This window comes from Oncorhynchus mykiss, chromosome 18, assembly GCF_057628025.1.
Source record: "Oncorhynchus mykiss isolate SJ-2025 chromosome 18, ASM5762802v1, whole genome shotgun sequence".
NCBI lineage: Eukaryota > Metazoa > Chordata > Actinopteri > Salmoniformes > Salmonidae > Oncorhynchus > Oncorhynchus mykiss.
In genome coordinates, this window is record NC_143039.1 from 61925382 (window position 1) to 61997470 (window position 72089).

At 43.3% G+C, this 72089-nt stretch overlaps 4 protein-coding genes across 13 annotated transcripts in view; 1 reads left to right on the top strand and 3 right to left on the bottom strand.

The window, feature by feature from the left end:
* Positions 1-15842: 15842 nt before the first annotated feature.
* LOC110496543 (protein FAM8A1) lies at positions 15843-24712 on the bottom strand. Of its 3 annotated transcripts, XM_090209058.1 has the most exons (6): positions 24342-24712; positions 21468-21683; positions 20867-20987; positions 20596-20719; positions 19090-19229; positions 15843-17251 (listed from the first exon to the last, which is right to left on the bottom strand). In XM_090209058.1, exons 2-6 carry the CDS (start codon positions 21535-21537, stop codon positions 17107-17109), a joined length of 600 nt encoding a protein of 199 aa, XP_090065184.1. In that variant the 5' UTR covers positions 21538-21683; positions 24342-24712; the 3' UTR covers positions 15843-17106. The 3 variants fall into 3 exon arrangements, 2 of the variants coding, with proteins under 2 accessions (XP_090065184.1, XP_021428174.2); XM_021572499.3 differs by lacking the exon at positions 24342-24712 and having other exon boundaries at positions 21468-22007; XR_016488591.1 differs by lacking the exons at positions 15843-17251; positions 24342-24712 and adding an exon at positions 20410-20453 and having other exon boundaries at positions 19093-19229; positions 20486-20719; positions 21468-22174.
* A 25184-nt stretch (positions 24713-49896) lies between these two features.
* On the bottom strand, positions 49897-51322 carry LOC110496544 (fatty acid-binding protein, heart). Its single transcript, XM_021572500.3, has 4 exons — positions 51154-51322; positions 50791-50966; positions 50593-50697; positions 49897-50138 (listed from the first exon to the last, which is right to left on the bottom strand). Exons 1-4 carry the CDS (start codon positions 51224-51226, stop codon positions 50085-50087), a joined length of 408 nt encoding a protein of 135 aa, XP_021428175.1. The 5' UTR covers positions 51227-51322; the 3' UTR covers positions 49897-50084.
* Positions 51323-51796: 474 nt separating this feature from the next.
* On the bottom strand, positions 51797-53299 carry LOC118941189 (large ribosomal subunit protein mL53). Its single transcript, XM_036953272.2, has 3 exons — positions 53058-53299; positions 52264-52376; positions 51797-52008 (listed from the first exon to the last, which is right to left on the bottom strand). Exons 1-3 carry the CDS (start codon positions 53282-53284, stop codon positions 51992-51994), a joined length of 357 nt encoding a protein of 118 aa, XP_036809167.1. The 5' UTR covers positions 53285-53299; the 3' UTR covers positions 51797-51991.
* A 5146-nt stretch (positions 53300-58445) lies between these two features.
* LOC110496546 (phosphoprotein associated with glycosphingolipid-enriched microdomains 1) overlaps positions 58446-72089 on the top strand; it is an 81029-nt gene continuing 67385 nt past the window's right edge. For 3 of the 8 annotated variants that reach the window (XM_036953277.2, XM_036953281.2, XM_036953280.2), the window contains exon 1: positions 58552-58822. The gene's annotated coding sequence lies outside the window, so the exon portion shown is untranslated. Of the gene's footprint in view, positions 58823-72089 lie in introns of all 8 variants that reach the window. The other 5 variants (XM_036953275.2, XM_036953278.2, XM_036953274.2 and 2 more) reach the window with 3 other exon arrangements.

Sequence of the window (72089 nt, forward strand, 5' to 3'; positions counted from 1 at the left end):
ATAGAGAGAGAGAGAACAATAGAGAGAGAGAGAGAACAATAGAGAGAGAGAGAGAACAATAGAGAGAGAGAGAGAACAATAGAGAGAGAGAGAACAATAGAGAGAGAGAGAGAGAGAGAGAACAATAGAGAGAGAGAGAGAGAGAACAATGAAGAGAGACAGCGATAGAGAGAGAAAAACACTACGTAAAAAGAAGGATCAGTATGTCAGAAATCAGCTCCATGTAATTGAAGAATCCATAGACTCCAACCACTTCCAAAATGGAGATGTATGGGTAAACCACTTCTCCAGTCTTTTTGGCCCTATAACAGAGAACAAACAGTAAAAACATATACATGATCAAATACCAATCTTATAATCAACTATTGAAGACTACCACAACCCACTGGATTCTCCAATTGAATGAACTACAGGACAAAATACAAACCCTGCAACCCAAAAAGGCCTGTGGTGTTGATGGTATCCTCAGTGAAATAATAAAATATACAGCCAACAACTTCAAATTGGCTATAGTTAAACTCTTTAACATAATCCTTAGCTCTGACATCTTCCCCAATACTTGGAACCAGGTACTGATCACCCCAATAGACAAAAGTGGAGACAAATTTGACCCCAATAACTACTATGGGATATGCGTCAACAGCCACCTTGGGAAAATCCTCTGCATTATCATTAACAGCAGACTTGTACATTTCCTCAGTGAGAACAATGTACTGAGAAAATAGAAAATTGTATTTTTACCAAAGTACCGTACGACAGACCACGTACTCACCCTGCACACCCTAATTGACAAACAAACAAACAAAAAACAAAGGCAAACTCTTCTTAAGCCTTTGACTCAATTTGGCTTGAGGGTCTGCTATACAAATTGATACAGTGCCTTGCGAAAGTATTCGGCCCCCTTGAACTTTGCGACCTTTTGCCACATTTCAAGCTTTAAAACATAAAGATATAAAACTGTATTTTTTTGTGAAGAATCAACAACAAGTGGGACACAATCATGAAGTGGAACGACATTTATTGGATATTTCAAACTTTTTTAACAAATCATAAACTGAAAAATTGGGCGTGCAAAATTATTCAGCCCCTTTACTTTCAGTGCAGCAAACTCTCTCCAGAAGTTCAGTGAGGATTTCTGAATGATCCAATGTTGACCTAAATGACTAATGATGATAAATACAATCCACCTGTGTGTAATCAAGTCTCCATTTAAATGCACCTGCACTGTGATAGTCTCAGAGGTCCGTTAAAAGCGCAGAGAGCATCATGAAGAACAAGGAACACACCAGGCAGGTCCGAGATACTGTTGTGAAGAAGTTTAAAGCCGGATTTGGATACAAAAAGATTTCCCAAGCTTTAAACATCCCAAGTTGCACTGTGCAAGCGATAATATTGAAATGGAAGGAGTATCAGACCACTGCAAATCTACCAAGACCTGGCCGTCCCTCTAAACTTTCAGCTCATACAAGACTGAAGACTGATCAGAGATGCAGCCAAGAGGCCCATGATCACTCTGGATGAACTGCAGAGATCTACAGCTGAGGTGGGAGACTCTGTCCATAGGACAACAATCAGTCGTATATTGCACAAATCTGGCCTTTATGGAAGAGTGGCAAGAAGAAAGCCATTTCTTAAAGATATCCATAAAAAGTGTTGTTTAAAGTTTGCCACAAGCCACCTGGGAGACACACCAAACATGTGGAAGAAGGTGCTCTGGTCAGATGAAACCAAAATTGAACTTTTTGGCAACAATGCAAAACGTTATGCTTGGCGTAAAAGCAACACAGCTGAACACACCATCCCCACTGTCAAACATGGTGGTGGCAGCATCATGGTTTGGGCCTGCTTTTCTTCAGCAGGGACAGGGAAGATGGTTAAAATTGATGGGAAGATGGATGGAGCCAAATACAGGACCATTCTGGAAGAAAACCTGATGGAGTCTGCAAAAGACCTGAGACTGGGACGGAGATTTGTCTTCCAACAAGACAATGATCCAAAACATAAAGCAAAATCTACAATGGAATGGTTCAAAAATAAACATATCCAGGTGTTAGAATGGCCAAGTCAAAGTCCAGACCTGAATCCAATCGAGAATCTGTGGAAAGAACTGAAAACTGCTGTTCACAAATGCTCTCCATCCAACCTCACTGAGCTCGAGCTGTTTTGCAAGAAGGAATGGGAAAAAATGTCAGTCTCTCGATGTGCAAAACTGATAGAGACATACCCCAAGCGACTTACAGCTGTAATCGCAGCAAAAGGTGGCGCTACAAAGTATTAACTTAAGAGGGCTGAATAATTTTGCACGCCCAATTTTTCAGTTTTTGATTTGTTAAAAAAGTTTGAAATATCCAATAAATGTCGTTCCACTTCATGATTGTGTCCCACTTGTTTTTGATTCTTCACAAAAAAATACAGTTTTATATCTTTATGTTTGAAGCCTGAAATGTGGCAAAAGGTCGCAAAGTTCAAGGGGGCCGAATACTTTCACAAGGCACTGTAGAAAGGAGTTTTGGGGGAAAAACATACAACATTATAGAATCCATGTACACAAAAAAAGCATGCATTTCTTTCCACAGGGCCATGGGGTGAGACAGGGAGGCAGCTTAAGCCCCAGCCTCTTCAACATATATATCAAAGAATTGGCGAGGGCTCTAGTACAGTCTGCAGCACCCGGCCTCACTCTACTAGAATCTGAAGTAAAATATCTACTGTTTGCTGATGATCTGGTGCTTCTATCACCAACCAAGGAGGGCCTACAGCAGCCCCTAGATATTCTGCACAGATTCGGTCAGACCTGGGCCGGCAGTAAATCTCAGTAAGACAAAAATAATGGTGTTCCAAAAAAGGTCCAGGCGCCAGGAACACAAATACAAATTCTATCTAGACATCGTTGCCTTACAGCACACAAAAACCTATACATACCTCTGCCTAAACATCAGCACCACAGATAACTTCCACAAAGCTGTGAATGATCTGAAAGACCAGGCAAGAAGGGCATTCTATGCCATCAAAACGAACATAAAATTCAACATACCAATTAGGATCTGGCTAAAAATACTTGAAATCGGTTATAGAACCCATTGCCCTTTATGGTTGTGAGGTCTGGGGTCCGCTCACCAACCAAGAATTCACAAAATGGGACAAATACCAAATTGAGACTCTGCATCCAGAATTCTGCAAAAATATCCTCAGTGTACAATGTAAAACAACAAATAATGCATACCTATACCCGCTAATTATCAAAATCCATAAAAGAGCCGTTAAATTCTACAACCACCTAAAACGAAGCGATTCACAAACCTGTCATAACAAAGCCATCACCTACAGAGAGATTAACCTGGAGAATAGCCCCCCTACGCAAGCTGGTCCTGGGGCTCTGTTCACAAACACAAACAGACTCCACAGAGCCCCAGGACAGCAACACAATTAGACCCAACCAAATCATGACAAAACAAAAAGATAATTACATGACACATTGGAAAGAATTAACAAAAAAATAGAACAAACTAGAATGCTATTTGGCCCCAAACAGAGAGCTTGGTAGCCTTGCTATTGAGAAAGGCCACCTTAGCACGCTGACTACAAAATGAGGTGGAAACTGAGCTGCACTTCCTAACCTACTGCCAAATGTATGACCATATTAGAGACACATATTTCCCTCAGATTACGCAGATCCACAAGTGTTTGTGTACAGAACTCCAGGACCAGCTTGCTATTCTCCAGGTTCATCTCTCTGTAGGTGATGGCTTTGTTATGGAAGGTTTGGGAATCACTTCCTTTTAGGTGGTTGTAGAATTTAACGTCTCTTTTTATGGATTTTGATAATTAGCGGGTATCGGCTTAATTCTGCTTACCTCCCCTTGTCTGGTGGAAAGCAGACTGAACCAAGTTTTCCTCTAGGATTTTGCCTGTGCTTAGCTCCATTGTGTTTCTTTTTTATCCTGAAAAACTCCCCAGTCCTTAACGATGACAAGCATACCATAACATAATCAAATCAAATCAAATCAAATCAAATTTTATTTGTCACATACACATGGTTAGCAGATGTTAATGCGAGTGTAGCGAAATGCTTGTGCTTCTAGTTCCGACAATGCAGTAATAACAAGTAATCTAACTAACAATTCCAAAACTACTGTCTTGTACACAGTGTAAGGGGATAAAGAATATGTACATAAGGATATATGAATGAGTGATGGTACAGAGCAGCATAGGCAAGATACAGTAGATGGTATCGGGTACAGTATGTACAAATGAGATGAGTATGTAAACAAAGTGGCATAGTATAGTATAAAGTGGCTAGTGATACATGTATTACATAAGGATACCGTCGATGATATAGAGTACAGTATATACGTATGCATATGAGATGAATAATGTAGGGTAAGTAACATTTATATAAGGTAGCATTGTTTAAAGTGGCTAGTGATATATTTACATCATTTCCCATCAATTCCCATTATTAAAGTGGCTGGAGTTGAGTCAGTGTCAGTGTGTTGGCAGCAGCCACTCAGTGTTAGTGGTGGCTGTTTAACAGTCTGATGGCCTTGAGATAGAAGCTGTTTTTCAGTCTCTCGGTCCCAGCTTTGATGCACCTGTACTGACCTCGCCTTCTGGATGATAGCGGGGTGAACAGGCAGTGGCTCGGGTGGTTGTTGTCCTTGAGGATCTTTATGGCCTTCCTGTGACATCGGGTGGAGTAGGTGTCCTGGAGGGCAGGTAGTTTGCCCCCGGTGATGCGTTGTGCAGACCTCACTACCCTCTGGAGAGCCTTGCGGTTGTGGGCGGAGCAGTTGCCGTACCAGGCGGTGATACAGCCCGACAGGATGCTCTCGATTGTGCATCTGTAGAAGTTTGTGAGTGCTTTTGGTGACAAGCCGAATTTCTTCAGCCTCCTGAGGTTGAAGAGGCGCTGCTGCTCCTTCTTCACAATGCTGTCTGTGTGAGTGGACCAATTCAGTTTGTCTGTGATGTGTATGCCGAGGAACTTAAAACTTGCTACCCTCTCCACTACTGTTCCATCGATGTGGATAGGGGGGTGTTCCCTCTGCTGTTTCCTGAAGTCCACAATCATCTCCTTAGTTTTGTTGACGTTGAGTGTGAGGTTGTTTTCCTGACACCACACTCCGAGGGCCCTCACCTCCTCCCTGTAGGCCGTCTCATCGTTGTTGGTAATCAAGCCTACCACTGTTGTGTCGTCCGCAAACTTGATGATTGAGTTGGAGGCGTGCGTGGCCACGCAGTCGTGGGTGAACAGGGAGTACAGGAGAGGGCTCAGAACGCAACCTTGTGGGGCCCCAGTGTTGAGGATCAGCGGGGAGGAGATGTTGTTGCCTACCCTCACCACCTGGGGGCGGCCCGTCAGGAAGTCCAGTACCCAGTTGCACAGGGCGGGGTCGAGACCCAGGGTCTCGAGCTTGATGACGAGCTTGGAGGGTACTATGGTGTTGAATGCCGAGCTGTAGTCGATGAACAGCATTCTCACATAGGTATTCCTCTTGTCCAGATGGGTTAGGGCAGTGTGCAGTGTGGTTGAGATTGCATCGTCTGTGGACCTATTTGGGCGGTAAGCAAATTGGAGTGGGTCTAGGGTGTCAGGTAGGGTGGAGGTGATATGGTCCTTGACTAGTCTCTCAAAGCACTTCATGATGACGGATGTGAGTGCTACGGGGCGGTAGTCATTTAGCTCAGTTACCTTAGCTTTCTTGGGAACAGGAACAATGGTGGCCCTCTTGAAGCATGTGGGAACAGCAGACTGGTATAGGGATTGATTGAATATGTCCGTAAACACACCGGCCAGCTGGTCTGCGCATGCTCTGAGGGCGCGGCTGGGGATGCCATCTGGGCCTGCAGCCTTGCGAGGGTTAACACGTTTAAATGTCTTACTCACCTCGGCTGCAGTGAAGGAGAGACCGCATGTTTTCGTTGCAGGCCGTGTCAGTGGCACTGTATTGTCCTCAAAGCGGGCAAAAAAGTTATTTAGTCTGCCTGGGAGCAAGACATCCTGGTCCGTGACTGGGCTGGGTTTCTTCCTGTAGTCCGTGATTGACTGTAGACCCTGCCACATGCCTCTTGTGTCTGAGCCGTTGAATTGAGATTCTACTTTGTCTCTGTACTGGCGCTTAGCTTGTTTGATAGCCTTGCGGAGGGAATAGCTGCACTGTTTGTATTCGGTCATGTTACCAGACACCTTGCCCTGATTAAAAGCAGTGGTTCGCGCTTTCAGTTTCACACGAATGCTGCCATCAATCCACGGTTTCTGGTTAGGGAATGTTTTAATCGTTGCTATGGGAACGACATCTTCAACGCACGTTCTAATGAACTCGCACACCGAATCAGCGTATTCGTCAATGTTGTTATCTGACGCAATACGAAACATCTCCCAGTCCACGTGATGGAAGCAGTCTTGGAGTGTGGAGTCAGCTTGGTCGGACCAGCGTTGGACAGACCTCAGCGTGGGAGCCTCTTGTTTTAGTTTCTGTCTGTAGGCAGGGATCAACAAAATGGAGTCGTGGTCAGCTTTTCCGAAAGGGGGGCAGGGCAGGGCCTTATATGCGTCGCGGAAGTTAGAGTAACAATGGTCCAAGGTATTTCCTCCCCTGGTTGCGCAATCGATATGCTGATAAAATTTGGGGAGTCTTGTTTTCAGATTAGCCTTGTTAAAATCCCCAGCTACAATGAATGCAGCCTCCGGATAAATTGTTTCCAGTTTGCAGAGAGTTAAATAAAGTTCGTTCAGAGCCATCGATGTGTCTGCTTGGGGGGGATATATACGGCTGTGATTATAATCGAAGAGAATTCTCTTGGTAGATAATGCGGTCTACATTTGATTGTGAGGAATTCTAAATCAGGTGAACAGAAGGATTTGAGTTCCTGTATGTTTCTTTCATCGCACCATGTCACGTTAGTCATAAGGGCGACTATGTTTGAAAATATGGAGAGTGGCACTCAGTAATTGCAACGTTCGTCGTCTTCCTCTGATGAGGAGTAAGAGAGATCGTAACCAATTTGCAGCGTGGTAAGTATCCATATTGATCATTTATTATCATAAGAACACTAAACAAAATAACAACGAAGAATGACCGAAACGAACCACCTGTCTGGTGTAGACACAAAATAGAAAACAATCACCCACGAAACACAATGCAAAACAGGCTACCTAAATACAGTTCTCAATCAGGGACAACGATTGACAGCTGCCTCTGATTGAGAACCATAACAGGCCAAACACAGAAATAGCAAATCATAGAAAAACTAACATAGACAACCCACCCAACTCATGCCCTGACCATACTAAAACAAAGACAGTTATTTTGTTAAGGTCAGAACGTGACAGTAATGTATTGTGTTGGATTTGCCCCAAACATAACACTTTGTATTCAGGACCAAAATGTAATTGCTTTGCCACATTTTTTGCAGTATTACCTTAGCACCTTGTTGCAAACAGGATGCATGTTTTGGAATATTATTATTTTGTACTGTGGCTTCCTTCTTTTCACTCTGTCAGTAAGGTTAGTATTGTGGAGTAACTACAATGTTGTTGATCCATCCTAAATTTTCTCCTATCACAGCCATTAAACTCTCTAACTGTTCACCATTGGCCTCATGACGAAATCCCTGAGCGGTTTCTTTCCTCTCCGGTAACTGAGTTAGGAAGGAGGCCTGTATCTTTGTAGTGACTGGGTGAATTGATACAGGATCCAAAGTGTAATAAAAAATTTCTTTGACATTAATTTCTTTGACATTATGGGGTATTGTGTATAGGCCAGTGACAAAATCTCAATGTAATCCATTTTAAATTCAGGCTGTAAAAACAAAATGTTGAAAACAGGGATGTGAATACTTTCTGAAGGCAGTTATTCATCCATGAAACAACACCGTTGTTGTTAAGCCAGAGCCTGGATAATGTCTGCTTCTCAAATGGCACCCTATTCCTTAAATAGTGCACTACTTTTGACTAGAGCCCATAGGGCTACGGTCAAAACGAGTGTACTCTATAGGTAACAGGGTGCCATTTAGGAAGCACTCTGGATCATGTTTTTACTCTAGAATCCTACAGCCAGCGAGTTCCAGGGAGTTTATTAAGGAGAGAGTTTTAGATTAGAAAACTAGGTCAAAGTCCTGATCAAATTCCAACCATGTTATGTCTCTGTTGTGCGATGTTGTTGTCTGATTTGTTCAGCAGAGGTTTGAAACAATGCGTGTGCTTGTGGCTTGGTGCTCGAGGCAAGGAGTAAGCCTACCAAGCCAGTTATTGAATAGGACTAGGAGGACGAGGAGGAACACTATAAGTGCAGCTGAGACTACACTCTGAACACACACACTACGGCTCTGTCATCAAGTGGTTAAGGTGTCTGACTAAGCAGCAGCAGTGGCGGAGCTGACATCAGCACATGCCGACCCAGCACATTCCACCTTATTACTACTACAGATGTTTGTTTTCCAGAAGCGATCTGATTGGCTCTGAAATGGGGACGGGACAGCCAATGAGGAGCAGACACTGGGGAGCAGCCAGGGAAGAGATAGTAAATCAATGAAGGATGACCCTCCTTCTGCTAGTTGAATGACTTTCAACTCTGTCATAACTACACTATATATACAAAAGTATGTGGACACCCCTTCAAATGAGTGGATTTGGCTATTTCAGCAACACCTAAAATCAAGCACACATCCATGCAATCTCCATAGACAAACATTGGCAGTAGAATGGCCTTACTGAAGAGCTCAGTGACTTTCAACATCTCACCTTTCGAGAAAGTTAGTTCGTCAAATTTCTGCCCTGCTAGAGCTGCCCCGGTCAACTGTAAGTGCTGTTATTGTGAAGTGGAAACATCTAGGAGCAACAACGGCTCAGCCGTGAAGTGGTAGAACACACAAGCTCACAGAACGTCAGTAAAGTCAGTAAGTAAGAATGGGACTGCCGAGTAGGTTCCAAACAGCCTCTGGAAGCAGCGTCAGCACAAGAACTTTGTCGGGAGTTTCAAGAAATGGGTTTCCATGGCCAAGCAGCAGCACACAAGCCTAAGATCACCATGCGCAAATGCCAAGTATTGGCTGGGGTGGTGTAACGCACACCGCCATTGGACTCCGGAGCAGGGAAAACGTGTTCTCTGGAGTGATAAATCACGCTTCACCATCTGGCAGTCCAACAGACGAATATGGGTTTGGAGAATGCCAGTAGAACGCTACCTGCCCTAATGCATAGTGCCAACTGTAAAGTTTAGTGGAGGAGGAATAATGGTCCGGGGCTATTTTTCATGGTTCGGTCTAGGCCACTTAGTTCCAGTGAAGGGAAATCTTAACACTACAGCACACAATGTAATTCTAGACGATTCCTTTTCCTGTTTCAGCATGACAATGCCACCGTGCAAAAAAACGATGTCAATACAGAAATGGTTTGTCGAGATCGGTGTGGAAGAACTTGACTAGAATGCACAGAGCCCTGACCTCAACCCCATCAAACACCTTTGGGAAGAATTGGAACACCGACTGCGAGCCAGGCCTAATCGCCCAACATCAGTGCCCGACTCACTAATGCTCTTGTGGCTGAATGGTAGCAAGTCTCCACAGCAATGTTCCAACACCTAGTGAAGATATTCCCAGAAGAGTGGAGGCTGTTATAGCAGCAAAGGGGGGACCAACTCCATAGTAATGTCCACGATTTTTGAATGAGAGTTTCGACTAGCAGGTGCCCAAATACTTTTGGTCATGTATCCCTGCAATATGACATTCTAGCTTTTATGGTTTTTTGTGGACATTTAGTTTCCAAAGTCTCTCTTTCGGTTTGGTATACTTTTTAAGAAGCTCTGTTCCTATAATATTTTTGCCTCCCTCTTGGCTACTCTCTCACACTTTCTCACCATCTCTGTCAGCTGCGAAAGATAGGCATACTGCAGGGCTAGACAAACACAAAGACAGTATTACAGACAGACAGACTGCCCTATGATCCCTCCCAGCTGTAGTCAATAGGAATGCAGCCAGCCAGCCCAAAGCAGAGTTATGAGATAGAGGCAGTATAATGGAGTTGGTTGCGTGCGGACCCGAGAGAGTCTGAATTCCCTGCCTTATTCAAACAGCTGACAGACAAGCTATGGCAAACTCAACGATCTTACTCTGCCATTTTATGACCGCAGCAGAACACAAAAATCAACTGTTGCTCCCTTCATCTGAGACCAGTGCACCTCTTCACCCCTTCACAACCAGTCTTGAACTCCTTCTCACAGGCCTTTAACATTAAGGAGAGAGGAACAGGCTATGAGTCATTCAAAGGAGGGGTTTTAGGGGTTTCTCTGTAAAATAGCACATGTTGTTTCGCTGGGAGAAAAACTGTAATTTGTTGGATCTTAAAGGGATACTTTTGGATGTTGGCAATGAGACCTTTTATCTACTTCCCCAGTTAGATGAACTCGTGGAGACTATTTTTATGTCCCTGCGTGCAGCTTGAAGGAAGTTGATAACTAGCATTAGCACAATAACTGAAATTCTATGGGTATCTGCTAGAAAGTTCTCCTGAAACACGGTGATCAAATTAAGATCCTGTAGTTGCTTAGGTTGCTGCTCTACCCTTGAAAATGCAGGTTTTCTCCGTTCTTTTATGTCATCAAGTTGGTGTTGTAGCAAGCACAAGTGGTTCCTGGAGACAGTTGGTGTTGTAGCAAGCACAAGTGGTTCCTGGAGACAGTTGGTGTTGTAGCAAGCACAAGTGGTTCCTGGAGACAGTTGGTGTTGTAGCAAGCACAAGTGGTTCCTGGAGACAGTTGGTGTTGTAGCAAGCACAAGTGGTTCCTGGAGACAGTTGGTGTTGTAGCAAGCACAAGTGGTTCCTGGAGACAGTTGGTGTTGTAGCAAGCACAAGTGGTTCCTGGAGACAGTTGGTGTCACCTTCAGCATGTCATAAATGGCTGGTGAATAAACGTTATAAACCTTTTTAACACCAGACAGAATAAAACAAGCCTGTCACATACTGACCGGGAGGTCAAGGAGTTCAACATGATCAACTTTCCTATCATTGTTTTCTCATCTCAGTATTATGTAACACCATAACTCTACTAACTCATAACATACTACTACTAATGACTATAGTGAAGAAGACAATGCTACAGTATGAAGAGGATATTAGACTAGTCTTGACAGCCATGTTATGAAGAATGAGGCCCCCTGCTGGGCTTCAAGAGAATTACAGAAATACCTCTCCTGACGCCACTTTTGGGCAGACGTGACGATTTGCAGGCAGACAGCATTTTCCCAGCTGTGGCGTTTCAGGATCCATGCTGCTGTAGGCCTCTAACCCTACCTGATAATTGTCCTCATTGGGCCAATAACAGGTAGGTAAAGAGAGACGGATGTACAGTACACTGACTGCAAACACAGACGCACAGATTAGGAGGAGGTCATACACAGGACTACATGTACCTGCCAGCCAGGTCTTCTGACCTCACGTAGCCTGGCACCAGACATTGGGAAGCCTGTTGTTACATTACAGAGGAACAGTACTGTTTGGGAAGCCTGTTGTTACATTACAGAGGAACAGTACTGTTTGGGAAGCCTGTTGTTACATTACAGAGGAACAGTACTGTTTGGGAAGCCTGTTGTTACATTACAGAGGAACAGTACTGTTTGCTCACACGTTCTGACTTCCAGGAGCAACTCAGGTAAAGATCAGTGTTACCTTACAATGCAATGGTTGTGTGTTCAAATCCCACAGTGATCACATAGACACACAAAAAATGTGTCCACTCACTGAGCTGTAAGTCGCTTTGGATAAAAGTGTCTGCTAAGGGGTATATAGAACATTTTTATTACTGTCATGTGACTTGCCATCTTTGTTGCCCTTATTGAAAAGTCTCCCGCCAATGTTTCATTCCTCAAACTTCTACATTACAAGCTGTGCATCGGTGTACATAGGAGACTCATTAAAAGAGATATCAAACTTCTACATTACAAGCTGTGCATCGGTGTACATAGGAGACTCATTAAAAGAGATATCAAACTTCTACATTACAAGCTGTGCATCGGTGTACATAGGAGACTCATTAAAAGAGATATCAAACTTCTACATTACAAGCTGTGCATCGGTGTACATAGGAGACTCATTAAAAGAGATATCAAACAGAACAAAAGAGGGCAAATGCCATGGTGTCTGCCTGCCTCTCTCCTGACAGAACAACAATTACAGCTATTGAAGAACAGAGAGAACGAAGATAGTGTGTCTGCGCCAGAGCCCATAGAGAGAAGCTGCTGAACTGTACTGGGCTCTTCTTGTATAATAACTGCTCTTGAGCTTTGGTGAGACTCTATGAATTTTAATCGAGTTATGCTGGGTATTCCATAGCCTCCAGTCCCTCTGGTAAGAGATCTGAAAGAATTTCCAAGCACGGTCTCCCTCTCTCTGACTCTCCCTCTCTGTGCCCCCTCTCTCCACATTGTATTAGATACACTTGGGCATAATTATTGCTAAGCCTCTCTCAGTTCTTTGGCGTAGAGGACAACTTTCTCCTCCCAGCAACAAATTTGCTAGTAAGATACCTCATCACAGCAGTGAACCCTTTACACATAGCTAGCACAATAAGCTATAATATGTTCATATAACTATCCAATTTCTCTAGCTTATGTTCTGTGTGAGACATTGTGGATACATGCATTGAGCCTTGCTAAACGCAGCTGGCAAAGGAATGCAATGGACAAAAGCACTAGCTTAGTGGGATACACACACACGCAAACACACACACACACACAATGAGTCACTTGATACTGTCCTTGTCACCCTGCTGTCTCCTTGACCTACATATTTCAGCTGGGGGAAATATTTCATTACACTCATTCAGTCCCAGAGAAAAGGGAGTTGAGTTTTGGGCTTTGCACTGAAGGACATATCACAATGCCAGCATCTGCTTGAGGACTGACAGAGAGAGGGGTAGAGAGACCGTGAGGAAGAGAGAGAGAGACAGACAGAGGAAGAGAGCGACAATGCCCCTGAAAGCCAAGCCAGCAGTGATGATTTATAGCTTTTGCTTCATTTGTGCACATGGAGAGAGAGATAATGATGTGTGGAGACTAGTGATTACTAATGCATAAGAATTAATGGAGATGCTATTTAGGGAACTGATACAGCTATACAGATCTATAAAGAAAGGGAGAGAGCAGGCAGGCCAATGGTCTCTAACTGAAAAGCAGTGAGACAAAAACACCCACGGAAATCTTAATTTATGTGGTTCAGAATGATTGCAGGTTAAGATTCAAATGGATAGGTTCACCCAAATTACAAAATTACTCAGGAAGGAAAGCAACATTTCCTTTTATAATTTGGATGAACTATCCCTTTAAGGAAAGTAAAGCTAGAGTTTGACCAAAACAAAATTCAACTAGAACAAACAATGGTCGATCTCATGGAAACCAACAGACAGTTCAGAGGTAGTAACTTCCTTCCCACCTCTCCTTATACTTGCTATTTTCACATTAGTAGACTCGTTATTTCCCCTTCCTCAACACCTCGTTTGCCTGCGAGAGCTCTTAATTGGCTATATCAGCACATTTATTCACTACAACTGTACATAATGTTACACATTTCAATTAGCTCAGCATTCTAAGCGAACAAAATACTCTAATGAGTACAAAAATGATCAACTATATTATTCATCATAAAGTGGTGTATTTTCTGCCTAACAACAACTTGTTGCTGTGATATAATAGAGCAAATAGTGAATGTGCATCACGTTTAGGATAACCTTAACACTATCCCATGGCTGTTGGCAAAACCCTAAATAATATTTTCACTACAACACAGGTCTAAGACAAATGCCATAAGGCCTGACTCAGCAGAGGAGAGCAAAGGATGTCCTAGGATGAGAAGGAATGCCTGCAGTGTAGTCAACTGCACATGTTTTAGTCCAGTGCATTTTCAGGACAGAGACTGTGTTAGTTTGAGTGTCATCCAGGTTGAAGGGAGGGACAGACACAGTCAGACAGTTGGCATGTGCCTGCCAGATCAATGTTAGAGCCAGCCAGACAGCCACTGTGAGTCTTCAGTACAGTAACCCATCTATTCAAATAGAAGGTACTGCATGCATGTCATCTGTCACAGAATGTACAGCACATCAAAACACATATGCTCTCACTGCTGGTTATGACATGATCATCATTAAAACGAGCCATTCAGCATTAGCCTGCTGTGTCATCAGCCAGCCAAAAGGAAGTGAGAGGGAGTGAGGGAGAGCGACAAAGAGGGGGGAAGGGAGACAGAGACATCATTACAACACTGTAAATAGACATAATCTGACATTTTATCTCTTTATTCTTTTGGAACTTTTGTGTGTGTAATGTTTACTGTTATTGACGGAGCGAGAGACAGAGCAAGACAGAGAGACACAGACAGAGAGACACAGACCGAGTGTCAGACAGAGAGTCAGACAGAGAGACACAGAGTCAGACAGAGAGACACAGACAGAGAGTAAGACAGAGAGTCAGACAGAGAGTCAGACAGAGAGACACAGACAGAGAGTCAGACAGAGCAAGACAGAGAGTCAGACAGAGTCAGACAGAGAGACACAGACCGAGTGTCAGACAGAGAGTCAGACAGAGAGACACAGACAGAGAGTAAGACAGAGAGTCAGACAGAGAGTCAGACAGTCAGACAGAGACACAGACAGAGAGTCAGACAGAGCAAGACAGAGAGTCAGAGACACAGACAAAGTCAGACAGACAGTCAGACATAGTCAAACAGAGACACAGACAGAGAGTCAGACAGAGAGTCAGTACATTGTTTCTTTCTCTCAGACAAGTCACCAGAAAAGACAGCAAAGGAATTTGATGACTGACTACTACAGTTTAGAGCATGTGATCTGTGTGTGTGTGACTGAGTGTGTGTGATCTGAGTGTGTGAGATCTGAGTGTGTGTGTGACTGAGTGTGTGTGTGACTGAGTGTGTGTGTGATCTGACTGTGTGTGATCTGAGTGTGTGTGATCTGACTGTGTGTGATCTGAGTGTGTGTGTGACTGAGTGTGTGTGTGACTGAGTGTGTGTGATCTGAGTGTGTGTGTGTGACTGAGTGTGTGTGTGTGTGTGTGACTGAGTGTGACTGTATTTTGAGCATGTCTGTGTCACTGAGTTCAAGTGGAAAGGAATCCATGGAAAAACATGGTTGTTTATTGTTGACTAGTGTGTGTATCCTCAGTCGACCCTGCTCTACACTGTTCTAGTCATTCATTCCATCCAACTGGAGTTTATTAGCAGGAATTTCCCAGGACATACTGGCCTACAGGGCACTACTGGAGAATAGGAGGGGGGGAGGGATGAGAGGAAGAAAGAGCAGAGGAAATTGATGGTGCTTTTCCACTGAAACTTACCCCCACACTAGGGTGTCGTCAGTGTTTAATGTTAATGTGCCTCTAGTGTTATTGTGCTTCCATCAGGAGTGTGACACTGAAGACTTGTGGTGAGCAGAATCAACAGTATGTGCATCATTCAGGACTGTTGCTTTGTCACACAGTGTTAAAGTCCACAATTGGCCATTGTTATGTAAATGAAAAGGACCCAGGGCCTTGCCTTGGCTCCAGGTTAGAGCAGGTCCACCGGAACACGGATGCAGAGAAACATTGATGCTGGCCTGTGTAGATGAAAATGGAAAAGTCAGAGCCTTTTGGGTTAAACACTGGGGTTAATCCTCAAATGTGGTATAATGAGCTTGGAAGACGAGAGAAAGCCTTGCATGAAGTCAAAAGTGATATTTGCTGTTTAGTTTTCTATCTCCCCCCTGTGGTTAAACATTGTAACTGTTTTGAGTGTTTCACTACAGTTTGGTGGTGGTGGTGATTAAGCATGAAACTAACAGACACAATAAAGCCACATATTAATAGACCCATGATACATTTACTATAACAAAATAGAAGTCCTGGACATGTATTCATATGCTGAACTATAACATGTACCGTGTGTGCATGCTGTATGAGAGATGTACATTAAGTGTAGTGTGTACAGTAGTGTAAATAATTACATTGAAAACTCACTTCAGGGTGGTAATTTACACTCGTGCATTTAAGGTTAGCCTGTGTAAGGGATGAATTGTCAAATAGACTACCCTGAGTCATGGTTTGTGAGTCCAGACATAGCAGAGGTGTGCATTCCTGCACACACACACACACACACACACACACACACACACACACACAACCTCCTATTTGTGAGGAAGAGTCTGGAATGTCCAGATTCTAATCTGTGATTTGGATCAGAATGACAAATGTCTGAGTCTGGCTCTGGTGAAAAAAGAACTAGACAGTAGAATGCAAACCTGCTGCTGATAATGTGGCCCAGAAAGACAGACAGCCTCAAGGCAAAATTCAGAGGAGTTCAGTAAATTAAAAAAGACCCAAGTATAACAGTTTTTAGTTCCATTTAGACAATGCGGAATGGCCACTGTGCAAACAACCCCGTCACATGGGGTGGCAGGGTAGCCTAGTGGGTAGAGCGTTGGACTAGTAACCGGAAGGTTGCAAGTTTAAACCCCCGAGCTGACAAGGTACAAATCTGTCATTCTGCCCCTGAACAGGCAGTTAACCCACTGTTCCTAGGCCATCATTGAAAATAAGAATTTGTTCTTAACTGACTTGCCTAGATAAATAAAGGTTAAAAAAAAAAAACATTTCACCTTTCATCTTGACCTGGAAAAAGCCCTTATCCATATACGAGTCAGTCTACAACTGCATATAAACATCACGTACATTAATACAACTTCTCTAACATTCCATTGAAATATTCAGCTGTCAAATTCTATGTGGTAACTAGGGAAAGGTTTAGTAACCATACTTTATGAATGAAGACGATAAAACAACCATGATGTTCTGTTCTGCGGCCTCCCCATGAGACTTCTTTATAACGTTGTAACAAACTCCAATCTGTCCTGAGTGGGTTTCAGTCTGAGGCCTAGTTCTGTATTACAGGCCTTCTGTTCAGTTCTAGAAGCCCAAGGTCTGTTGTGTTCAATAGAGAGAAATGTTTTCATACTTAATGAAACAGGAAGGTACCTGAACATGTCCAATAAGAACACAGATTTACATTTTGTGTTGCAAAGTGTTATGCTATGAACAGGACCCTGTTCAGATCAACTATAGGGTAATTTATCTGGCCCCTCTGCGCTGCACCACGATGGTACCAGCTACCACGTCATAGACAGTCCTGTTGTGTTGGAAGAAGAGGAGGATAATGAAGACGGGGAACAGGAAAGCAATGGAGAAGTTCTTGTTCAACGCCCGCACCGTGGAACTGGGAGGAGGGAGAAAAGATTGAAGTTAGGACTTGACAATAGACAATATTAATTACATAGCAATACCAGGTTAAGAGCAGTGGAAAAAGTACCATGAAATGAATTGCTAAAAAAAAAAGAAAACAAGGGTTAAATCCCCATTTTCAAAGAATGCTTTTCTCCATTTCAGAGGTATGCTTCACATCTTCATAGCATACTACATAGCTACTGAACTTACAAGCACTCATGCTGTAGTGAGCATTTGTGTGGGTTTCATATTCAATGCTCACAGTCAAGTTATCATGGTCACACATTTGCATACGTACAGTGCCTTGCGAAAGTATTCGGCCCCCTTGAACTTTGCGACCTTTTGCCACATTTCAGGCTTCAAACATAAAGATATAAAACTGTATTTTTTTGTGAAGAATCAACAACAAGTGGGACACAATCATGAAGTGGAACGACATTTATTGGATATTTCAAACTTTTTTAACAAATCAAAAACGGAAAAATTGGGCGTGCAAAATTATTCAGCCCCCTTAAGTTAATACTTTGTAGCGCCACCTTTTGCTGCGATTACAGCTGTAAGTCGCTTGGGGTATGTCTATCAGTTTTGCACATCGAGAGACTGAAATTTTTTCCCATTCCTCCTTGCAAAACAGCTCGAGCTCAGTGAGGTTGGATGGAGAGCATTTGTGAACAGCAGTTTTCAGTTCTTTCCACAGATTCTTTATTGGATTCAGGTCTGGACTTTTACTTGGCCATTCTAACACCTGGATATGTTTATTTTTGAACCATTCCATTGAAGATTTTGCTTTATGTTTTGGATCATTGTCTTGTTGGAAGACAAATCTCCGTCCCAGTCTCAGATCTTTTGCAGACTCCATCAGGTTTTCTTCCAGAATGGTCCTGTATTTGGCTCCATACATCTTCCCATCAATTTTAACCATCTTCCCTGTCCCTGCTGAAGAAAAGCAGGCCCAAGCCATGATGCTGCCACCACCATGTTTGACAGTGGGTATGGTGTGTTCAGGGTGATGAGCTGTGTTGCTTTTACGCCAAACATAACGTTTTGCATTGTTGCCAAAAAGTTCAATTTTGGTTTAATCTGACCAGAGCACCTTCTTCCACATGTTTGGTGTGTCTCCCAGGTGGCTTGTGGCAAACTTTAAACAACACTTTTTATGGATATCTTTAAGAAATGGCTTTCTTCTTGCCACTCTTCCATAAAGGCCAGATTTGTGCAATATACGACTGATTGTTGTCCTATGGACAGAGTCTCCCACCTCAGCTGTAGATCTCTGCAGTTCATCCAGAGTGATCATGGGCCTCTTGGCTGCATCTCTGATCAGTCTTCTCCTTGTATGAGCTGAAAGTTTAGAGGGACGGCCAGGTCTTGGTAGATTTGCAGTGGTCTGATACTCCTTCCATTTCAATATTATCGCTTGCACAGTGCTCCTTGGGATGTTTAAAGCTTGGGAAATCTTTTTGTATCCAAATCCGGCTTTTTTTTTTTTTTCATTCAGAGATCCTCACTGAACTTCTGGAGAGAGTTTGCTGCACTGAAAGTAAAGGGGCTGAATAATTTTGCACGCTCAATTTTTCAGTTTTTGATTTGTTAAAAAAGTTTGAAATATCCAATAAATGTCGTTCCACTTCATGATTGTGTCCCACTTGTTGTTGATTCTTCACAAAAAATACATATCTTATATCTTTATGTTTGAAGCCTGAAATGTGGCAAAAGGTCGCAAAGTTCAAGGGGGCCGAATACTTTCGCAAGGCACTGTAAATGCAGTCATATTTTCATCTGTTTTTAACAGAACTAAACAAGATGTGTCACATGCAATCAGTGACTTACGCTGACAGGGTGACGTTAGATGCCGGTACCACCAGTACGCGGTTAGGTCGGACCAGGACTGAACTGTTACATGTCACGACCCGAAGACCAAGGAGGAACTTCCCTGGGGTGGCACCGCCCGCCCCCCAGATACAGATGATCTGAGAGGAGGAGGAAGGTCAGAGTGACAGTGGAAATATATCATGTCAAATATCAAATATTCTTCATAAAGATCAATGCTGATGCAATCCCCACATTTCACCATGAGTCATTAACTGTGGTAGGACATGATTCATGTGTTTAGTCTAGCCTTAACCTAGTACTAAACACATACTAGCCTTAACCTAGTACTAAACACATACTAGCCTTAACCTAGTACTAAACACATACTAGCCTCAACCTAGTACTAAACCTAGTACTAAACACATACTAGCCTCAACCTAGTACTAAACACATACTAGCCTTAACCTAGTACTAAACACATACTAGCCTTAACCTAGTACTAAACACATACTAGCCTTAACCTAGTACTAAACACATACTAGCCTTAACCTTCTCAGGTAGCTACACTGAGACGGCATGATTGTTCTCACTGGAAACTATAGCCTAATCTCAGACTGACATAAGATCAATACTCAAATACCTTCCTCATAGAAACAGACCAGCTCCCTGTACCTCACAGATACTGTACCTCACAGATACTGTACCTCATAGAAATACCCACCTCATAGACACAGACCAGCTCCCTGTACCTCACAGATACTGTACCTCACAGATACTGTACCTCACAGATACTGTACCTCACAGAAATACCCACCTCATAGAAACAGACCAGCTCCCTGTACCTCATAGATACTGTACCTCATAGATACTATACCTCATAGATACCGTACCTCATAGATACCGTACCTCATAGATACCGTACCTCATAGATACCGTACCTCATAGATACCGTACCTCATAGAAACAGACCAGCACCCTGTACACCAGAGATACTGCACCTCATAGAAATACACACCTCATAGAATCAGACCAGCACCCTGTTGACCAGAGATACTGTACCTCATAGATACTGTACCTCATAGAAATACCCACCTCAGAAATACCCACCTCATAGAAAAAGACCAGCACCCTGTTGACACGAGATACTGTACCTCATAGAAATACACACCTCATAGAAACAGACCAGCACCCTGTTGACCAGAGATACTGTACCTCATAGATACTGTACCTCATAGAAATACACACCTCATAGAAACAGACTAGCACCCTGTACACCAGAGATACTGCACCTCATAGACATTGTACCTCATAGATACTGTATCTCATAGAAATACACACCTCATAGAAACAGACCAGCACCCTGTAGACCTGAGATACCGTACCTCATAGATACTGTACCTCATAGATACTGTACCTCATAGATACTGTACCTCATAGATACTGTACCTCATAGAAATACCCATTTCATAGAAAAAGACCAGCACCATGTACACCAGAGATACCGTACCTCATAGAAATACCCACCTCATAGAAACAGACCAGCACCCTGTAGACCAGAGCTACTGCCATCATCTTCTGCAGGTCCTCCATAGACGTGTTCTCATCTATCTCCTCAACTATGAAGTGGGTGACAAACTTAGTGATGTCCCTGTGGGGGAGAGTAGAGTGGAATACAATAGAATAATCATGGCCTATGATGATGCTGAAAAGTAATGTTCATTAATGTTATTTCCTTGTATTTTTTCCCCTCCTTCATGGGCATGGAAATTATAAAAAGCTAGACTGATTGACTCACTTCATGCCACTAAGGTGCATAATCCACAGGATGATGGTTGCCTTGACACAAAATAAAATAAAGAAGTCCACAGTCTCTGCTAGGAATCTGTGGAGGGGAGAAGGGATGGTGTATTCCCGACCTGAGGGGGAAAAGATAACTTCAGATATTGTACCCAGGTAGATTATGTTGAACTAATTTAGTGAGAATGTGAGCAGACCTAGTTTAAACCCCTGACCAATCCATTTAACTTTGTTCAGCCAATTAAGTCAATGCATAGCTGACTTGCCATAGGTCAGGTGGGCTCAAGTGCTGACTTAAAATGTGTTCTATTCAGATCAACAAGGCCTCTGCAGATTGTAAAGATATGCATGAGTAGGTAGAGGTACACATCAGCTGTTTGCTCAAGAAGCTGCACATGTGATCCTGTACAAGCAACTAATTCTAGTAATGAACAAATAAAGGAACGGTGTCTTTGTTTGTTTGACCCGAGTAGGTCTAGATGTATTTGATTGAACTAGTTCGTTGCAACATGATGACACAAACAACAACCTGCTACGCCTAGCGTCAGTCAGTGAGTGTAAGCCTATAGAGCGATTGTCATCATAGAATTGTAGTGTACCTGCTTGAGGTGCGTTTCCGTTCTGTTGTTGCACTGGCCTTGCATCATGAGGCAATGTCCCAGCTGTCATCTGCTGCCCTGTCTGAAACCCCGTAGTCGGGGGCGCAGGGAATGGAAAGGGGTACCCTATTCCCGGATAGTTGTACCCATATCGGGCATCTAAAGTTGGTTGTCCAGCGGGCCATGGAGTTCCAGTCGGTGCTTGATAGTTTCCAGCTACGGGAAAATTGCACGGGGGGAAAGGAAACGTAGTCAGAGTCATCCAGTTTTGCCAATTTGCATAGCCCCAGTAGTACTGCCACATCCATTCCTGTAACTTTGCGCAGTATTCAGTTGTGGCGTTGACATTTGTTTGCGCTTCTTGGCTCTCCTCGGAACGCGAAGTCGGCCCATTCTGTGTAGTACTGGCTGTGGCCATGGTTAAATCCCTTCTAGATCTCACTTAAATCCGTTAAAACGTCAACTGTCTTTCCCCAGCAGCTAATCTCTTGCTACAGTTACTCATCCTAGTTTAATCTGAGTTGGAATGTTCCATGTTAGGTGCAGAAAACAGGGATACCCGGAACAATGATTCCACAAATCTATCCAGTTTGCAAATGCATTAGATGTTAATGATATAAAATAGTTAATAATCGGGTTTTCATTAAACTTTACATTCAATCTAAATAAATATATAATCTTATTATTGGGTAATTACACAATTACCATCCGATTACACCCCTAGAAGAATAGTGGTTTTGACCATGTACTCTTGTTCATGTCAGGTTAAAGGGACAGTCACAAAGGATTTCAGTAACGTTCAAACCAAATATGACGTAGTATTATTTCGAGGAACTCACTTCAAATCTAGATTCCCAATGTATTCATTATTCGTGTCATTATGCCAGTGAGAATATTGATGAGTTATTAGGTTATATCAGTAGCCGTTGACTAGACCTCAATTTTTAGGTTATATCATTAGGCTATAAGTAGATATATTTAGGCTGGGTTTCTGTATAGCAATTTGTGACATCGGCTGATATTAAAAAAAGCTAAATAAATAAATTTGATTTGATTGATATACAGTACCGGTCAAAACTTTGGACACACCAACTCATCAAGGATTTTTCTTTATTTGTACTATTTTCTCCATTAGTGTTTGGGGTTTTAGGCTGGTTTTCTGTATAGCACTTCGTGACATCGGCTGATGTTAAAAAAAAAACTTTATAAATAAAAACATTTTTTTTATTGATATACAGAAGCTGGTTGAGAGAATTCCAAGAGTGTGCTAAACTGTCATCAAAGCAAAGGGTGGCCACTTTGAAGAATCTCAAATATAAAATATATTTGGATTTGTTTCACACTTTTTTGGTTTCTACATGATTCCATATGTGTTATTTCATAGTTTTGATGTCTTCACTATTATTCTACAATGTAAAAAAAATTGTAAAAATAAAGAAAAACCCTTGAATTAGTAGGTGTGTCCAAACTTTTGACTGGTACTGTACACATAATGTAACTTTTTCATGTCAAGTGAATAGGCCTAGTCCTATAATGTTATTGATCAACAACAAACTATTCCCAGTTAGAGAACCAGTTTGAAGTCCTAAAACCTGGAAATTAGCTACACCTACTGCTTTGTGCACTATTGTTTTATTACATAAATGCTTCAAAATTCACACAAACTGACATTAGCTGATGAAGATTATCTCATAGAACACAATCTATAAGATCACCTAAGCCTGTGTTTATTACAGACCTTATCTTCGATTTCTTACATTTCCCTATAGGCTTTGGCCAACGAGCCATAGCTGTTAGCCTCTGTTAGTGCCTACAAAAAGACGCCATTAATATTGCTCTCTAAATAGGCACTACACTGTACATGCAAGCATGGCAGACATACACCACAAGGGAGCAGCAGTGTTTTTCATACATTTGGTAAAACTTTCGATTTTTAGAATTGAGCAGTTTTCCAACTGCTTTAGCTTCAGCCAAGCTCTTGACATATTTCCATCTTTCAAAGTTAACCCATACTGTAACTATCAGACCAAGGTAATTTACCGTCGATACCTAGGCCTATATGTTCTGTAGTTGATGTTTTTCTAAGATACATAATAGCATGAGATATAGATGGAATTAGACTACGTTCTAATGGCAATTAGTCTACCACTAGGTATTGGTATTGTTTTGGTATTTTGTAGGATCCCGATTAGCTGTTGTGAAATATGATATAATACAGAATATTAACCCATAAAGATCTAAGCCCGGGGATGGGGGCGTTATACTATGCTATATGGAATTGTTTTAAGGTCATACCAAGGACAATTTAGCTATTTGATTGGGAATTTTAAGACCCCTTGAAGTATCCCAGAAATATATAGAAAACATTTGGGCCTTACTGCTATTAGCCCGTTAAAAATGTATTGAATAAGAGATTCACTACAACAACAGATAGTCAGCCCCCCCCCTAAACATCAAAATGAACTTTGTTCTGAAGTGTCTGTCCTGTATCTGAGAGATATAAGAAAGATCAGGAAACATGTGTACTTTTCTTGGGGCATATATTTAACCCCTGATTTTTGGAACTAAACAGTCTCCACATACCTTACAGTGCCTTTGGAGGTATTCAGACCACTTGACTTTTTCCACATTTTGTTACGTTACAGCCTTATTCTAAAATTGATTTCATTTTTCCTCATCAATCTACACACAATACCCCATGATGACAAAGCAAAAAAAATTTTTTAGAATTTTTTGCTAATTTATTAAAAAGAAAACTTAAATATCACATTTACAGAAGTATTCAGACCCTTTACTCAATTATTTTTTGAAGCACCTTTGGCAGCGATTACAGCATTGACTATTCTTGGGTATGAAGCTACAAGCTTGGCACACCTTTATTTGGGGAGTTTCTCCTATTCTTCTCTGCAGATCCTCTCAAGCTCTGTCAGGTTGGATGGGGAGAGTTGCTGCACAGCTATTTTCAGGTCTCTCCAGAGTCTATTTGCCTTGATCTTGATTAGTCTCCCAGTCCCTGCCGATGAAAAACATCCCCACAGCATGATGCTGCCAGCACCATGCTTCACTGTAGGGATGGTGCCAGGTTTCCTCATGGTCTGAGAGTCTTTGGGTGCCTTATGGCAAACTCCAAGCGGGCTGTCGTGCTTTTTACTGAGGAGTGGCTTCCATCTGGCCACTCTACAATAAAGACCTGATTGAAAAGCTGTGCTAGTGTATTTTTACAGTATTTTTCTCTGTTTTCCTCTCTGTCTTATCTCACTCTCTTCCCCATCTCTCTCCCCCTCCCTCTCTCTCCCCGTCCCCCTTAACATCTCTCTCCCCATTCCCCCCTTAGCCTCTCTCTCCCCGTCCTCCCTTACCCTCTCTCTGTATCTTTCTCTCTCTGTATCTCTCTCTCTCTTCTATCCAGGAGGTGTGTATTTGCTGACTGGACTGCACTGGGCTGGGTAGGCAGGTCTGGGGTTGTGAGTAAGGTCTGGCTGGCCTTAATGACTGTGCTGGCTGGCTGAATGGAGCCAGTCAGGCGGACAGAGATTGGACGACCATGAGGTTGACAACTACTGACAGACCTATAGGGTGACTGGTTCAAAAATAATCGGCTGCAAATAAAAGCCTAGTCCCGCTAACGCTGACTTCCATGGAACCCACCAACATGGGGGGATTACAGATTGGGTTGGGTTTAGTAGGTGTGTGTGTGTGTGTGTTTGTGTGTGTGTGTGTGTGTGTGTGTGTGTCTCAATGTGTCGATGTGTGTCTAAGTGGGTATGCAACTGTTTGTCTGGTTGAATAGTCTAGCTTCAGCTGTATCTGTCACTGATGTTATCATACAGTGAACGGGGATACCTAGTCAGTTGCACAATTGAATACATTCAAACAAAATGTGCCTTCCACATTTAACCCAACCCCTCTGAATCAGTGAGCACTCACTACTACGACTGCAACTGTATGTAGCCTGTCGTGTGTGTCTTACACACCTATGAAGCCCTTTAAAGGCAAAGTGGTTTACTGACCAGGCAGACATTATAGAGGCCCTGAGGATCTAAGCCCTTTCCCTTTAATGTCACGATTCCTAGGCAGGAGCAGGTTCTACAAGTATGTGCCTGTCAAAACATATCACTAGAGAGCAGGATGTGATTTCTAGACATTGAACCTGATACCTGTACGTGTGTGTGTGTGTGTGTGTGAGTCTGTATGTGCATGTGTTTGTACGTGTGTACGTCTGTCTGTCCGTTCGCCTGTGTGTATGCGCGTCCGTGTGTGTGTGTGTATGTATGTGTGTGCAAACTTTGTAGCTTGTTGTGTCAACATACGTAGGCTGTGCAGTGACCTGACAGACTGATGGGACAGACAGCATCATCTGTCCTGGTGTTACCTCGCTGCATCAACATCGTAAATGGCTGACAGTTGACCTTTTATCCCATATAAGGGGAGAGGAAGAATGCTATGGGTGCCAAATGGTTCCCGTGATGTCCTTTACAAAAGAAATGGTGCAACATATTCGGCAGGAAATAGGAGACAAAGGTTTGTGAAACATGGGTGTGATCCTAGACACATGAAAAGTGGGATGAATACAGAGGGGACTGGGCAACAGAAGATGAACAGCAGAGGGTCTTATGATCTTGGTGATGGGGAAAGGGCCGATAAACCAGGGGGAAAGTTTGCGGGACTCCATCCGGAGTGGCAGATCTCGGGTGGACAGCCATACCCTCTGCCCGAGACGATATCGGGGAGCAGGGGTCCGGTGGCAGTCCGTTTGCGTCGATACCTGGAAGTGGTCTTGAGAAGGCTCTCTTCCAGGTGCGACGACAGCGGCGGACAAACATCTGGGTAGAGGGTATGCCGACCTCTTGCTCCAGGAAGAGCGGGGGCTGATAACTCACGGAACAGTCAAAGGGCGAGAGACCCGTGGCAGAGCAAGGAAAGGTGTTGCGGGCATTTTCGACCCACACTAGTTGCTGGCTCCAGGTGGTGGGATTGGCGGAGACCAGGCAGCAAAGAGTTGTCTCCAGGTCTGGCCGTTGGACTGGGGGTGGAATCAGGAGGACAGGCTGGCAAAACCCCCAACGAGCGTGCAGAACACCTCCCAGAACTGGGACGAGAACTGAGGACCCCGGTCGGAGACCATGTCCACTGGCAGTCCATGGATCCGAAAGACGTGCTGCACCATGATCTGGGCCGTTTCTTTGGCAGAGGGTAGTTTGGGGAGAGGAATGAAGTTGGAAACTTTGGAAAACCGGTCTACTACTGTCAGGATGGTGGTGTTGCCATCAGACAGGGGGAGACCCGTGACAAAGTCCAGGGATATGTGAGACCAAGGACGGTGAGGAACAGGCAGAGGTTGAGGGAGACCAGCCGTAGCTTGCCAGGGAGGTCGTGCAAGCGGCACCGAATGTGGAGACGTCAGGAACCATGGTAGGCCACCTAAAGCGTTGTCGCCTGCGTTAGGCAAGTTTGGAGGAGGGGGCAGCTCCAGGACCAAGGAGTGGACAGTGTCAGGAACAAACATCCGGTTATCTGCCCCCCCCCCTGGGTTCGGCTGGGAACGCTGCACATCATCAACCTGCTTCCCTATTCCTATGAGAGGGAGAAGTTGAACCGGGTGAAAAGCAGGGCCCACATACTTTGCCTGAGACGCTTGGCGGTGCGGAGATATTCCAGGTTCTTGTGGTCTGTCCACACAATAGACGGATGTTCCGCCCCCTTCTGCCAGTGGCTCCACTCCTCCAACGCCATCTTCACCGCGAGAAGCTCCAGATTCCACAAATCGTAGTTCCTCTCCATGGTGTTGAGGCGATGGGAGAAGAGGGCGCAGGGATGTAGCTTCAGGTCCAGAGCAGAACGCTGGGACAGGACAGCCCCCACTCTGACATCCAAAGCATCGGCCTCCACCACGAACTTGAGGGACGGGTCAGGATGAACCAAGATGGGAGCTGTGGTGAAACAGTGTTTGAGATCCCGGAACGCCCGGTCAGCAGCTGGGGACCACATGAACGGCCCCTTGGGAGAAGTGAGTGCAGACAGGGAGGAAGCCAGGGTGCTGTAACCCCAGATAAAGCCACGATAAAAGTTGGCGAATACCAGGAAATGTTGCAGTTGCACTCTGGACGTAGGCTGGGGCCAATCCACCACCGCTCTCACCTTCCTGGGATCTATCTGTACACTCCCTGCAGCAATGATGTAACCCAGGAAGGGGATGGTGGAGCGATGGAATTCGCCCTTCTCTGCTTTCACAAAAATCTGGTTCTACAGGAGGTGTTGGAGAACGTGTCGGATGTGGAGCATGTGTTCTTGGGCGGAGTGGGAGAAAACGAGGATGTCCTCAAGGTAGACGAAGATGAACCGGTTCAACATGTCATGGAGAACATCATTCACCAGAGCCTGGAACATAGCAGGGGCATTGGTAAGGCCAAATGACATGACCAGATACTCGTAGTGACCACTGGCCCTGTTGAAGGCAGTCTTCAACTCATCCCCTTCCCATATCCGCACCAGGTGGTAGGCATTCTGTAGGTCCAGCTTAGAAAACACGGTGGCCCCCTGGAGCGGCTCGAAGGCGAAGAGATGGTAGCGGGTAGTGGTTCTTCATCGTGATGTTGTTGAGGCCCTGGTAGTCGAAGCAGCGGCGCAGGATTTTGTCCTTCTTCTCCACAAAGAAAATCTAGAAGGATGAATGAGCCCTGCAGCTAGGGAGTCCTCAATGTGGGTCTCCATAGCCTTGGTCTCCGGACCCAAGGCAGAGTGGTACCTGGGAGAAGGTCGATCCCGCAGTCATAGGGTCGGTGTGATGGAAGCAAAGTTGCCTGGGCCTTACTAAACACCTCCCGGAGGTCCTGGTACTCCACAGGAATGGCTGAGAGGTCCGGGGCAACTTCCCGAACCCCCAGGAAGACATACTGGGGCAGGCTGCGCTGACTAAGGCAATGAACGTGGCAGAACAGGTTCTAGCCCATGATGGTGCCAGCAGACCAGTCAATAAGGGGATTGTGTCGCTGGAGCCAAGAGAATCCCAAAACCCCAGGAACCTGAGGAGACTTAATAACCCGTAGGTTGATGGGGGTGGTTTTTGTGAGTGACCCGGCCTATAGAGCACCCGTTCAATACTGTAACGTCCATGGGAATGGAGAGGGGCTGAGTGGGGATGCCCAGCTTGGATGCCAGGGTAGCATCCATAAAGCTCTCATGAGCCCCAGAGTCGATGTGTACCCAGAAAGATGGGATGAAAAGGGGTGCGAGTAAGGGGACAGGAAAAGTTTTCCGTATGAACCACCAGAGTACTCGCTCCTACTGGAGAGCCTGGACTTTTAGTGGACAGGTGGCCACGAAATGACCAGTAGTCCCGCAACACAGGCAATTCTTAGTGTGAAGCCTAGTTGCATCGGCTCGGGAATAGGAGAACTGGCAGACTTCGGAGACTCTGGGGAACTCGGAAGTCTCGCAGGTGAGGTGGAAGCTTTGGGTGGGCTAGTGAAATCGAACCTCCTCTCATTCCTTCACTCCCTTAGTCACCCATCGATCCAAATGGCCAAGGCGATGAGCGAGTCGAGATCCGTCGGTAGTTCCAAGGCTGCAAGCTAGTCCTTTACTTCCTCCAATACTCCGTGCAGGAACATGTCAAACAGCACTTCTGGGTTCCAGGCACTCTCAGCTGCCAATGTACGGAAATCCACCGCATAGTCTGCCATACTGTGGGAGTCTTGCCGAAGCTGGAGTAACTTCCGGGCAGTCTCTCTCCCGGACAACGGAGCCTCAAAAACTTTCTTTACCTCTGCCATAAACTCCTCCAGACTGAAGCATACGGCCGATTGTTGTTCTCATACTGCTGTAGCCCAGGCGAGAGCCCTCCCGGACATCAGCGTGATGAGGTACGCTATCTTAAAGTGGACCGAGGGGAAGGAGGAGGGCTGCAGCTCGATGATGAGGGAACACTGAGCGAGAAAAGCCCAACTGGTGCCCGACTCTCCATCGAAGCGTTCCGAGGGAGGTAAGCGGGGTTCCCAGGAAATTAGGGTGGCAGGGGAGGCAGCCCTACTAACAGCCGGGTTACTGAGGTGCTGGTAAGTTATCGTCGTGGTAGACTGCCTAACAGACAACCCGCGGAATTGCTCCAGAAATGTATTCAACGCTCGGTCATGGAGTTCGGCCAAGGTCTGGAACCCTTCCATGAGACCACGAAGCAACTCCTCGTGCCTCCCAATGGTGGCTCCTTGGGAGGAGATGGTATTGCGGAGCTGGTTTGAGTCTGCTGGGTCGGTCATGGCCAGTTCGTACTATCACTTTTCAGGAGAAGACCCAGATGCAGACAGTGTCGAAGTAACACAAGTTTATTACTAGAACAGCGGGCAGGCAAAATGGCAGGTCAAGAGCAGGCAGAGGTCAGTAATCCAGATCAGAGTCCATAAGGTACAGAACGGCAGGCAGTCTCGGGGTCAGGACAGGCTGGGGTCAATAATCCAGGGTGGTGTGACAAGGTACAGAACGTCAGGGAGGCTCAGGGCAGGCAGAATGGTCAAATCTGGGAAAACTAGAAAATAAGAATAAGAACAAGAAAAAGACAGGAGCAAGGGGGAAACACTTGTAGGCTAGATGAACAAAACAAAGTGGCAACAGACAAACAAAGAACACAGGTATGGGCCTCCTGGGTGGTGTTGGGGAATAATCAGAATTAGTTGGTAACATAGGTAAGATGTTTTATATTCATTATATGTTTGTGAGTTACTTCTCATCAGAATGTTTATTTTTGTATAATACTGTGGCCGGGTTGCAGTCATCTGTTCTCTGTCAGGACTAAGTTACTTGGGCCGCAGAGAGGGGAGAGGTCAAGCATGTATCTCTTGGCTCCACAATGTCTGTGTGCCAGTCAATGTGTCTCTGTGATCTTGTCAAGGAGGGGGCATGTGATATATGCCTGTTGATATGAGGATTTGTTTTATGGTTCTGAGTTTGAGAAAAGACAAAGCTGAACGATAAATAAATAAATTATGGCCAATGCTGTCTGGCTATGTATGTCTTTGCTATAAAGGATCTCAGTTGCAATGTGTAAGGGACTCTCAGAGAATTCATTTATAGACACTGAATTGATCTGAGAGTCACAGGGTTGTGATGGAGCTCATATAATTAAAGATGGACTTTATGATAACTCTGACTTGTGTGTGGTTTGCTCTCATGATTTGGTAAATACAGGAAATGTCCACGACAGTGGCGCAGTGGTCTAAGGCACTGCATCGCAGTGCTAGTTGTGCCACCAGAGATTCTGGGTTCGAGTCCAGGCTCTGTCGCAGCCAGCCTCAACCGAGAGGCCCATGGCGCAGCGCACAATTGGCCCAGCATTGTCCGGGTTAGGGAGGGTTTGGCCGGCAGGGATATCCTTGTCTCATCGCGCACTAGCGACTCCTGTGGCGGGCCGGGCACAGTGCACGCTGACCAGGTCGCCAGGTGTACGGTGTTTCCTCCAACATATTGGTGCGGCTGGCTTCCGGGTTGGATGGGCATTGTGTCAAGAAGCAGTGTGGCTTGGTTGGGTTGTGTTTCGGAGGACGCATGGCTGTCGACCTTCGCCTCTCCCGAGTCCTTACGGGAGTTGCAGTGACAAGACTGTAACTACTACCAATTGGATACCACGAAATTGGAGAGTAAAAAAAAAAGAGAACACAGCTATAAATACACTGGGGATAAAGGTGAAGATGGGTGACACCTGGAGGGGGATGGAGACAAGCACAAAGACAGGTGAAACAGATTGTGTTGTGACAAAAACATCATATTTCTAATGTTTATCATATAAAGAATGTAGCCAGCTACATTTCCTAATGTGTTGATTGAAGTTAAGCTTGCATTATACCAGAGAAAAGTAGACTACACTGAGAAAAGGACAGGAGACGAGTAGCTACTGTTTGCTGATAGAATGCCCATTCGTAAATTCTCATCCGAGTGGAGAAGTGTAACTGAAGTACAACATTTGTCTGATGCTGAGCAGAAATTACATTAAAAAAGAAGCCTTTCAGATCTACGTGAAAAACACAGAATGCTGCATTAACGCAACCCCTGCATTTACTATCCATATAGCAGTAAGCATAGTTTTCTAGATTGCATTTTGGAAACAGCAAAAAATGTGATGCAAATATTTGATTGTGAATGAGACAACCTGGTTCAATTAGCAAAACCAGTTGAAAACTGTCATGCCCTGATCTGTTTCACCTGTCCTTGTGATTGTCTCCACCCCCTCCAGGTGTCGCTTATTTTCCCCACTGTGTTTCCTGTTTCTCTGTGCCAGGTCATCTTATATGTTTCCTAGTCAACCAGCGTTTTTCCGGTTCTTCTCATTTTTGCATTCTCCTTTTTCTAGTCCTCCTGGTTTTGACCCTTGCCTGTTTCTGGACTCTGTACCCGCCTGCCTGACCATTCTGCCTGACTTGACCACGAGCCGGTCTGCCACTCTGCACCTCCTGGACTCTGATCTGGTTTGACCTTTTTGCCTGTCCACGACCATTCTCTTGCCTACCCTTTTGGGTTTAATTAACATTGTAAGACTCCAACCATCTGCCTCCTGTGTCTGCATTTGGGTCTCGACTTGTGCCTTGATAGAAAACCATTGCTCTACACAGCTGTTAAAACCCTTACAAGAAACAGGGACTTTTAAGGAGATTCTTCAAACTATAAATAATTTACATTATAAATAATTTTGAATGCCTGGGAAATGTTCCTGTTGGTTTTTAAGTTGAGAAATGGGATAGATGCATTTCAATGAGAGAGGGAATGTGGAAGTCTGTTCAAATGGTTTCCTCATTTAACAATGTAGAAGGATAAGGTGCACATGCAAAAATAACATGTTTTCTCTTGCTTACTTATTGAATCCAAAATTAGCCAGCACTAACGTTTCAAAAAGCTTCTGGGCCTTTCTCGAGGGATGCTGCCATTGCTTGATTCGGTGACTCCTGACCTACGTAATTCTACATTCAGTCACGTTCTTTCCCTTGCTGACCTGGTGCCACTGTGTTTAACCACACTACTTTAAGCCAACCAATGGCTTACCCCCAGACATAGGCAAAGTTCAATGACTTCGCTTAATTGAAAGAGTTTCAACAGAGTTTAAAAAGTGAACAAAGCATTTCTGAGTCCCCCCCAAAAGAATGAGGTCGAGGAAATGTTGCTGACTTCATTTTCCACCAGAGAAATCAGGTGAGCTTCCATATCCATTAATACTGTGTTATAATTCTAATAATTGTTGTAAATGTTATTATACTTTGAAAGAACTCTCCACACATTCTGCAGCTATCTCCTTTTAGACACATTGTAAATGAATATTCAGAGAATGCTTTATTGTCCTGCATGTTTACATTAAGTAGCATGCTGTACTATGTTTAAAATGTTTAAACAACATAAGAGGACTTTTAAGAATTGTGTGGTCTTAATAAGGGTCAAAAATGACCCGTCACTATGTTTTACAGCAGAGAAACCCCCCTAAATGTAATATTTCTTTCAACTTGAAATTTGACTTTTCCTAGAGTGACCCCAACATTAGAAAAAGTGAAACATCGCCTTTGTTCATATTTCCATGAAAGCTGTACACCACCAGGGTACAAAGATTGTCTTAGGGTCATTTTTGACAGGGCAGTTGTAATATAATTTACACACCAGAAAGACACAAACACACACACAATGAGAAATTGAGATTGTGTGACCCTAAGACAATCAGCAGCTCCTGAAGAGGAAGATCACCATGGTTAGCACAATTAGAAAGAACAAGCCTGAGCTCCCCCCTGCACTTCTCATCAAAGTTTGCCTTCACCCCTCCCCCCACCACAGTTTCTTACCTCCTGAGCACACTGCACAAAACGGCTGAGATCAGTGATCGTGAGGACAGGAAGCCAGCCATCATCCTGGACCAGAACCACAACAAAGGAGGCGTGGACAACCTGGACAAGGTGATTGGAACTTACAGCTGCAGGAGGATGACTGCCTGCTGGCCCCTGGTCATCTTCCATAACATCATTGATGTGTCCTCATACAATGCCTTTGTGATATGGAACAAGATCAACCCTACCTGGATGCCTGATAAGCAGAACAAGAGGGTGTTCCTGGAGCATCTGGGAAAGGCACTTGTAAGGAGACACACTCAAAGAAGGGAGAGCCTATCCCGCACAGGAGCCTCTGCAGTGCTTGTGAAAGCTGTTCAGGAGGATGAATCTTGTCCTGATCCACTTGAGGCTGCAGCTGGGACAGGCAAGAGGAGGAGATGCCAATTCTGCCTCCCAAAGAAGAACTGTAAAATAAATACTGTGTGCTGCACATGTGAGAATCATGTCTGCAAAGTCCATGCACAGACACTTACATACTGTCCTATATGTGCTAATTAGAGTTGATTGATATATGTTCTTCGTGTTTTTGTTTTGTATCTATTATCTTATTTTATTCTTATTGTTGTTAATATACCATATGGGTGAGGGCAATGGTTTAAAAAAATGGGAGAAGACTAGTATTTGTAGTTGAATTCCTCATTGTACAGTATATAAGAATATATCACTATGTTGCCAAAAAAGTTAAAGACTGTTGTTTCCTTTAATAAAATGCCTTCAGAAATGCTGTCTGCACATTTCTGCTACTTGCATAGGCTATGCAAGTGCCATCTCTTGCAAAAAATTTGACGTTTACACCTATGCAGTACCTTTAGCAATAATAGTAATAAACCTCTACTTTTGTAAAGAAAACAATTATGACAGGTGTGTTGTAATAAAAACAAGTGTTCACTTATTAAATGCAGTCTTTCTGCACTGTGAAGAGGGAAAATCCAGATATTCAATCAATGTGTCGGAGGAAACACCGTACACCTGGCGACCGTGTGAGCATGCAGGCGCCCGGCCCACCACAGGAGTTGCTAGAGACCGATAGGCTCTTCCCTAACCTGGACAACACTGGTCAATTGCTGTGCCGCCCCATGGATCTCCCAGTCGCAGCTGGCTGCGACAGAATCTGGACTCGAACCAGGATCTCTAGTGGCACAGCTAGCAACTGCAATGCAGTGCCTTAGACAACTGCACCACTCAGGATGCCTGAATATATTTATAAATGAATCTTAAGTGTGTTTTATTGAAGATTTGAATGGCATGAGCAAAAACAACTGAAAATATTTGTATATCCAGGTGATTTAATAAGAATAAGTATTTAAAACACTGGACTGGAGAGCACTCATCAGCCATATGAGATCGTATAAAGTTAAAAAGGCACTGCTGATTCAGCAGAAGTAATACCAAAGATTGTGGATGAATGAAGAGAGTTCACTCAGGCCATTTACCCTTTAAACAAATGTGTCAGTTCCGGTCTACTTAACAGGGTGGCACCAATGCAATAGCAGCTGGGGCTGGTGTACTTAGTTCATTGACTTTCATTGAACCAGAAAAAAACTGTGGAGTGTCGCGCTTCCTCTTCCATCTCTGGTAGTACTTATTGGTCGGGCATGGAGTTGTTCCTGAACACGTCATCTGACCAGGAAAAACTCTGGTCCCATGTAGCACAATTTCTGCCAGAAGTGTACTTACAGGACCTAGAGTTTTTCCTTGTAAGGGTCAGGGTAAACTCCTCGCCCTCCTCTTGGGCAACCTACCTTTGGCCCTTTGAACAAGCCAAATATTTCCTGAGAGATTTGTAGCTTGCCTTATATATTTCACAGACATAGCCCAATTAGCTGAATTATATCTGCTTTCTTCAAACTCACGGACAGGAACACACACGTCTGGAGACTGCAAAGCACTGCAAAGGAGCATACCTGGGTTCAAAAAATATTTGAAATTGGCTCTAGCCTGCCTGGAGTTGCCAAATGGGCGGGGTTTTGAAATACTATTTGAACCCAGATCTGGAAATTAGAGTCTGTCCCACCTCCACCACCTCCTCTTCCCCCCCTTCTTTTTTAACGAGAGCAAAATCTCTGACTTTCAGCTCAGTGTGAAGCATTTTTGTCCTCTGAGTCACATGGCTGACTCCCTTTTCTGGATCAAAAGTCCTCATGAGAAAAAAAGCCAAAGACATATGACCCACTGAGGGTGTTTGCTTGCTTTACGTGCAGCTGTGTAGTCAGTGGAAAGGGAGCCTATTATGAGTGTGTGTGTGTGTGTTGTTTCAGTAAAGGCGTAGTTGGCTTTTTACAGTTCAGAGAGAGAGAAAGGGAACTATAGCTTTGTGTGTGTGTGTGTGTGTGTGTGTGTGTGTGTGTGTGTGTGTGTGTGTGTGTGTGTGTGTGTGTGTGTGTAAAGTAGGATCTATGAAAAACAACTCGTAAACAGTCAAACACTACTCAATTATTTCGTATATCCCTGGCTGTCACTATATTGGTTATTTGTATTCATGCAGTTGCATGCCATGTAAAATGATTTGAGCATTGGAGACCTCTATATAAATTATATAAATTATCACTGTAGGTTGAGGTGAACAACAAGAGAATAGAACAATAATGTAGGAACTAACAGCCAACAACCCAGCTAACAATTGTTGGGAGAGAGAATGTTTTTGTAATGTTACCCGTAATGATCCCCTAATGTTTGAGTGTCCAGTTCTCTGTAGGTTAGGAGACAATTCCATCAACATCCCACCAAACATACACGGACCATGGTTGCCATGTTTTCAGAATAAAACATAGTAATGTTCTAGACATGTTTCATGGGAACAGTAATGAAAAGATTCATTACACATCACGTTACCAAGACAATTAAGGCCCTGATTTGTGAACCAGTGATAGCTCTTTGTCTGTGTGCAGGATTAGGGATACTCATGTGCTTTTAACTTACATATTTGACATACATGATTACAGTGCGCAGGTTCATTTACACAGTAACATGTCTCCACATGGGATTTAAACTCACAATCTCTTGGTTGACAGTACACCAAGATTCCTGCTGCGCCACCATGTACGTGTCTGGTATCAGTTAGACCAACTATTCTCATCATTGATTTGATGTACTTATTTCAAAAACTGAAGAGCCTTCTGTATATATGTCTAATTTTGGTGGGGCATATTAACCTGTTTAATTATACTCCTGAATCCCTATGATCAATACAAGTTTCTTGAGTGGACTTTCAAAAGACCTGAGATTTACTTCATAGTGAATTCACCTTATTGCTTACACCTATCAAGTTGTTTCAGATCTATACAAGTGCCTAATGAAGAGGGTTTATGGTTTCTGGACATGGTCTAACTTTATTGGCTCAATAAGCACATGTCCTAGTGATATCCCTTACAAAAGGGGGATACCTCGTCAGTTGTACAACTGAATGCCTTCATAAATGTGTCTTCCGCATTTAGACAGTGGTTAGGGCATTTGTCATTGGTGCTGATGGCCTGGGTGTGGCAATTTTTTTTAATACATGTTCTGTGTATGTTTTGTTCGACATTATTCTCCTAACCCTCAGAAAACTGGACACGAATGTTCTTGCAATGTTCTCATGAAACATGTCTAGAACAATAATATCTCATATTGTGAGAACATTGCAACCATGTCCTGTGTCCTGTCTTAAATAATCCCACAGCACACCCCTTCGCATCCCTTCCTCACCCCGACCCTCACAAAAAAGCCTTTCATGAACTAGCATTTGCATTTGACCCCCCTTACTAGATCTGTCTTTGCTGATAGCTACTTTATTGATGAAAATATGGTTGTCCCACCTAGTTATCTTAAACTGAATGCACTAACTGGAAATCGTTCTGGATAAGAGCGTCTGCTAAATGACTAAAAAGTACATGTGTACAGTCATGGCCAAAAGTTTTGAGAATGACACAAATATTAATTTTCACAAAGTTTGCTGCTTCAGTGTCTTTAGATATTTTTGTCAGATGTTACAATGGAATACTGAAGTATAATTACAAGCATTTCATAAGTGCCAAAGGCTTTTATTGACAATTTCATGAGGTTGATGTAAAGAGTCAATATTTGCAGTGTTGACCCCTCTTTTTCAAGACCTCTGCAATCCAGCCTGGCATCCTGTCAATTAACTTCTGGGCCACATCCTGACTGATGGAAGCCCATTCTTGCATAATCAAGCTTGGAGTTTGTCAGAATTTGTGGGTTTTTGTTTGTCCACCCACCTCTTGAGGATTGACCAGAAGTTCTCAATGGGATTAAGGTCTCTGGAGTTTCCTGGCCATGGACCCAAAATATCGCTGTTTTGTTCCCCGATCCACTTAGTTATCACTATATGGCAAGGTGCTCCATCATGCTGGAAAAGGCATTGCTCATCACCAAACTGTTCCTGGAGGGTTGTGAGAAGTTGCTCTCGGAGGATGTGTTGGTACCATTCTTTATTTGTGGTTGTGTTCTTAGGCAAAATTGTGAGTGAGCCAAGTCCCTTGGCTGAGAAGCAACCCCGCACGTGAATGGTCTCAGGATGCTTTACTATTGGCATGACACAGGACTGATGGTAGCACTCACCTTGACTTCTCCGGACAAGCTTTTTTCCGGATGCCCCAAACAATCGGAAAGGGGATTCATCAGAGAAAATGACTTTACCCCAGTCCTCAGCAGTCCAATCCCTGTACCTTTTGCAGAATATCAGTCTGTCCCTGATGTTTTTCATGGAGAGAAGGCGCTTCTTTGCTGCCCTACTTGACACCAGGCCATCCTCTAAAAGTCTTCGCCTCACTGTGCATGCAGATGCACTCACACCTACCTGCTGCCATTCTTGAGCAAGCTCTGTACTGGTGCTGCCCCGATCCTGCAGCTGAATCAACTTTAGGAGATGGTCCTGGCGCTTGCTGGACTTTCTTGGGCACCCTGAAGCCTTCTTCACAACAATTGAACCGCTCTCCTTGAAGTTCTTGATGATCTGATAAATGGTTGATTTAGGCGCAATCTTACTGACAGCAATATCCTTGCCTGTGAAGCCCTTTTTGTGCAAAGCAATGATGACGGCACATGTTTCCTTGCAGTTAACCATAGTTCACAGAGGAAGAACAATGATTCCAAGCACCACCCTCCTTTTGAAGCTTCCAGTCTGTTATTCAAACTCAATCAGCATGAAAGAGTGATCTCCAGCCTTGTCCTCGTCAACACTCACACCTGTGTTAACGAGAGAATCACTGACATGATGATGTCAGCTGGTCCTTTTGTGGCAGGGTTGAAATGCAGTGGAAATGTTTTTTGTGGATTCAGTTAATTTGCATGGCAAAGAGGGACTTTGCAATTAATTGCATTTCATCTAATCACTCTTCATAACATTCTGGAGCATATGCAAATTGCCATCATACAAACTGAGGCAGCAGACTTTATGAAAATTAATATTTGTGTCACATGCGCCATAGTGAGGAGACCAAGGCGCAGCATGATAAGCGTACATCTTCTGTCAATGGAAGAACGAACACTGAACATAACTAACAAAACGACCGTGATGCTATATAACACGAGTGCTGACATGCAACCACACATAGACAATAACCCACAAAAAAAAAATGGAAAATGGCAACCTAAATCGGATCCCCATTCAGAGACAACGATAATCAACTGCCTCTGATTGGGAACCAATTCAGGCCACCATAGACCTACATTACCTAGACATACAAAAAACCCATAGATATACAAAAACCCTAGACAGGACAAAAACACACATAGCCATCCTCGTCACACCCCGACCTGACCAAAATAATACATAAAACATAGATAACTAAGGTCAGGGCGTGACAATTTGTGTCATTCTCAAAACTTTTGGCAACGACTGTATGTTTGGTGGGGCGTTGATGGAATATTCTCTTAACCATCAGAAAATTGGACACATGAATGTTCTTGCAACATCCAATGAAACATGTCTAGAACATTCATATGGTATATTCTGAGAACATGGTAACCATGTTCTGTGTATGTTTGGTGGAACGTTGACAGAATATTCTCTTAACCCTCAGAAAACTGGACACAAGTGTTTCTTGCAACATCCCATAAATATTACACAGTAGAAAATTAATGTTGTATATTCTGAGAACATTGTTACCACGTTCTAGAAAAATTCTGCTGACATTAAGAGAATGTTCTCCTAACTTTAACACCAACACATTCTAAAAATGTTCTCAGAAGGTTTTTGCGAACATAAATAGAATGTTCCCCTAACGTACAGAAAACTGGACACATGAATGTTCTTGCAAAGTTCCCATGAAATGTTCTGAGAACATGGTAACCACGTTCTGGGAAAGTTCTATTTAGCATTAAGGGAATGGTCTCTTGGAAACATTCCTTGCACATCACAGGAACATTCCTATGAAAGCGTTAGTTAATGACCTAATGAGACTCTTGACAGAACCTTCTCCAAAGTTGTGGGAACATTTGTTGTTAGTTGGGAATTGGCTGTTGAGATTTCACTTAGACTTGAGAGGGTTAAAGGGAGAGGAACTGTTTTGCTTTTAACTGGTGGACGGACGCTTTGCGAGCCATTTGGAGAGAGGTCAGCTCATGACAGATGGTTTCCTTTTTCCTCTGGACTATCACAGGCCCCGTTACAGCACCCTGTTATCTTTCCCCTACATTGTGGGGAAGTGTGTGTTGTGTGCAGCATTGTGCTTGCAAGTGTTTGAGGGAGTTCGGATGCCTATTGTTTTGTGTTTATGAACCAAAGTTCATCTAAAGATCTTACTGCATTTTGTGTCTTTATTTTGTGACTTATCAATGACAACCAATTCTAAATTCTATAAACAAAGTATACATTGTTATGGTTTTATACTGGAATTGAAATGTTCTCATTTTTGCTCAGTGCCAAGATATCTTGGCTCTGATTGTCCGAATATTGCAGTCTAAATTGTTGCACTTAAAGGGATACTTCGGGGTTTTGGCAATGAAGCCCTTTATCTACTTCCACAGATGAATTCATGGATACCATTTTATTGTCGCTGCATCCATTATGAAGGACGTTAGAGGTAGCTTCGCAAGCCAATACTAACTAGCATGCTAGCAATTACCATAGACTTCCAGTCAATGCGCTAAAAATGGTATCCACAAGTTCATCTGACTCTGGGGATGTAGATAAAGGGCTTCATTGCCAAAATCCCAAAGTATCCTTTCCGGAACTGCCTTTATTATTGGTCTAATTTAATTTACTGCCTGGTGATGTCACAGGCCAAAACTCCATCCCACCATAACAGGCTGAAATTTCAGGTTGTATTTTCTAACAGTTTTCCACTAAAAGAGCATTATCTTCATTTTCACAATTTCACAGTATTATTCCAACCTCAGTGTGAAAATATATATAAAACACGGGAAATTCATATTTTTGGCTGCACAGGACCTTTAAACAGGATTTATTCAAAATATGGAACTTTACTGTGTACTCGTTCGTGAAGAAAAGGTAGATTATTTTGCAGACAGTCCAATATTGTTTTTACTGACTTCAGTCAAACAATGATACTGTAGCTCTTCTGGTCTCACATCACAAATCATGTTCTCTCCAAAGTTCTGTGAGGTATTAGGAAGAATTCCAGCCATGTGCAATACACTACAACAACAATACCCACTGGGCAAGAACTGGTTCCATCAATGTTGTTTCCAAGTCATTAAAATAATTAAATGTGATGATGTTGAATCAACGTGGAAAACTGATTGGATTGGCAAAAATTCATCAATGTAAGGGAATTTAGTATTTTTTCAACTAACTTGTAACCTATATCCAATGACATGGTGGCATTTTTTGTTGATTACTCGTTGAATTTGCGTTAGTTGACATCTCAACCAAATGCAAATGAAAACTAGACGTTGAAATGACGTCTGTGCCCAGTGGGTATGTCCTGACTTGTGATAAGGCCACTGTCTTGTGACCCCAGCACCTCCATTAGAAGGCTGTGGTGGCTTCGTAGAGCTCAGACGTAAACAAAGACTTGTGTTAGCTCCTCAAGCTAATGCAATTTAAACTTAGCCCGACCTCACTGATACTCTTGTGGCTGAATGGAAGCAAGCCCCCACTGCAATGTTCTAACATCTAGTAGAAAGCCCTCACAGAAGAGTGGAGGCTGTTATATCATTAAAAGCGGGACCAACTCCATATTAATGCCCATGACTTTGTAATGAGAAGTTCGACGAGCAGGTGTCCACATGTAGTGTATCTTCAGGTCCCCACCTAGCCACTCCACACCTACAGACATTGTTTCTCCTTCACAGCTCTCCCTGCATTACCCTACAAAAGATAAGAGATCACATGGCTTTAGGCACCATGAGGAGTGAGAATGCCAGTAACAGCTGGTTTGTTAGTCTGTCGGTCATGATCAGAAAAATTCCAACACACAATGGGGATTGATTTAAACGTTGTTAGACAGTTTTTATTTCAGGACATGAGTTCTTTATTTCAGCACTCAACACTTGCAGGCTTGTCAGCAAATATGACTATAATGTAGCTCATTAGATTAGCCGACCCCGCTTCTATGACAGGCAGAACATGCACAGTAAAGCAGCCTTTTAAGACTGTCATCACCCCAGTTCTTTTTTTTACCACTTCTCTTATCTTTCCCTTGGGGATGACATGAATCTCAAACGAGGGTTTAATCCCCTGGCTCGAAATGGGAACAGAAAGGTTTTTCAGAGTGCATTTTATGTATTGAGGAGTGACTGATGACAGATTATAATTTTCGTCCATCATTTGATCAACCTTAAATCCCTAATCCCTGTATTTCAATTGACTTGTAATTTCCTAGAAATACAACACACATAAAACACTTGACAAATATATATATATATATATGTTTTACTCTGTGATGTGTTGCTTCTGGAGTGAACCCAAACCAGGCCAGGCTGTCCTTTCCTTCCTTGCACGCCCAAGCCCAGAGCTGATGCAGTTCAAATCAGAAAGACTTCATCCAATCCTCAGTTAAACTGGATTTGGAAGTAGTTCAAATTCAGCTTCCCTGCAGTTCCGCTGAGGCCAGGGCTGACATACCTAACCTTCCTACCCATCAACCCCCTCTCTACCCAGCAGGTTGCAGGACCAGGCCGTACCCAAGGTCCACTTCACTCCAGAGTAGACCCAGATTCAAATAGTATTTGAAATCTTTCAAATGCTTTAGCTGTGCTTGATTGAGTTTGTCTGGTGCAATATAACCAATGGAATAGTCCCAAAAGTGCAAACACCGCCCACCTGGCACTTCAAGCAGGATCCACAAACACTCAAAGCAATTGAAAGAGTTCAAACACTATCTGAACCCAGGTTTGCTTTAGAGTTCCTGTTACAACCTGAGTAGATCAATAAGACAGAGAGGATAGAAGAGGAGGATAGAAGAGACTGCAGAAGGATAGAAGAGGAGGATAGAAGAGAAGGATAGAAGAGAAGGATTATTATACTATTGATTTCAGGTAAAAGCGATATTTGCCGTATCAAATACCCTGTTCTCAGGACCCAATGGGTGAGGCTGAGGAAAACAAAGTGAACTATCGTAAACTGTGTTGCATGTGTGTGTGCGTACATGTGTGTTAGGCTACTATAGCCTTGGTGCTGGTGTGTGTGTGTGTGTGTGTGTGTGTGTATGTGTGTGTGTGTGTGTGAGAGAGGAAGGGGGTAGCGGAAGGGTGTGGGTGGACGTATACTGCGAGTGGAGCTTTCCAGATGTGACACAAAGGATGTGATTTCATTCCTGTAATGTCCAGGCTGTCTGGTCAACAAGATACCCCTGTGTATCAAAGGCACACACACACGTGTAACAGTCTTGCTTCCATCGCTCTCCTTTAAACATTTTTTTTACATTTCAGCTTTATTTAACCAGGTAGGCCAGTTGTGAACAAGTTCTCATTTACAACTGTGACCTGGCCAAGATAAAGCAAAGCAGTGCGACACAAACAACAACACAGAGTTACACAAGGGATAAACAAATGTACAGTCAATAACACAATAGAAAAGTTTATATACAGTGTGTGTAAATGTAGTAAGATTAGGGAGGTAAAGGCAATAAACATGCCATAGTGGCAAAATAATTACAATTTAGCAATTAAACACTGGAGTGATAGACGTGCAGAAGATGAATGTGCAAGTAGAGATACTGGGGTACAAAGGAGCAAAAAAAAAGAACAATACAGGGTTGAGGTAGTTGAATGGGCTATTTACAGATGGGCTATGTACAGGTGCAATGATCTGTAAGCTGCTCTGACAGCTGATGCTTAAAGTTAGTGAGGGAGATATGAGTCTCCAGCTTCAGTGATTTTTGCAATTCATTCCAGTTATTGGCAGCAGAGAACTGGAAGGAAAGGCGGCCAAAGTAGGAATTGGCTTCGGGGGTGACCAGTGAAATATACCTGCTGGAGCACGTGCTACAGGTGGGTGCTGCTATGGTGACCAGTGACCTGAGATAAGGCGGGGCTTAACCTAGCAAAGACTTATAGATGACCTGGAGCCAGTGGGTTTGGCGACGAATATGAAGCGAGTGCCAGCCAACGAGAGCATACAGGTCGCAGTGGTGGGTAGTATATGGGGCTTTGGTGACAAAACGGATGGCACTGTGATAGACTGCACCCAATTTGTTGAGTAGAGTGTTGGAGGCTATTTTGTAAATGCCATCGCCGAAGTCAAGGATCAGTAGGATAGTCAGTTTTACGAGGGTATGTTTGGCAACATGACTGAAGGATGCTTTGTTGCGAAATAGGAAGCCGATTCTAGATTTAATTTTGGATGGGAGATGCTTAATGTGAATCTGGAAGGAGAGTTTACAGTCTAACCATACACCTAGGTATTTGTAGTTGTCCACATAGTCTAAGTCAGAACCGTCCAAAGTAGGGATGCTAGACTGGCGGGCAGGTGCGGGCAGCGATCCTTTCCCCAACCTTGCCTCAAATCAGGGACTCTCTGGACACAGGGAAACAACTACTTCAAGGTCTCTGAGCGAGTAACGTCACTGATTGAAACTCTACTAACACGCACCGCTAACTAGCTAGCCATTTCTCTCTCTCTCACACACACACACACACACACACACACACACATACACACACACACACACACACAGTCTCAAAAACATCCCTCTGGGTGTGTGAATAGAACTAATGTGATACACAGACATTGTATCAGTCCCTGTAGTGTAGACCTTTGTCACGTTCTGACCCTAGTTCTTGTGTTATTTCTTTGTTTTAGTTGGTCAGGAAGTGAGTTGGGTGGGTATTCTATGTTTTGTGTTTCTAGGTTGGGTTTCTTGTTTGGCCTGATATGGTTCTCAATCAGAGGCAGCTGTCTATCGTTGTCCCTGATTGAGAACCATATTTAGGTAGCCTGTTTTCCTTTGTGTTTTGTGGGTGGTTATTTTCAGTCTTTGTGTGTCTGCACCAGATAGAACTGTTTTGATTGTCACTTTGTTGTTTTGTGTTTTTGAAGTGTTCAGTGTCTTACTAAAAAGATGAACACTAACCACGCTGCGCTTTGGTCCTCTCCTTCTTCCACCGACGACAACCCTTACTATCTATCTATCTATCTATCTATCTATCTATCTATCTATCTATCTATCTATCTATCTATCTATCTATCTATCTATCTATCTATCTATCTATCTATCTATCTATCTATCTATCTATCTATCTATCTATCTATCTAATTTCTGTGTTTGGCCTGATATGGTTCTCAATCAGAGGCAGCTGTCTATCGTTGTCCCTGATTGAGAACCATATTTAGGTAGCCTGTTTTCTGTTGGGGTTTGTGGGTGGTTATTTTCAGTCTTTGTGTGTCTGCACCAGATAGAACTGTTTTGATTGTCACTTTGTTGTTTTGTGTTTTTGAAGTGTTCAGTGTCTTACTAGTGCGCTTTGGTCCTCTCTATGTCCAGACGACAACCGTTACAACTTTATCATTCCCAGACACTGCTGTATTAGTTTTGAGCAGGACTCTACTGTTAGTTTCCCTGACACAGATTATGTAAACCTGGACTAAATTGCTCAATGTAGAATCTCCATTGAAAGTGCATTTTAGTCCACGACTAGGCTTAAATTGTGTCTGGGAAACCGACCTGACTTTCTCTTCTTTGGTAAACAATGACAGAAGCCTAATATGTATCACAAAATACAATTATTTATCTTCACACAACTTTGTTTCGTTAAACATTTCTAATGTTTACTGTGACTCTCTCTCCTCTGACAGATCTCATGTTGGGCTCTCTTTATCACTCTCTTCCTGAGGAGATTCCTCACGGTGCTGTAATTACCTCTGGCTACAGCGGATCACTGAACTACGAGCTGTTATAGTAATGTTTCCTTTCCCTTTACCACCAACCTGCTGCTTTCACACAGAGGCTGTGTCTAAATGGCCCCCCTATTCTCTATTCTCTATTTAGTCGACTTCTTTTGACCATGGCCCATAAAGTAATGCACTATATCGGGTGTCATTTAGAACACATCCAGAAGCAGCTGAGAGATGTATGGATTAAGGCTTGGGCGGTATTATTTTAGATGTCTCTCTCGCCTCAGAAGGAACTTGTACCCTTGCACACACACACAAGCACACAAACACATACACACAAATATACAAACACACATAACACGTACACACACACACACACACATAACTTATACCAAGATGGCGTAGCAGTGAAGACGTGTTTGTTTTGTCCTCTCGTGTACTTTTATATTTTTTGTATGCATATTTCAATTTATTTTCAATCTCTTTTTGATTTTTAATTCAATTATACCTTCCGGTAACCTGCCTCACCCAATGTGATATGGAGTCGCTATTATTTAAAATTTTAGAACACATTCAAGAACCTCCAGAAGCTAACCAGCTAATTAGCTATAAGCTATTTAGTCATTGTTAGCCACTGCTAGACTTTCTGCACAGATACCAGCCCTGTTTTTAGCCTGGATAATTACTCGCTGGTCTACCAGTATCGGACTGTCTCTCCACAACAACGCCGGATTCCTGCCGTAATCCCTGGGCCACTACTTCTGATCTTTACAGCTAGCTTGCAGCTAGCTAGCTCACAGCTTGCACTCACCGTGGTACCCAGTACCGAAGCCCTGAGGCCCACCTCCCGGCCTACTCAGCTGTTCACCCGCACCCCACTCATTCACGGCTAGAGCCCAATACTCCACCGGATCCTTGCTATAAACTCTGGACCTTGGCACCGGATCACCGCTGCTACCAATTGGATATATTGGCTAACGCCACTGCCACGAAGCTACCACCACCATACCCCTGTCTGCGCATTATGTCCTGAATATATTTAACCACGCCCAGAAATCTGCTCCTTTTATTCTTTGTCCCCAACGCTCTAGGCGACCAGTTTTGATAGCCTTTAGCCGCACCCTCATCCTACTCCTCCTCTGTTCATCGGGTGATGTGGAGGTAAACCCAGGCCCTGCATGTCCCCAGGCACCCTCATTTGTTGACTTCTGTAATTGAAAAAGCCTTGGTTTCATGCATGTCAACATCAGAAGCCTCCTCCCTAAGTTTGTTTTACTCACTGCTTTAGCACACTCTGCCAACCCTGATGTCCTTGCTGTATCTGAATCCTGGCTTAGGAAGGCCACCAAGAATTCTGAGATTTCCATACCCAACTATAACATTTTCCGTCAAGATAGGACTGCCAAAGCGGGAGGAGTTGCAGTCTACTGCAGAGATAGCCTGCAAAGTAATGTCATACTTTCCAGGTCCATACCCAAACAGTTCGAACTTCTAATTTTTAAAATTAATCTCTCCAGAAATAAGTCTCTCACTGTTGCTGCCTGCTACCGACCCCCCTCAGCTCCCAGCTGTGCCCTGGACACAATTTGTGAATTGATCGCCCCCCATCTAGCTTCAGAGTTTGTATTGCTAGGTGACCTAAACCGGGATATGCTTAACACCCTGGCAGTCCTACAATCTAAGCTAGATACCCTCAATCTCACACAAATCATCATGGAACCCACCAGGTACAACCCTAAATCTGTAAACAAGGGCACCCTCATAGACTTTATCCTGACCAACTGGCCCTCGAAATACACCTCCGCTGTCTTCAATCAGGATCTCAGCGATCACTGCCTCATCCCCATACTGTTTTTATTTATTTACTTTTCTGCTCTTTTGCACACCAGTATCTCTACCTGCACATGACCATCTGATCATTTATCACTCCAGTGTTAATCTGCTAAATTGTAATTATTCGCCTACCTCCTCATGCCTTTTGCACACAATGTATATAGACTCTTTTTTCTTTTCTTTTTTTTCCTACTGTGTTATTGACTTGTTTATTGTTTACTCCATGTGTAACTCTGTTGTTGTCTGTTCACACTGCTATGCTTTATCTTGGCCTGATCGCAGTTGTAAATGAGAACTTGTTCTCAACTAGCCTACCTGGTTAAATAAAGGTGAAATAAATAAATAAAATAAAGAAAGATCATAATTATGAACCTTGAGTCATTGGTCCAACAGTACTCATGTGACCTATTGTCATCCATATGAATATCAAAATATTGATGAAATATTTTGATCACGCTGTATGTGGGCAAGAGACTTCCATTAGTGTGTACAGCAGTCTGTAACTTCTCTGCACGTCTCAAGTTGTGTTTATCCTACCAGCATTTGCAACTGTGATAAACTTGGCAACCCACCCGCTGTGCAAACTTTATACAGCGTAGGCAGTGGGCCGATTGCATTGTCCTGCCTAAATGGGATGTCGGTGGAGAGTTGGCCCACAGTTCCACCTAATTCAGCTGTTTTCGCCATTAACCACAATCAGTATATCTGCTCTGTTTCCTGCCATGGGAAAGTGGCTTTCGGCTAACTGTCGCTCTCTGGAACAATCTCAGCTCGAGTCCCTGCCAAAGGGAGTGACTCCAGGGAGACCCACAATGCTCTGGGTTCCCTACGTTACGCACCACTGCAACTATGTGGCCTACAACATGAGAAATGTTCCAGACCAAAAAAAGGAAAGGAATACATATCCTCTGTGACCTCTAACACTGGTCCCCTCTGATAATCAAAAAGCATTCACATCCCAGTAGAGTAGGTCTGGTGGTCCCGTGCCAACAACAAGCATTCATCATGTAACTTTCCAAGATCTAGCTACTTGACCCCTCCAAACCTCCCAGGCTTAGCTAGCCTTCCATCTGAACATTTTAAAGTACGTAGCTTTAATTTGTCTTGTTCTGCCCATGCTCGAGAGAAGTGTGTTATTGGATGTGATCCAAATACAAACTAAACAGATAAACGTTGACTTGGGGTTGAGATGAAAAATGTTTCCAATCGCTCCTGTTGCTATTCAAACTTTCACAAGGTCTTCAACTCTTGACAGTCCTGTTATGACTCAAACCACTCAAATTTTGCTTTGAGCAAAACATCTTAACATACAGTAAATAGGCTGTCCATGTTGATGTACTGTACAGTAATCCTTCAAAATCTACATTCCATATCAATTTGACTTGTACAGTGTTTGAAAGTGTTAGCTAAAGCTAAATTAGCATAATAAAAGTAATCCCTATATAAATCTGTCAGATTAAACTAGAGATATCATTATTATTTTTTGCATTGGATATGTCTCGATCCACCGTGCTTGTCCGACCATGAGATGTCCTGAAAATCGGTCTTCTCACAAAATCGGCTGTAACGTCCGTACGGTTTGGCCTAGAAACTATTGCGACCCTCACAGTCTTGGGTTCTTGGGACTCGTCTGAAGTCGGTACAGCCGATCTACCAACTTTTGTCTGTGGAGTCCGAACAGTTTAGGCTATACAGTTTGAGACTCTCACAAACACATACATGTCGCTTGATTTGCTCTAGGATGCCCACAGGCCTCACAAGATTCATCTGAAGACCCCCCCTGGTACCAGTTAAAAATAACATGGAAGTATACAGAATATGGAGACTGTTTAGTGACAAAAAAAGGGGGTTAAATATATGTCAAGAAAACTAAAACAAATCTTTCCTGACACTTCAGAACAAACTTCCTTTATATTTTTTGGGGAGGGGGACTATCTGTTGCTCCATCAAGTCAATCTGTTATTCAATGCATGTGTTCAGCAAATATTTTGATTTGATTTTTATAGGGATCTTTCAAGGGGTCTTCAAATTTGAAATCAAATAGCAAAATAATCCTTGATATGACATTCTTAAAACAATTCCATATAGCTTACCAGAACCCCTTCCCCGGCTTAGACAAGGCCAAGACTGTAATGGGTTAAACACATGGTTATGATAAAGCCAAGGGAGCTGACAAATATCCATGTTTGCGATAATCAAATATACTTAATTATTTGTTGCAGAAAACAATGATGGATTTGTTCATTGTTAAAGCTCATTGCAATCAAGAAAGACATCTGTTATTTAAGGAGAAACGTGGCAACACGATGGGATGAAATCTCCCACATTTTGTGTCAAAGTCTATGAATAAAATGTGTTCTTGTCTTATGTCTCATTATTTTTTATATGTTTAGAGTTAAAAAAGTAAAACATACATGTAAGTATTCAGCGGTCAATATAGTCCCTACTGTCACATCTGGAGAATCCAACCAAGACATCATGCAATAATTCCAAATGAGAACAGAGGGAAATTGAAAGTTTTTTATTAAAACCAAAACAATGTTTATAACCAAATGTATTATATTGAAGTATTACAATGCATAAATTTGTTTGGCAATACAATGAATAATATGAGCAATACGCGCTGTAACTTTAGCTTTGCTGCTCATTGAACTGAGCCTGTCGTCATCCGAAACAAAATGGTCCTGAGTCCCATTACACCTCCTTCATGTATGTCCTCACCGCAATCACATCTCCCATCATGCATTTCTGTAAGGATGAGAAGTAAGAGTGGAAGAGGAGTGGAAGATGAGAGGATGGAACAGGAGAAGAGAGGAGAATAGGAGAGGAAAATGGGTTGTGTTACAGTAGGTCAGAGTTGAGATGTTTCAGGTGCAGGCGAAGAGCCAGGAATACACATTCCAGGATATGTTTTAGGTTAAAGGGTGATAAAACACTTGTTCAATGTCAGATGTAAAATGGTTGAGCTTACATAGTCCAGTGTGACTTAACTTTCCCAACAAGTTTCATTGGCAACATTTCAACTTTGTGGTGAAAAAAGTTTTTTTAAATGCATTTATATCATACATTTTTACATTAGTCTGTCAAGTTAAGAAGTTATTTACAAATAAACAAGCACTACAAACATGCCAAAAAAGACTACAGGACCATTTGAGAAACGTTTTTTAAAATGTATATAAGTAATTAAAAAACGATTCCTTACCGCTATCAACTTTCCATCACCAGTCACCTCTCTCTCTATTGTTGTCTCTTTGCCGTCCCACTTCTGTTTTTGCACAAGTTTGCAATTTTCAAGACTAAAAACGGTCTGAAGATGAAAGAAAAAAAATGAAAGTTATTTCCAATGACCCGTTAACCCAAATCAACGGACTTTCACACACAGATTTTTATCAAAACCAACCATTGTTTTTCTGTCGTCTGCGGTTGTTTCTTCGAAAGGCTCGTTGAGATTGAATTTAACCTCAACCGTTTTGAAAGTGCTCTGAGATTTCAAACAGATCATTCCTTGGTCGTCCATGTTGATGATCAAACTGGGCTTGGTGCGGTTTCCCACCTGTCGGGTCGCGAAACCAACACCTGCACAACGGAGAACAAACTGTCAAGAGGGATGTATGACAGTGTGGCGTGGTGCAACCCAATGCATAATACATAATACTTTATGCAAATAAAAATGACTAGCCTTATCATAGCATCATGTTATATGTATATTATTATATACATTCATATGTAATCAATAATTTAAGATTAGACACATATATCATACCCAAAGCTTTCATGTAGTCATCAAAGTTCTCGCTGGAAATCATTTTCCAGGTCCCCACAAACTTGTCAACCATCTTTCCAGTTAGCCTATATCTGCAATATTCCCAACAGTTCAGTCTATTGGTCCAAGCTCAACTCTACTCACTCTGTTGAGAACGAGCCACGGTTTTAAAGGGATCTCTCTGGCTCGCGCATTCTAAAACTACCCAATCACAGTCACGAACGTCACTGTATGTAGTTCCTCAATTTTCGATGGATGGAATAATGCTAGAATGGGTGAAAGGTTTTTGAGTGCCACATCTACTACTGTGCCAAATTACGTTTAGCTTACTATGTCAGAGGCTATGCGTTTCACAATGTCCTTTCAAACGCTTAAAAGAGTGTATATTACTCTGGAAATAGTTGACAAATCACATGCTCCAAAACTATGACAGAGGGAGATAATACAATCGAATAGCCTACATAGAGTGGACAAAGATTATCTTAAACTTGGCAGAAAAAAATTAAATGATTTTCACTTCAAATATGTCTTATGCCATCGAACCTAAATAACTTAAAAAAGTGAAAATGCACACAGTACAACTTCGCTAAACGTAAAACCATTCAATAAGTTCTATAATTGAGTGAAAACCAACACAGAATAGTTCAATGAAAGTATTTTATTATAAACATTTACAAATACACATACACATTACTGAGGGTGGGACTAGTTCTTGGCTGTAATTTTGGCCTGGGGGTCCTTGGCTACACATCGGGACTGCAGTGCAGTCAGCATCTCCTTGATGGTCAGTCTCGCTCCCTTCATCATTAGCCTTTCTCCGTCCACTGTAGGGAAGAGGCTAAAGCACTCGTTGAGCTGAGGCAGGATAAAAGGTACACAAAACCAAATTGTGAACTCGGCTACTTGGTACCAAATGGTGAGGACCCCAAAGAATCCAATAAGCTAATTACTATTATGTAGGCTAATTATGTTTTTGTAAATACTGGTCTGGAACAAAAGCCTGCACACTATATCTCTCCAGTACCAGGATTGGTGACAACTGGCAATATAGACCTACCTTAGGCCTATATTATGTAAAGTTTAGGTAAAAGTCAACTTTATTCTACTTACTAAATGTAATGTCCACCAGTGGTTCAGACTGGTCATGTTTCACTTCTGTCATCACCTCAGAGTTTATACTGGTAGATCTGGCCTTCTCAGATCCAACCATGACCAGGAACTCCCTGCAGGACACCAACAAGGAACGTCACATTAACAGGGGATGCATCTCGGTGTGGGGATTGATCCATCACCGGAATAAGAAATATAGATTAACTTCACCCATTCAGAAGAGAAAAAATATCTGTAAATTACATGCCAACCGTTACTTATTTCAGCGAGCCTCTTAATTATGGAATGCGCCTTGTGGCTACATGCTATGCAGTAGATTATAGGCCTACATAATCAGTTAATGAATAGTTTATAGATGGTTTGTAAATCTGGAATAAACAGTCATATAACACATTGCTTGATGATGCTTGCCAAATATTGAGTTTACAGCAATAGCATTCTAACATTAGCATTTAACGGTTGTTGCCAGTGAAGCAAGAAGCTGAATGACAATCTCGATCTACCAATCTCAACGTTTATTAGGCGAGATATTTAAGGTTGCTAGCTAGAAACTAATAACCTTGCTAAATCTGACTATATCAACAATATGAAGAAATGTTGCTAAAAAAAATGACTGGTTGCACAGATAACACGAAACGATGCCGTGATTGTCTGTGAGCATCTGTGAAATGAGAGATGCATTATTTGTCCTACAGGAGAGAGTTGCTTCCCTTTCATAGAATGAATAAAAGTACATTCTGCTCACTAGAAAAATGTATATTCACATGGCTCAAGTAGACAACTTACTTTCTTACCGTGTGGAACGAACATTGGATTCAAATGGACAAATCTGCACAACAATGTTCTTGACTGCTTCAGCACCACCGCCGCCATATTTTCGCAACGATGACCTTTCAACCTGGGCGCTGTTCAGGAACGTCTCGAGCGCAGATTCTACAAGAGTGAGTTCACAGTTTTTAAACTGTTCTGTTACTGTTTCCAGGTGGTGGAGCAGACTCCTGGCACACAGACCCAGTGTCATTGTTTCTAGGGGGTGGTTGATGTTGATTTATTTTAATATGACACTGTCAGGTGGGTGTGTCACTGCAGAGAGGCTAATTTTGAATACATACATCTGCTTTACTTACTTTCACCTCCGGAGACTGTGTTCAGTCACGGATACGGTCTCAGAACAGCCTATGAGCATATTGACAGATCTATTGATAATTAGCAAATTTACTGAATACTCTCACAACAGATGTTCATCGCTAGAGGGGAGTAGTGGATAACACAAGTAAAAGCTTCCTTTGTCACTTTCACTAATTGCTCATTCTGCACACACTAGATGGCAGTAATGGAGAAAACATGAATAATGTTACAAATTGATCATTCAAATAATTTATCGGGTTACAACTTTGCATGGTGTGTGAACATAGTTTTACATTTATATAACGTGTGACTGCATTTAAAAAGCGACGAATCCCTTTGAAAACGGCATCTATTCGAGTCAGTATCAGTTATTCTAGTGTCGAAATTGACTACAAAGTGTATGTAGGATCATTTGGGTCATAAAGTCAGTCTCGTCTTAAATGGAGTTTGGAACATCCATGTGTCACAACTGGTAATGAAGGTTGGGTTTTGATTATATGATTTCCATTTGCCCACTAACATGGGGTGAACAGCTGCAGTGAATGCTCTCTGTCCAATAGCATAGACAGTGAGACAGACTTCCTCATCTACAGTGTCTAATGGGGGAAAAACATAATTAACCAAATGCAGAGCCAGTCAGGAAACACACCCCCAATACTGAAATAACAGTAACAGAAAAAGAAAAACACCAATGCCAATCAGCATGTTCAGTGGCTCTTTAAATTGTCTTTGGTGTGTGGGTGAATATGTTGTAGATAGCCCAGTGTAGTGAACGGTGGGTCAGGGAAGCAAACCCAGGGTGCTGGCGTGAAAGGCAAACAGTCTGCGCATTGAAACAATAGGCTTAACCCACTTGGTGGGAATTGTAATGTGGCTCATATAGCAAGGCTCACCACACTTCCCCCTCCAAACCGGAAGGCACATCCTCTTGTTTCGACTACTCAGACCCCTTTAAAAGTTTGGGCCGTGTGTTGCAATGGCCTCATTGAACCAGTACATCATCTCACTTCTGGCACCAATGTAGCGAACGGCAGGGCAGGGAAGCTAACCAGGGTCCCTAGCGCGAAAGGCAAACACCCCACGTATTGTGCCAATAGGGTTATCCCACTTGGTGGGAATTGTAACAAGGATCGCTACAATAGGATTAATTAGGCTATAATTCAGTGCCACTGACAGCCTACTTGATAATATGTACAAACTTAGGTAGGCTTTGTCAAATCATGTTCACCTTATTGAAATGATGACTACAGAGTTTTGAAACCCAGAGGACCAACAGAATCGACAAACCAGACCAGGGTTTGGAAAGTCAATGGGAGAAGTAAAAAATTGATCCTAAATTGTTAATTTTCTGGAAATCTAAAGGAAAAAAATCTAGATTTGAGACAATGTCTTAAGTAGCTGAAAATGTCATGACTACAACTTCGTTAGACGTGTTTCTGGGCATGACCTATGCTAGCTAATGTCACAATGACAACACCTACAGTACAACCGTAATCAGGGATTTCCAGAGTCCTATATTTAAGTAATAAGACCTGAGGGGGTGTGGTATATAGCCAATATACCATGGCTAAGAGCTGTTCTTATAAGTGACACAACGCAGAGTGCCTGGATATAGCCCTTAGTCGTGGTATATTGGCCATATACCACAACCCCCCGAGGAGCCTTATTGCTATTATAAACTGCTTTCAAGTCTGATATACCACGGCTGTCAGCCAATCACAACCGGCCGTGATTGGGAGTCCCAAAGGGCGGTGCACATTTGGCCCAGCGTTGTCCGGGTTTGACCAGTGTTGGCCGTCATTGTAAATAAGAATTTGTTCTTAACTGACTTGCCTAGTTAAATAAAGGTACATTTTTTTATATAAAAAAAAAAAATCAGCATTCAGGGATCAAACCATTCAGTATATAAGAGAAAATATACCACAGGTATGATGCGAAACTACTTTTTTACTGTTCTAATTACATTGGTAAGCAATTTATAATAGCAATAAGGCTCCTCGGGGGTTAGTGGCACTGCATATGGCCAATATAAAGCGGCTAAGGGCTGTATCCAGGCACTCTGCGTCGTGTCACTTATAAGAACAGCCCTTAGCCGTGGTATATTGGCCATGTGCCACACCCCCTCAGGACTTATTGCTTAAATATACTACAGTGTTCAGCCAATCAGCATCTAGGAGCCAAACTACCCAGTTTATAATTCTTAATATTTAGCTCTGGAGATTTCTATTGGCAAAACAATTTCTAGGCGACTTTATTTAAATTCTCTTTGTTATGGCCACTGACCCAAAAATGGTGTATAAATTATAGATAGCTCACTCAAGCCATTTACAATTGTCCCGAAAAATTATGTTCTGGTTTACTTAAGTGGGTTTGTAGCAGCTGGGTCTGGTCTACTTAGGTCATTGACTTTCATTGAACCAGTAAAAAACTATGAGTGGGGTGTGTCACTTCCTCTTCCATCTCTGAATGGACTTACCTCTCACTTGACTTACCTCTCACTACCATCAAGACATGCAGTTTAATCTGCCGCAGGCCTACTGTAGTGTTCTTGTCCACAAAGTGGAAGGAGCAAATGTGATCGTTTCGGGGGTTTCTTCATGAAAAGGTTGACGAGAAGGATAGTTTGGAGGTGGGTGTAGATCGTAATGTGCCACAACTGTACTCAGACCGTAAAAGGTTCCGTAAAAGGTAAAAGGATTATCAGTACATTGCAGCTCTAAAAAAACGTTCAACCTTTACTGAACATATTATATGCTACACTCTTAGATTAAAAATAATTGAAGAACCCTTTTTGGTTCCAGGTAGAACCCTTTCCACAAAGGGTTCTACGTGGAACCCAAAATAGTTCTACCTGGAGCGAGAAAGGGTTCTACCTGGAACCAAAAAGGGTTCTCCTATGGGGGCAGACAAAGAATCCTTTTGGAACCCATTTTTCTAAGAGTGTACTAGTATATGCTACTAGTTTGTCATGAAGAACTCATCGTTAAACGGTGGGTCAAGTTAGCTAGCTACTGCAAGTAACTGAAGCCGAAGTGTGAAGAATTGGCTACTGGAAGTTCCACCACTAAGGAAGCAAAGATGGCGGAGGCAGCTCTATTTCCATTAAGTTCTCTCAGTATTGGCTATAGACCTATTTAATTTCCACTGGTCATAATAAACAATAATTATCCATGTGTATCCTAAATTCCCAAATATTTTGTATAATTTCAGTTTTTTTCATGCATCTATAGCACATATTTTATGCTATTCTCTTAATTAATATTCAATAAACACTAGCGACTGTTTCTGAATAACATGACATGATTGATTACTGTAACTGAGAGGAAATCGCTACTGACAATCTCTGCTAATCTACTGACTGATGATGTTGGTGTGTAAAATTAAGTTAGGTTGGAGAGGACCGACCGTCTGGGGCAATCTGTCATGATCTAATTTAATATAGCAGAGGTAAATACATGCACACGCACACACACACACACACACACACACACACACACACACACACACACACACACACACACACACACACACACACACACACACACACACACACACACACACACACACACACACACACACACGCACACACACTGTCATGCTCTGAGTCAATAAAAGCAGAGGTGTGTCTTTAAAATAGACAATCAAACTGACAAGTCACATGATCAAATGAATGGCGAGTGAGGAAGTAGAGTATAAGGCAAGCTACAGTTGTTTGCTTCTAGAACCAGGTGGAAAGGGTCAACTATACAAGAATGCACACAATGCAAAACACTTTTATTCAAATGATACTGTCGGTGGTTTGTCAGATGCCGTTCGTGTTTGAGTCTTTTCATGGGGTTCTACTCCATAGTGCTTTATTAACACAGGCATTTTCCCGATTTAACCAAGAAATGTTGTCAAAACTCATTTCCAAGCAGAAAATGTCAAACAATATGGCATTGGGTTATAATGAAAAGCAGTGGGTGAATGTAGCAGTATTCATTAATCAAATCCATTCATGGTACACTTCATTTAAACTCAGATAGATAGTCCCACCTTCATGTCCAACGTACCAAGAAATATGGTAGATATATTCTGCCTCGGCCTCTGTGTCCTCTGAACCATAAATAAATGTAGGCAGGCTACAGTACGCATACAGTACAATGATAACAGCTGTGGTGGGTTGTGACTGTGAGAAAACATTGTATATGACAACATACGTCACCAAAATATTGCACAAAAGAACATTTCCAAGCTGCCATCGTCTCTTTTTCAGTTTTGCGGAAATAAAATGCTTTTATTTTTAGCTATACTCTATTCATCAAAGTGATAAATAGTGTTAAAAGGGGTTTTATGACATTCCCACACCCTCGCCATTAATGTCCATTTTTCTATTAAGAAGTGTAAGTAACAGGCTTTATTTTGATTCATACAGTATTCACCACTCCCCAAGCCCTGTTGCAGCCCTAAACTCAATGTTCTGTTCAGTCAGAGGACCAAGTCATAAGCAGGGAGGGGGCAGGCTCAAAGAAACAATGTAGCGGAATTGACCAGGGAGGGGTCAATTTCTAATAAAGGTTAAATAACAGTAAGGGGTGTTTGTATATTATTTTCTACTGGTTTTGTCAACTTTGAGTGCCTAAATATAAGTTATGGCCATGCTGAATTATTATTTCAATCAGCCTATGAGGGGATTATCAGGAAGCCAAAGATGACTGTCATTGTCTTACTTCATTTATTAACCAAAGGAGGGCTCACTCCCAAAATACCCATATAGGCTTGTTGAAGACGGGCAGACTACAGCTATTGTCTTTGTGTAGGCTACCCTGAGTTCTTAATGCTCATCTGTCAAGGTATCTTGTTCTGCAAATAAAAGTGGTGTTCTAAAACAATTAAATAACATTATAATAATGTAGAACACATTAGATCTAGCCTAATACATTGACTCTACATTACTCTACATTGCATTACTATATATTTCCCGTTGAATCAACTGGTTGAATCAACGTTGTTTCCACGTCATTTCAATGACATTACATTGAACCAACGTGGAATAGACGTTGAATTGACATCTGTTTCCAGTGGGAACGCTCTCCACGTTCTGAGTGCAATTACGCACTACATGTCCCAGAGACCATAGCGCAGCTGCTTGCCCGATCTGTCACTCCTCCTCAACATTTTACCGGAGAAAAGGAGTGGGTCTGGGTGCATAGTCAGAATAGCAACGTACTACGTCTGGGAATATTCGCGCACGGTAGAGAACGCGCCTCAGAGCTCCTCAGTTTTGAATACAATTTGTTTTGAGGGTTTACCAAGACGTATTCATTTTATGTAAATTATTTTAATAAATGCGGGGTTTTCTGAGGTGGTGGAGCCGCACTGCACATATCCAACGAGTTTCAATTCAACAGTAGCCTAACGACCGACTGCTATTCATGGATGGTCTTCTAAGGTAAGTGGTCTCCAGACTCCTTCATCAGCGAATGTAGAAAGTTGCGTCTTCATGTCGACGGGTCCGTTTATTTCGAATGGTATTGAGGTGTGGGTTTGGGTTGCTATAGGCACATTTTCCCGAAACTTCATTGATATGTCTTTAAAAAAATAAAAATTATGCCGCAGCACCGCCATGCGAGGAAGGCGGGCGTCGAACAGTCGCTTTGAGGAATGGACCAAATTTTGGGGGGGATATTGATTAGGAAGATAGTAGCCGTGGTTCTCAACGTCACAGTTGAAACATTCGACTAGGGTGATGGGGCACATGGGTTGCAGGGAGACCGCTATCGGATGATAGGTGTATGCTGCTTCAACTAGTTGGAGCGCTGAATCAAAGTTTCTGCATAGTTAGGCAATTTAATATATTGCAATGCAGCAGTTACAATGTGGGGGATCAATTCAAAGTTGAATGCTGTGCATCTCGCTTGCTGCCCTGCGTTTGCCATGAGTTCTCAGTTTTTACTGGGAAGTATATTAATTCCTTCCTATTTCATATTGTAGGCTTTTCAAAAAGCCACACATTTATTATGGATAAGAAGACAGACTTGGCATGGTATTACTATAAAGAAGCTTTTACACTTTCAAGACAAATGTAGAGATTAGAGCATTGGCCTCTTGCAAAGATTTTGTTTGTCTATTCTCTTCAAGCACAACCGTTTTTTTAGTTTTATAGTCAATGAAATTAATATTATCTAGCATTTGGCACTCAATTTTTATAACAGTGACATTACTCTAGTGTTGAGATGCAAATGTACTTCCTGCATGGGTACATATATAAACTGGGTATATAGTCACACCGCAAGACCAGCAGCAGGTGACAGTAGGTGTTTTATATTCTACTTAGTACCCTGATGGTATATTGAGATGCACAGTGTTATTGACACCAACAGGCGTTTAGAGGTTTCTTCCTACCACTGGCATGGCAGGCTGGCACTTACTGTACCCACTGTGCCAAGAGAAACACCCTCCCTCGGTCTGTGTGGACGTCCTCTGTGTGTGTTGTGTGTGTGTGTGTGTGTGTGTGTGTGTGTAGTCTGTCTACGGGGATTAAAAAGAAGAACTCAGGCTTCAAACTTTCCCAGATTCTCTGGCCAGTTTGGCAGTATGCAGTGCAGACAACCACTACTACTGTAACATAACAATCATCACATTATTTTGCCCACATGTTGGACGCTTCCCTCAGGAAGACGGTTACTCTCTGCTGTACTATACCACAGTGAGTTTATTGACTGATAGTTACTGTTAATCTAAAAGTCTTGATATAAACAAACCTTTGTCATTCAAATGATTGATTTAATAAGACGACAGCGTTAACAGCTGCGTTCGTTAATGCCAGCTTATTACACCTTCATGTCAAAGATGTGGTTTGAATCAGTTTCGAGTTTTATTAGTCGTATGTACAGAATACACATGGTATACATTGTCCAACGAAATGCTTACAGCTCAACATCCCAGTTTTTCACTGATAGTAATATAATAGTGATTGTGTTTGACAACATAGTTTGAAGCAGACGACAGTGCGTGCGGGACATATCTGTCATAAATGTAACCCTTACATTAGTGGTGTACTATGTCAGGTCAAAACGAGCTGTAGGGAAACTGGCAGCTGTTGGTGGAGGGGACTTGAAGTGCACTTCTTCAGCACACACAACTACGTTCTTCTAAAACACGGGGAACCAACACAACTACGTTCTTCTAAAACACGGAGAACCAACACAACTACGTTCTTCTAAAACACGGAGAACCAACACAATTACGTTCTTCTAAAACACGGGGAACCAACACAACTACGTTCTTCTAAAACACGGGGAACCAACACAACTACGTTCTTCTAAAACACGGAGAACCAACACAACTGCGTTCTTCTAAAACACGGGGAACCAACACAACTGCGTTCTTCTAAAACACGGGGAACCAACACAACTGCGTTCTTCTAAAACAAGGGGAACAAACACAACTACGTTCTTCTAAAACACGGGGAACCAACACAACTACGTTCTTCTAAAACACGGAGAACCAACACAACTACGTTCTTCTAAAACACGGGGAACCAACACAACTACGTTCTTCTAAAACACTGGGAACTATGAGGACTGGGAACTATGAGGAGAGATGGAAGCTTTTTGTTCACACCTTCTGAGTGACAGGAGCACACTTCCGTTGTCCAAGTGTTTCTACAGCTGGGATTAGAGACAATGTGTGAAGTTGTCTGCACTGCACCCACTGGGCTTCTCAACCTTGATTATACTGATAGCTAGTGATAGGGATGCCATAAACATATAGCATGATTATTGTCTGATTTATTTAAATAGGCTTTACTGATCTAGGCTAATGTATATATATCTCACACATGCTTGATTATCCACTTCAGAAAGCTTGAAAAGTGTTTGTTACCTTCATTCAGATGTAAACAGTGAGGTGTCTGGTTCTCCACTCTGACACTCTGAGAGGCAATTACTTCAACATGCTCCATTTGACACCTTTGAACATTAAACTGGTTTACCTCAGGGGCTGAGAGTGAAATTGTGAAAATTGCTAAGGGCCCCTGGTTGATAAGTGTTTGTGTGTCTGTGCATGCATGTGTCAGTGTGTGTGTGTGTGTGTGTTGGGATGCTAATGGTTTAGCCAGATTTGTTCTGTTAACCACAGGGATGTGTGTGTGTGTGTATGTGTTGGGATCCTAATGGTTTAGCCAGGTTTGTTCTGTTAACCACAGGGATGTTTATATGAAATGTAGATTCTGATCACACAGGCTCAATAAAGTAGACTAGGAAACAGGAAGTACTCTTGAGCCACATCAGAACCATTCCTCTCCCTCAGCCACAGTCACACTGTCAGCAAGCCTCTGTCAGCAGGGTGTTTGACAACTGTGGTTATAGTGAAAAGGGCTTTGTTGGCACTAAAACTTTCACTTTGTGCTTCTCCTCACCTACTCTAATTTCCAGGCTTCAAAATCCTCTCTGTCTTCAGAGAACTCCCATTCCTTTCCCCCCTGCAAGCCTAAATGATTGAATTTAGTTTAGGCTACAAAACCATTTCCATTATTCTTAATTTCTCCAATAGCAATGGAATTAACAATTCACTCACCAGAAACTGTAAATGCTTTCTTATTATAGTTTAGTACTATCTGTGTGTTTCACGTGAAACTTGTAAACCTTTTATGAAGATGTCATGGCAGAAACGGGGGGGGGGGGGGGGGGGGGGGCGAGATGTATCGAAGCCAAGGACAGACATATTAAGAGAGAGATGAAAAATAAAGAGAAATACAGAGAAAAAGAATGAGAGAGAGAGAGTAAATGCTAATAAAAGGAAGGTATTGATCTCTCCTCGTCGGACCATTGTTGGTGATCTTTAGATTCTCCTTACTGCTATTGACCCTGGTCAAATTGATTTTCTATTTGGACATGAACATTGTTAGAGCACTTGTTGCTATGGCCTTCAGAGCCTGTTAGTAGAGGCAATGATTGGAACAAGAACAACTGAAGAGACACAATTTTCAACAGACAGGTACATTTCTCAAAGGTCATTCCATTACATTGACATTCCTGGTGGTGGGAAAATGTGTTGATGCACTTTAATATCCACTAATACGAATTGATGCTGGAAAAACTCAATAACACCAAATTCACCTAGGATTCTCATCTGAACCTAACTGTACTATTCATTACCTAATCAGATAAGGAAATGTCCTGGTCGTAATATTCAAAACGGGGAATCCACCTATCTGGCTGCATTGCAGAACACCCATTAATCAATTTGAATAATGATTTAAAACAGAGGATTAGTTATTCTGTGACCCACTGAACAAGACAAACAGCTTCCAGATCAAGATCACTCAATGTTAGCGGCCATCTTGATCATGTTACTGTGTGATTCAAATCTGCAAAACCCTATGATTGACGTGGTTATCCTGTCCGTGTTTACCCTGCTCCAACTTCACTCATTAGATCAGGTTTTGTTTTGCTGTGGTTGTTTGGTTTCCTATTAAATCACAGTAGATTATGACAGGGAGTAAGTCAGTGCATCATGAGAAAGTGTCAATTGTCTGGTTCTGATGATTCATTGGGATGTCATGGCATGTCTGCAATAGTCTCCTGGGATGAGTTTCAAATGGCATCTTATTCCGTATATAGTGCACTACTTTTGACCAGGCCCCTAGTATACTATTAGGGAATAGGGTGCCATTTGGAATTTAGCTCTGTGCAACACTTTGAAAACATCAGTGAGGGTAGTGTGGCGTGGGTAAAGGCCACAGCAAGGTACAGGGAAGTGAACACCAGGTAACATAGAAGGCTAGCTACACCCTTTTCCTCTACAATTTAGGTGTGCACTTTAAAAGCCAAATGAAGCAATACACAGAGACATATTAGACATCTGGTTGTCAGGTAGGCAACGCCTTTAAAACATGTCACTCTTGGACTGTCATTGTATTCCAGTCTTTGGAATGTTGGATCACCATTGTCTGAATTCCTTTTCTCAGGTTTAGCACCTACACTACCTAGCCAAATGTATGTGGACACGCATTCAAATAACTGGGTTCGGCTTAGAGGTCGACCGATTATGATTTTTCAACACCGATACCGATTATTGGAGGACCAAAAAAAACAGAAACCGATTAATCGGGCCGATTTTTATTTATTTATTTGTAATAATGACAATTACAACAAAACTGAATGAACACTTATTTTAACTTAATATAATACATCAATAAAATCAATTTAACCTCAAATAAATAATGAAACATGTTCAATTTGGTTTAAATAATGCAAAAACAAAGTGTTGGAGAAGAAAGTTAAAGTGCAATATGTGCTATGTAAGAAAGCTAACGTTTCAGTTCCTTGCTCAGAACATGAGAACATGTTCCCAGGTAAGAAGTTTTAGGTTGTAGTTATTATAGGAATTATAGGACTATTTCCCTCTACACCATTTGTATTTCATTAACCTTTGACTATTGGATGTTCTTATAGGCACTTTAGTATTGTAAGGTTGCAAGATTGAATCCCCCGAGCTGACAAGGTGAAAATCTGTCGTTCTGCCCCTGAACGAGGCAGTTAACCCACCATTCCTAGGCCGTCATTGAAAATAAGAATGTGTTCTTAACTGACTTGCCTAGTTAAATAAAGATTAAATAAAGGTGTAAATTAAAAAAAAAAAATCTGCCAAATCGGTGTCAAAAAATACCAATTTCCGATTGTTTTGAAAACTTGAAATCGGCCCCAATTAATCGGCCATTCCGATTAATCGGTCGACCTCTAGTTCGGCTATTTCAGCCACACCTGTTGCTAACAGGCGTTTAAAATCGAGCACACAGCTATGCAATCTCCAGAAACAAACAATCGCAGTAGAATGGCCTTACTGAAGAGCTCAGTTACTTTCAACGGGGCACTGTCTTAGGATTCCACCTTCTCCAACAAGTCAGTTTGTCTAGAGCTACTCGTCAACTGTAATTGCTGTTATTGTGAAGTGTTATTGTGAAGTATTGTGAAGCAACACTCACTACAGAGTTCCAAACTGCCACTGGAAGGAACGTCAGCACAAGAACTGTTCGTCGGGAGCGTCATGAAATGAGTTTCCATGGCCGAGCAGCCGCATACAAGACTAAGATCACCATGTGCAATACCAAGCGTCGGCTGGAGTGGTGTAAAGCTCACCGCCATTGTACTCTGGAGCAGTGGAAATGCATTCTCTGGGGTGATGGATCACTCTTCACCATCTAGCAGTCAGAAGGACAAATCTGGGTTTGGCGGATGCCAGGAGAACGTTACCTTCCTGACTCCATAGCGCCAACTGTAAAGTTTGGAGGAGGAATAATGGTCCGGGGCTGTTTTTCATGGTTTGTGCTAGGCCCCTTAGTTCCAAATCTTAACTCTACAGCATACAATGACATTCTAGACAATTCTGTGCTTTGAACTTTGTGGCAACAGATTGGGGAAGGCCCTTTCCTGTTTCAGCATGACAATGCACAATGGTCCATACAGAAATGGTTTGTTGAGATCGGTGTGGAAGAACTTGACTGGCCTGCACAGAGCCTTGACCTCAACCCCATCGAACACCTTTGGGATGAATTGGAACACAGACTGCGAGCCAGGCCTAATCGCCCAACATCAGTGTCCAACCCCACTAATACTCTTGTGCCTGAATGGAAGCAAGTCCCCGCAGGAATGTTCCAACATCTAGTGGAAAGCCTTCCCAGAAGAGTGAAGGCTGTTATAGCAGCAAATGGGATACCAACTTCATATTAATGGCCATCATTTTGGAATGAGATGTTCGACGAGCAGGTGTCCACATACCTTTCCATGTAGTGTACGATAACTACTGCCGGACGTGTTTGTCCAGACTCCAGACACAGTTCACATCACGCCGTGTCTGATCTTGCCTGTCCAACACACACTGTTATCAACCGGGGGCCCTTAGCAATTTTCTCAAGATAACAGGGAGGAGGGAGGTTAAGGCTTGTGTCTGATAGTTGTCCTGTTGTTGGGAAGCCTGCGTCTCTGCTGCTGCACTGCTCAATTAGACATTTCCCAAGTATCGCCTGGCGACTGGCCCTTTCAAAGTAGACACAGCCAATGTGATTAAATGGAAGTGCCATAGCGGTGATGGGAAATCAGAAGTCTCCCTCAGGATTGTGGATAATTTGACACTTATCATGCATTCCCCTACTGTCATTAGTACAGACCTGATGAGACTGGGGGAAACAAAGCTGTGTGCAACCAGTTAAAGGTCATTATTTTGCCCCACACGCACTGGGGGATGTGACGCTACCACTGGGGGGGATGTGATGCTATCACTGGGGGGATGTGACGCTACCACTGGGGGATGTGACGCTACCACTGGGGGGGATGTGACGCTTCCACTGGGGGGGATGTGACGCTACCACTGGGGGGATGTGACGCTACCACTGGGGGATGTGACGCTACCACTGGGGGGATGTGACGCTACCACTGGGGTGGATGTGACGCTACCACTGGGGTGGATGTGACGCTACCACTTGGGTGGATGTGACGCTACCACTGGGGTGGATGTGACGCTACCACTGGGGGGGGTGTGACGCTACCACTGGGGGGATGTGACGCTACCACTGAGGGGGATGTGACGCTACCACTGGGGGATGTGACGCTACCACTGAGGGATGTGACGCTACCACTGAGGGGGATGTGACGCTACCACTGGGGTGGATGTGACGCTACCACTGGGGTGGATGTGACGCTACCACTGGGGTGGATGTGACCCTACCACTAGGGGGGATGTGATGCTACCACTGGGGGGATGTGACGTTACCACTGGGGGGGATGTGACGCTACCACTGGGGGGGATGTGACGCTACCACTGGGGGGGATGTGACGCTACCACTGGGGGGGATGTGACGCTACCACTGAGGGGTTGTGACGCTACCACTGGGGGGGATGTGACGCTACCACTGGAGGGATGTGACGCTACCACTGGGGGGATGTGACGCTACCACTGGGGGGATGTGACGCTACCACTGGGGGATGTGACGCTACCACTGGGGGGGATGTGACGCTACCACTGGGGGGATGTGACGCTACCACTGGGGGGATGTGACACTACCACTGGGGGATGTGACGCTACCACTGGGGGGATGTGACGCTACCACTGGGGGGGATGTGACGCTACCACTGGGGGATGTGACGCTACCACTGAGGGGGATGTGACGCTACCACTGGGGGATGTGACGCTACCACTGAGGGATGTGACGCTACCACTGAGGGGGATGTGACGCTACCACTGGGGGGGATGTGACGCTACCACTGGGGGGGATGTGACGCTACCACTGGGGGGGATGTGACGCTACCACTGGGGGGGATGTGACGCTACCACTGAGGGGTTGTGACGCTACCACTGGGGGGGATGTGACGCTACCACTGGAGGGATGTGACGCTACCACTGGGGGGGATGTGACGCTACCACTGAGGGGATGTGACGCTACCACTGGGGGGGATGTGACGCTACCACTGAGGGGTTGTGACGCTACCACTGGGGGGGATGTGACGCTACCACTGGAGGGATGTGACGCTACCACTGGAGGGATGTGACGCTACCACTGGGGGGATGTGACGCTACCACTGGGGGATGTGACGCTACCACTGGAGGGATGTGACGCTACCACTGGGGGGATGTGACGCTACCACTGGGGGATGTGACGCTACCACTGTGGGGATGTGACGCTACCGGGATGCCGTGGTAGCGTCACATCCCCCAGTGGTAGCGTCACATCCTCCAGTGGTAGCGTCACATCCACCCCAGTGGTAGCGTCACATTCCCCCCCCAGTGGTAGCGTCACATCCCCCCAGTGGCAGCGTCACATCCCCCCAGTGGTAGCGTCACATCCCCCCCAGTGGTAGCGTCACATCCCCCCAGTGACGCAGTGATGTGACGCTACCACTGGGGGGATGTGACGCTAACATAGAGTTACGTAGTTGACTCCAGCTTGAGGGTGGGCGTCAAGGATTGATTGGTTCTTTTGGAGATGACTTGCTGTGCTGTGACCCGAGGTGGCTGGGCTGATTGTTGCTGTGGCTGCCTGCAGTATCGAATCTGATAGGATAGAACAAGACAGAAGAGTACTGTGTGTGTGCGCAGAGTGTGTTGCTTTTGCTGTTTCTGTGTGATGTGACACAGACAGAGGGAAGAACCTCATCTCACACTCCACTGGATAACAACATTGCAGGGAGACTGGGAGAGATACAAACTAACTCACACACACACACACACACACACACACACACACACACACACACACACACACACACACACACATACACTGAAGCTCTGCCACCACACACACACACACACACACACACACACACACATACACTGAAGCTCTGCCACCGTCTGACTAGGTGGCCTGTAAAGAATTGGTGTAGTCTTAATACTCCCTGTAGAGGAAGGCATTATTAATGTGTTTTTCAATCAGGTCTCACAGAGTGTCAGTTTGTGTCTTATGGTCATGTGTTGATGAGAAACAGGAGCTTCATTCAACAGCAACACACCACCCAACATCCCTGGAGGACTTGTAGGAAAAAAATAAGGAAGGGAAGCGCTGTTAAGGTACACAATAGTAGGTTCTGGTAGACAGAAGCTGCTAAGGTACACAATCGTAGGTTCTGGTAGACAGAAGCTGCTAAGGTACACAATAGTAGGTTCTGGTAGACAGAAGCTGTTAAGGTACACAATAGTAGGTTCTGGTAGACAGAAGCTGCTAAGGTACACAATAGTAGGTTCTGGTAGACAGAAGCTGCTAAAGTACACAATAGTAGGTTCTGGTAGACAGAAGCTGCTAAGGTACACAATAGTAGGTTATGGTAGACAGAAGCTGCTAAGGTACACAATCGTAGGTTCTGGTAGACAGAAGCTGTTAAGGTACACAATAGTAGGTTCTGGTAGACCGAAGCTGTTAAGGTACACAATAGTAGGTTCTGGTAGACAGAAGCTGCTAAGGTACACAATAGTAGGTTCTGGTAGACAGAAGCTGCTAAGGTACACAATAGTAGGTTCTGGTAGACAGAAGCTGCTGTAAGTTACACAATAGTAGGTTCTGGTAGACAGAAGCTGCTCTTTGGTAAAAGGGTAAATTGGCCATCAAAAAGAAAGGAGGACCAGGGCACTCTTCATATAATGAATGAAAATGCCTTTATTTGTATGGCATGTTCAATGGAAACAAAGTTTAAAAACTCTGAGGCGTTTCAGCTGCATGGCCTTCATCAGGGAGTAAGTACCCTGAAGACCTGTTGCATCGGACTCAACAACCAAAATACACACAATGATAAACACAAACAACCATTTGTCTGTTTGTATGTCAGGAGGAGAGAAATCAAGGGCCTATGGTCCCCGAGGAGCAATGGGCCTGTTAATAGGCTTGTCTATTGATAAGAGGGACTGGTCTTGTTTATAGCCTTTTCTCCCGGCTATATGATCTGAGAACTATTCAGATGGTCTATAGAAACATGTTCTGATGTTTCTGATGTTTCTGGTATGCAGTTGTAGTTTGTTTTACTGTATTTGTACATTAGATACATAGTGGGTGGAGTCAGATGTCTGATAACATGCGTTGCAGTGCAGGTTTTGCTTACTGTGTTGTTTTTTTCACTGATTGCAATCAGAGGAGAAATGTGATGATCTGTCAAGTGGCCTCGCATCGAACGGAAGGTGGAGGCTCCTGGCAGAGAGGGGGCATCTTCCAGTCTGAGAAAGACCTTATCTACCTCCTCCCTCTCTTTACCTCCCCTCTTCACCTCCCCTCTTCTCTCCCCACTCTCCTTCTTTCTGGAAACTTCCCAATCAGCAGTATCTGGTGTCCTGTCTATCGGTAGTCTTGGGTGGGCGGAGGGACGGGGACATGGATATTTATCCTCCTAATTACCCACAGTGCACCACACCACATAGCTTTTGTACTTTACACAATTAAGGGGGACCTCCCTCTTCCTCTTCCTAATGGGTGGCCTGGCTGGGAAACCGCTTTGTTATCTAGCTGGGGCATATTAATAGAAAACGTAGGAAAACAACATGTAACACAGGCCCTCTCTCAACCCCAGTCCCAGTTCAGTTAGGCAGTGCTATTCAGTGGACAGTGGACATGCTAGTCCACATCTTTTTATAGTTGGACCTTAGAAGCACTCAGGCTCAATATCAAACACTAAATCAAGAAGCTCGATATAATTGATGGATAATCAATGATATGATATGGGCAACAGTGTACCTCACCTGGTTGTCCAGGCTTGATCTGATTTGAGGCGAGTCTGGTCTGGAGCAACAAACTGCCTGTATCAGAGACATACAGTGCATTCGCAAAGTATTCAGACCCCTTTTCCACATTTTGTTACGGTACAGCCTTATTCTAATATGGATTACATTGTTTTTTCCTCATCAATCTACACACAATACCACCTAATGACACAGCAAAACAGGTTTTTAGACATTTCTGCAAATGTGTGTGTGTGTATATAAAACTGATTACATTTACATAAGCATTCAGACCCTTTACTCAGTACTTTGTTGAAGCACATTTAGCAGTGATTACAGCCTCAAGTCTTCTTGGGTATGATGCTACAAGCTTGGCACACCTGTATTTGGGGAGTTTCTCCCATTCTTCTCTGCAGATCCTCTCAAGCTCTGTCAGGTTGGATGGTGAGCGTCGCTGCACAGCTATTTTCAGGTCTCTCCAGAGATGTTAGATCGGGTTCAAGTCCGGGCTCTGGCTGGGCCACTCAAGGACATTCAGAGACTTGTCCACAAGTCACTCCTGTGTTGTCTTGGCTGTGTGCTTAGGGTCATTGTCCTGTTGGCTAGTCTCCCAGTCCCTGCCGGTAAAAAACATCCCCACAGCATGATGCTGCCACCATAATGCTTCACCGTAGGGATGGTGCCAGGTTTCCACCAGACGTGACGCTTGGCATTCAGTACAAAGAGTTCAATCTTGTTTCTCATGGTCAGAGTCCTTTTGGTTCCTTTTGGCAAACTCCAAGCAGGCTGTCATGTGCCTTTTACTGAAGAGTGGCTTCCGTTTGGCCACTCTACCATAAAGGCCTGATTGGTGGAGTGCTGCAGAGATGGTTGTCCTTCTGGAAGGTTCTCCCATCTCCACAGAGGAACTCTGGAGCTTTGTCAGAGTGTCCATTGGGTTCTTGGTCACCTCCCTGACCAAGGCCCTTCTCTCTCGATTTCTCAGTTTGGCTGGGCGGCCAGTTCTAGAGTCTTGGCGATTCCTAACTTCTGTCATTTAAGAATGATTGAGGTCACTGTGTTCTTGGGGACCTTCAATGCTGCAGATATTTTTTGGTACCCTTCCCCAGATCTGTGCCTTGACACAACCCTGTCTTGGAGCTCTATGACAATTCCTTCGACCTCATGTCTTGGTATTTGCTCTGACATGCACTGTGAACTGTGGGACCTAGACAGGTGTGTGCCTTTCCAAATCTTGTCCAATCAATTGAATTTTCCACAGGTGGACTCCAATCAAGTTGTAGAAACATCTCAATTTTGAGTCTCATAGCAAAGGGTCTGAATAATTTAATTTGCAAAAATGTCTAAAAACCTGTTTTCGCTTTGTTACTATGGGATATTGTGTGTAGATTGAGGAAAACTATTAATTTAATACATTTTAGAATAAGATTGTAATGTAACAATGTGGAAAAAAGGTAAGGGGTCTGAATACCTTCCGAATGCACTGTATTTAAAAAAATCTCTAACATATCTTTATTTTCTATTTAATGTGAGCAGAAACAGGAAGACTTGGAAGGGATCACCCCTGGGTCAACTGTCTGGTTACTGTATGTAGTGTTGTACGGTGTTTGAGAGAGAGCCTTCATATTAATCATTCATCTGGTAATACAGTAGTAATACAGAGCCCATTTCACCAGAGAGAGCGTTCATATATCTGTTTCCCCTCAAAGTGCAGCAGTAACATGAGAAGGACAGCAAGGGATTATCCACCTCCCTCCCTTCACTGGGCAGATTGTTTACTGACGTTAGCCATCAAGGGAATTTACTCTCTTCTCCTCACTCTCCAAAGACATAGGGCTCATTGAGTAAATCTGTGGCTGGCCGTTTGCCAAAGAGGACAACGGGGAAGCATATTTACAGATTGTCCGCTTTGGCAAACAACCCAGCCACAGATTTACTCAATGAGCCCTATGTGTTTGTTTACTGACGTTCTCGTTCCTCTCCAATCTGCCACTCATAGAGGAGATGGCCATGGGAGGGGGGTGTGACTTTTTGACTTTCTTTAATGATACATCCTCATTTCATTAAAACTTCACCCCGCCCACCCCCCTTAAAAAAACAACTAATATCCCCTGTACTGCATGCTCTCCTTGCCCTCTATCCCATGATACAAAACACCAGAAATCACAATAACCAAAACCTCACTACTTCTAGCCAGCCCATCTTCCCCAGCTGGACAGAGCCCCCCTCCCCGCCCGACACACCATATCTCCTGAAACATCTCCACACTTTTTATCATTCTATAGAACTCAAATTCTACCCTAAGGCGCACAGAGATCATACCATTAAATAATAGTAAAGGGTCTGTTATCCCCCCACCTTTGACCCTGTTCCTCCTTGTTAGCCAAATAGCCAACTTTGCCTGAGCAAACAGAAAACTCAACAACACACATTTGGCCATTTCCTTATTAGAATACCTGTATCCCATTATAAACATCCCAACAGTAAACTCCACCCTCAACATCTCACACAGACGTTCCAAC

Excerpts from the sequence above, each read along its gene's own strand:
- LOC110496544 (XM_021572500.3), bottom strand. The coding sequence starts at position 51,226 with ATGGTTGACAAGTTTGTGGGGACCTGGAAAATGATTTCCAGCGAGAAC. Across the intron at positions 50,698-50,790 it reads CAGACGACAGAAAAACAATG|ACCGTTTTTAGTCTTGAAAA; the intron begins GTTGGTTTTGAT and ends TTTCATCTTCAG. Across the intron at positions 50,139-50,592 it reads GTGATGGAAAGTTGATAGCG|AAATGCATGATGGGAGATGT; the intron begins GTAAGGAATCGT and ends TCATCCTTACAG.
- LOC118941189 (XM_036953272.2), bottom strand. The coding sequence starts at position 53,284 with ATGACACTGGGTCTGTGTGCCAGGAGTCTGCTCCACCACCTGGAAACA. Across the intron at positions 52,377-53,057 it reads TCCAATGTTCGTTCCACACG|GGAGTTCCTGGTCATGGTTG; the intron begins GTAAGAAAGTAA and ends GGTGTCCTGCAG.
- LOC110496543 (XM_021572499.3), bottom strand. The coding sequence starts at position 21,885 with ATGGCCACAGCCAGTACTACACAGAATGGGCCGACTTCGCGTTCCGAG. Across the intron at positions 19,230-20,595 it reads TGCTGGTCTGTTTCTATGAG|ATCATCTGTATCTGGGGGGC; the intron begins GTGGGTATTTCT and ends TCCTCCTCTCAG. Across the intron at positions 17,252-19,089 it reads TCTAACGTCACCCTGTCAGC|TTCCACGGTGCGGGCGTTGA; the intron begins GTAAGTCACTGA and ends CCCTCCTCCCAG.